Source organism: Aegilops tauschii, chromosome 3 (assembly GCF_002575655.3).
Source record: "Aegilops tauschii subsp. strangulata cultivar AL8/78 chromosome 3, Aet v6.0, whole genome shotgun sequence".
Lineage (NCBI taxonomy): Eukaryota > Viridiplantae > Streptophyta > Magnoliopsida > Poales > Poaceae > Aegilops > Aegilops tauschii.
The window spans coordinates 288,559,860-288,631,948 of NC_053037.3; the positions used below are offsets into that span (position 1 = coordinate 288,559,860).

The 72,089-nt window shown below is 47.3% G+C and overlaps 1 protein-coding gene and 1 long non-coding RNA gene across 2 annotated transcripts; one reads left to right on the forward strand and one right to left on the reverse strand.

Moving 5' to 3' along the window:
• Positions 1–12,600: 12,600 nt before the first annotated feature.
• On the reverse strand, positions 12,601–24,318 carry LOC120976686 (uncharacterized). Its single transcript, XR_006671436.2, has 3 exons — positions 24,054–24,318; positions 23,751–23,968; positions 12,601–23,202 (listed from the first exon to the last, which is right to left on the reverse strand). It is a non-coding gene; the product is annotated as an uncharacterized lncRNA (long non-coding RNA).
• A 35,219-nt stretch (positions 24,319–59,537) lies between these two features.
• LOC120975709 (protein LATERAL ORGAN BOUNDARIES-like) lies at positions 59,538–60,605 on the forward strand. Its single transcript, XM_040402403.2, has one exon. The coding sequence runs from the start codon at positions 59,771–59,773 to the stop codon at positions 60,533–60,535; it is 765 nt and encodes a 254-aa protein (XP_040258337.1). The 5' UTR covers positions 59,538–59,770; the 3' UTR covers positions 60,536–60,605.
• Positions 60,606–72,089: the final 11,484 nt, after the last annotated feature.

Consider the following 72,089-nt stretch of genomic DNA (forward strand, 5'->3'; position numbering starts at 1 on the left):
GGCAGGAGCCATATGGTTGTCGCTTTATTGTATGAGATGCAATCGCCATGTAATAGTTTTACTTTATCACTAAGCGGTAGCGATAGTCATAAAAGCAATAAGTTGGCGAGACGACAACGATGCTACGATGGAGATCAAGGTGTCGCGCCGGTGACGATGGTGATCATGACGGTGCTTCGGAGATGGAGATCACAAGCACGGTGCTTCGGAGATGGAGATCACAAGCACAAGATGATGATGGCCATATCATATCACTTATATTGGTTGCATGTGATGTTAATCCTTTATGCATCTTATCTTGCTTTGTTTGACGGTAGCATTATAAGATGATCCTTCACTAAATTATCAAAGTATAAGTGTTCTCCCTGAGTATGCACCGTTGCGAAAGTTCTTCGTGCTGAGACACCACGTGATGATCGGGTGTGATAGGCTCTACGTTCAAATACAACGGGTGCAAAACAGTTGCACACGCGGAATACTCAGGTTAAACTTGACGAGCCTAGCATAAAACAGATATGGCCTCGAAACACGGAGACCGAAAGGTCGAGCGTGAATCATATAGTAGATATGATCAACATAGTAATGTTCGCCATTGAAACTACTCCATCTCACGTGATGATCGGACATGGTTTAGTTGATATGGATCACGTGATCACTTAGAGGATTAGAGGGATGTCTATCTAAGTGGGAGTTCTTAAGTAATATGATTAATTGAACTTAAATTTATCATGAACTTAGTCCTGATAGTATTTTGCAAATTATGTTATAAATCACTAGCTCGCGTTGTTGCATCCCTGTGTTTATTTTTGATATGTTCCTAGAGAAAAAATTATGTTGAAAGATGTTAGTAGCAAAGATGCGGATTGGATCCGTGATCTGAGGATTATCCTCATTGCTGCACAGAAAAATTATGTCCTTGATGCACCGCTAGGTGACAGACCTATTGCAGGAGCAGATGCAGACGTTATGAACGTTTGGCTAGCTCAATATGATGACTACTTGATAGTTTAGTGCACCATGCTTAACGGCTTAGAATCGGGACTTCAAAGACGTTTTGAACGTCATGGACCATATGAGATGTTCCAGGAGTTGAAGTTAATATTTCAAGCAAATACCCGAGTTGAGAGATATGAAATCTCTAACAAGTTCTATAGCAAAAAGATGGAGGAGAATCGCTCAACTAGTGAGCATGTGCTCAGATTGTCTGGGTACTACAATCGCTTGAATCAAGTGGGAGTTTATCTTCCAAATAAAATAGTGATTGACAGAATTCTCTAGTCACCATCACCAAGTTAGTAGAACTTCGTGATGAACTATGGTATGCAAGGGATGACGAAAGTAATTCCCGAGCTCTTCGTGATGCTGAAATCGACGAAGGTAGAAATCAAGAAAAATATCAAGTGTTGATGGTTGACGAGACCACGTCAAGTGTTGATGGTTGATGATACCACTAGTTTCAAGAAAAGGGCAAAGGGAAGAAGGGCAACTTCAAAAAGAACGGCAAGCAAGTTGCTGCTCAAGTGAAGAAGCCTAAGTCTGGTCCTAAGCCTGAGACTAAGTGCTTCTACTGCAAAGGGACTGGTCACTGGAAGCGGAACTACCCCAACTATTTGGTGGATAAGAAGGATGGCAAAGTGAACAAAGGTATATTTGATATACAGATTATTGATGTGTACTTTACTAGTGTTTATAGCAACCCCTCGGTAATTGATACTGGTTCAGTTGCTAAGAGTAGTAACTCGAAACAGGAGTTGCAGAATAAACAGAGACTAGTAAAAGTGAACAAAGGTATATTTGATATACAGATTATTGATGTGTACTTTACTAGTGTTTATAGCAACCCCTCGGTAATTGATACTGGTTCAGTTGCTAAAGAGTAGTAACTCGAAAACGGGAGTTGCAGAATAAACAGAGACTAGTAAAAGGCGAGGTGACGATGTGTGTTGGAAGTAGTTCCAAGATTGATATGATCATCATCGCACACTCCCTGTACTTTCGGGGTTAGTGTTGAAACTAAATAAGTGTTATTTGGTGTTTGCGTTGAGCATGAATATGATTTGATCATGTTTATTGCAATACGGTTATTCATTTTAAGTTAGAGAACAATTGTTGTTCTGTTTACATGAATAAAACCTAGATGGTCATACACACCAACGAAAAATGGTTTGTTGGATCTCGATCGTAGTGATACACATATTCATAATATTGAAGCCAAAAGATGCAAAGTTAATAATGATAGTGCAACTTATTTGTGGTACTGCCGTTTAGGTCATATTGGTGTAAAGCGCATGAAGAAACTCCATACTGATGGGATTTTGGAATCACTTGATTATGAATCACTTGATGCTTGCGAACCGTGCCTCATGGGCAAGATGACTGAAACGCCGTTCTCCGGAACTATGGAGAGAGCAACAGATTTGTTGAAAATCATACATACAGTTGTATGTGGTCCGATGAATATTGAGGCTCGTAGCAGGTATCATTATTTCTGACCTTCACAGATGATTTGAGCAGATATGGGTATATCTACTTGATGAAACACAAAGTCTGAAACATTTGAAAAGTTCAAAGAATTTCAGAGTGAAGTGGAGAATCATCGTAACAAGAAAATAAAAGTTTCTACGATATGATCGCAGAGGTAAAATATTTGAGTTACGAGTTTGGCCTTAAGTAAAAACAATGTGAAATAGTTTCACTACTCACGCCACCTGGAACACCACAGTGTAATGGTGTGTCCGAACGTCATAACCGTACTTTATTGGATATAGTGCAATCTACGATGTCTCTTACCAATTTACCACTATCGTTTTGGGGTTATGCATTAGAGACGACTGCATTCACGTTAAATAGGGCACCATCAAAATCCGTTGAGACGACGCCTTATGAACATTGGTTTGGCAAGAAACCAAAGTTGTCGTTTCTTAAAGTTTGGGGTTGCGATGCTTATGTGAAGAAACTTCAACCTGATAAGCTCGAACCCAAATCGGAGAAATGTGTCTTCATAGGATACCCAAAGGAGACTGTTGGGTATACCTTCTATTACAGATCCAAAGGCAAAACTTTTGTTGCTAAATTCGGAAATTTTCTAGAGAAGGAGTTTCTCTCGAAAGAAGTGAGTGGGAGGAAAGTAGAACTTGATGAGGTAACTATACCTGCTCCCTTATTGGAAAGTAGTTCATCACAGAAACCAGTTTCTGAGACACCTACAACAATTAGTGAGGAAGTTAATGATGATGATCATGAAACTTCAGATCAAGTTATTACTGAACCTCGTAGATCAACCAGAGTAAGATCCGCACCAGAGTGGTATGGTAATCCTGTTCTAGAAGTTATGTTACTAGACCATGACGAACCTACGAACTATGAAGAAGCGATGGTGAGCCCAGATTCCGCAAAATGGCTTGAGGCCATGAAATCTGAGATGAGATCCATGTATGAGAACAAAGTATGGACTTTGATTGACTTGCCCAATGGTTGGCGAGCCATTGAGATTAAATGGATCTTCAAGAGGAAGACGGACGCTGATAGTAGTGTCACTATCTAAAAAGGTTTTCGACAAGTTCAAGATGTTGACTACGATGAGAGTTTCTCACTCGTATCTATGCTTAAGTCTGTCCGAATCATGTTAGCAATTGCCACATTTTATGAAATCTGGCAAAGGGATAAACAAAACTGCATTCCTTAATGGATTTATTAAAGAAGAGTTGTATATGATGCAACCAGAAGGTTTTGTCAATCCTAAAAGTGCTAACAAAATATGCAAGCTCCAGCGATCCATCTATGGACTGGTGCAAGCATCTCAGAGTTGGAATATACGCTTTGATAAGTTGATCAAAGGATATAGTTTTATACAGACTTGCGATGAAGCCTGTATTTACAAGAAAGTGAGTGGGAGCACTACAGCATTTCTGATAAGTATATGTAAATGACATATTGTTGATCGGAAATAATGTAGAATTATTCTGCAAAGCATAAAGGAATGTTTGAAAGGAGTTTTTCAAAGAAAGACCTCGGTGAAGCTGCTTACATATTGAGCATCAAGATCTATAGAGATAGATGAAGACGCTTGATAAGTTTTTTCAATGAGTACATACCTTAACAAGATTTTGAAGTAGTTCAAAATAGAACAGTCAAAGAAAGAGTTCTTGCCTGTGTTACAAGGTATGAAATTGAGTAAGACTCAAAGCCCGACCACGGCAGAAGATAGAAAGAGAGTGAAAGTCATTCCCTATGCCTTGGCCATAGGTTCTATAAAGTATGCCATGCTGTGTATCCGATCTATTGTATACCCTACACTGATTTTGGCAAGGGAGTACAATAGTAGATCACTGGACAGCGGTCAAAATTATCCTTGGTGGAATAAGGATATATTTCTCAATTATGGAAGTGACAAAAAGGTTCGTCGTAAAGGGTTACGTCGATACAAGTTTTGACACTAAATCTAGATGACTCTAAGTCTCGGTCTAGATACATATTGAAAGTGGAAGCAATTAGCTAGAGTAGCGCCGTGCAGAGCATTGTAGACATAGAAATTTGTAAAATACTTATGGATCTGAATGTGGCAGACCCGTTGACTAAAATTATCTCACAAACAAAACATGATCACACCTTAGTACTCTTTGGGTGTTAATCGCATAGCGATGTGAACTAGATTATTGACTCTAGTAAACCCTTTGAGTGTTGGTCACATAAAGATGTGAACTATGGGTGTTAATCACATGGTGATGTGAATTATTGATGTTAAATCACATGGCGATGTGAACTAGATTATTGACTCTAGTGCAAGTGGGAGACTGAAGGAAATATGCCCTAGAGGCAATAATAAAGTATTATATATTTCCTTATATCATGATAAATGTTTATTATTCATGCTAGAATTGTATTAACCGGAAACATAATACATGTGTGAATATATAGACAAACAGAGTGTCACTAGTATGCCTCTACTTGACTAGCTCGTTAATCAAAGATGGTTATGTTTCCTAGCCATAGACATAAGTTGTCATTTGATTAACGAGATCACCTCATTAGGAGAATGACGTGATTGACTTGACCCATTCCGTTAGCTTAGCACTCGATCGTTTAGTATGTTGCTATTTGCTTTCTTCATGACTTATACATGTTCCTATGACTATGAGATTATGCAACTCCCGTTTACCGGAGGAACACTTTGTGTGCTACCAAACGTCACAACGTAAATGGGTGATTATAAAGGTGCTCTACAGGTGTCTCCAAAGGTACTTGTTGGGTTGGCGTATTTCGAGATTAGGATTTGTCACTCCAATTGTCGGAGAGGTATCTCTGGGCCCACTCGGTAATGCGCATCACTATAAGCCTTGCAAGCATTGTGACTAATGAGTTAGTTGCGAGATGATGTGTTACGGAACGAGTAAAGAGACTTGCCGGTAACGAGATTGAACTAGGTATCGAGATATCGACGATCAAATCTCGGGCAAGTAACATACCGGTGACAAAGGGAACAACGTATGTTGTTATGCGGTCTGACCGATAAAGATCTTCGTAGAATATGTGGGAGCCAATATGGGCATCCAGGTCCCGCTATTGGTTATTGACTGGAGACGTGTCTCGGTCATGTCTACATAGTTCTCGAACCCGTAGGGTCCGCACGCTTAACGTTATGATGACAGTTTTATTGAGTTTTGATGTACCGAAGGAGTTCAGAGTCCCGGATGAGATCGGTGATATGACGAGGAGTCTCGAAATGGTCGAGACGTAAAGATCGATATATTGGACGACTATATTCGGACTTCGGAAAGGTTCCAAGTGATTCGGGTATTTTTCGGAGTACCGGAGAGTCACGGGAATTCATATTGGGCCTTAATGGGCCATACGGGAAAGGAGAGAAAGGCCTCAAAAGGTGGCCGCACCCCTCCCCATGGTCTGGTCCGAATTGGACTAGGGAAGGGGGGCGCACCCTTCCTTCTTTCTCCTTCCCCCTTCACTGCTCCTACTCCCACAAGGAAAGGAGGAGTCCTACTCCCGGTGGGAGTAGGACTCCCCCCATGGCGCGCCTCTCCCCTTGGCCGGCTGCCTCCCCCTTGCTCCTTTATATATGGGGCAGGGGGCACCCCAGAGACACAACAATTGATCCTTGAGATCTCTTAGCCGTGTGCGGTGCTCCCCTCCATCATATTACACCTCGATAATACCGTTGCGGAGCTTAGGCGAAGCCCTGCGTCGGTGGAACATCATCATCGTCACCACGCCGTCGTGCTGACGAAACTCTCCCTCAACACTCGGCTGGATCGGAGTTCGAGGGACGTCATCGAGCTGAACGTGTGTAGAACTCGGAGGTGCCGTACGTTCGGTACTTGATCGGTCGGATCGTGAAGACGTACGACTACATCAACCGCGTTGTGATAACGCTTCCGCTGTCGGTCTACGAGGGTACGTGGACAACACTCTCCCCTCTCGTTGCTATGCATCACCATGATCTTGCATGTGCGTAGGATTTTTTTTAAATTACTACGTTCCCCAACAACCACCGCGAAAGAGCCCTGTGCGCCACTCACAGGACGAACCAGGCCGACATGCGCGCTCAGATGCTGGTGCGGGCGGCGGGCGACCGCGAGACCGCGACAGAGCCCCTTCTAACCCGGTTAGAAGTCGGAGCGCATCACGTTCTACGCATATCTCGCCGCCGCCTAGGCCAGCAGAAGCGCTGGCGCGCGTGTAGCTGCTCCTCGACTTCCCCCCTGCTGCGGAGAAGCTCGACGAGTGGAGAGCCACCATCCGAAGCTTTGTCAGCTTCGCCAACAAAGACGAGCCGCTCCCGATGGGACCCTCGCACAGGCATCCTGACGAGCTGGTGCATGCCGGCGGTGGGGAGACCAGAGACGCTGCGACCACAGTGCACTCCCCCCCCTCCCACAGCCGCGACAATAGCCACCGGCCCGTCGACCCGACGTCGATGACAATGTTTCCACAGCGTCGTCCGACCCGCGAACATGCCGCGACCAACGTCAGGTCCTTCGGGAATGGGCCGAGGAAGATGCTCGAACTACCATCGAACGACGACGGGAGACGCGCCATCAGTCAGATCGGTGCGCGGGGCCTACTATGGACCACCCGGTGCCGGGGGCCCCGGCGACCTGCCTTACGAGGTGGGCTGTCCAGCCTTTACCTGAGAGCTGCGGCAGTTCTAGTGGCCCTCCCACCGCACGTTCAAGCCCAATGTTGGCGAGAAGTACAACGGCAAGACCCACCCGTCGGAGTTCCTCAGCATCTACACCATCGCGATGCAAGCTGCTGGAGCTCGCGATGACAAGGTGCTTGCCAATTAATTCCCGTTGGCACTCAAACCCAACGTCATGTCATGGTTGATGCACTTGCCAGTGGATTCCATTTCTTCTTGGTTGGATTTGTGTCATGAGTTTGTTGGCGGCTTCACTGGAGACCACCAAGCTCATGGCCAGGCAAGCGATTTGCATATCATCCCCCAGAAAGAAGGTGAAAACCTGCGCAAGTACATATAGAGGTTCAGCCGGGTGCAATACAACATCCCAGATGTTCATCCCGCCGCCGTTATCAGTGCATTCCATCAGAATGTGCGCAACCGCAAGATGCGTGAAGAGTTAGCGATGAACAAGGTCAAAGATGTGGCCGAACTTTATGTTTTGGCCGATAGATGTGCTCGAGCTGAAGAGGGGAGGAAGTACCCCGGCGAGGACGCCGGTGCAGAAACCGACTCCACAGATGAAGACACAGCCGCCCCGACAAAGAAGGGTCGGCGCCACAACAGGAAACACAAGGGCAAGACTGTGCTTGCCGTTGAGGGATCGGGCGAGCTCGGCGCCGCCAAAAAGGCCAAGGCTGACGACCCCGGCAAGGAGGTTGCCGGGTGTGCCGCCTGCTTGGCCCTGGCGGGCTCCGACAAGCAGTACTGCAAGATCCACCCCACCAAGGGCCATGACCTCCAGAACTGCCGACAAGTTCAGCTGCTTGCAGAAAAGCAGAAGGTTGAATATGAAAGGCGAGACAAAGAGAAGGGTCAGGATGGTGCTGAGGGATCCGGCAAGAAGCGTGGCGGCCAAGGGGGTCGCCGCGGCAAAGATAACCAACAAGAGAGGCCCGCTCGAGGCCGCGACAAGAAAGAGGAGGATGATGATCACGAGGAGGACGACGAGTCCGGCGAGCACGAGTTCCAGAAGGCTATGGAGGCCATGTGCATCGACGGTGGCGCCTCGTTGCACACCTGACACCGTCAGCTGAAGCAGTGGGCGCGTGAGGTCACTGCGGCGGAGCCGTCGTTCGATGCCCAGAAGCCACTGAAGTGGTCCCGCACGCTTCATCGTTTTTGACACCGAGGATCACCCTGACCACACAACTGCGGCCCGGTGTTTGCCGTTGTTGGTTTCACCAACAATACGCAACCTCAAGGTGACCAAAGTGCTGGTTGACGGTGAGGCCGGTCTGAATTTGATCTCGGCCGCTGTGATCAAGAAGCTGCAGATTCCTGATGGACACCTCGAAGAGACGGGCACGTTTCAAGGGGTCAACCCGGGAAGGAGCCAGCCTAAATGTAAAATCACGTTGTCCGTTACGTTTGGGGGCGAGCTAAACTATAGGACATAGAAGATCATCTTCGATGTCGCCGAGATCCCCTTGCCATACAATGGGATCCTTGGCCGCCCAGCGCTGGCCAAGTTCATGGCGGCGTCACACTACGCCTACAACACGTTGAAAATGCCGGGGCCGCTGACCATCATCACCATCCCCTCTGACAAGAAAGACGCGCTCATCTGCGCCGACCAACTCTACCGAGAGGCAGTTGGAGCAACTGCCGCCAGGGCACTTGCTCCTGCCGCTGAAGCTCCAGGGAGGAAGAAGGCCGGCAAGACCTCTTCCGGCAAGACCTCTTGCACCCACTCCGGTAAGCGCACCTCTTCGGAGTGTTGTGCTCCGCTTGAGGACGTGCCAGAGAGCTCCACCGGCAAGAGCGAGAAGTCCAAGGCTGCACCACCAGAAACCAAGAAGGTGTCCGTCAAGGAGGACGTCACGGGCGGGGCTTTCACTATAAGCTCCACCCTCGATAGCAAATAGGAAAGCGCGCTCGTCGCCTTCCTGCTGACGAATGTCGATGTATTTGCATGGCAAGCATCTGACATCCCCGGCGTTCCCAGAGAGGTGATTCAGCACCATCTTGCTGTCTGTCCTCACGCGCGGCCCATCAAGCAGAAGGTCAGGAAGCAAGCTTTGGATCGGCAAGAGTTCATCATTGAAGAGATCAGGAAGTTGGAGGCGGTTGGCCTGGTAAGAGGAGTACTCCACCCCACGTGGTTTGCCAATCCGGTGGTGGTGCGTAAGGCAAACGGGAAGTGAAGGTTGTGTATTGACTATTCAGACATCAATAAAGCCTATCCAAAGGATCCTTTCCCTCTGCCACGCATCGACCAGATTGTAGACTCCACTGCTGGGTGTGACCTGCTATCATTCCTTGATGCCTATTCAGGGTACCACCAGATCTTCATGATGAAGGAAGATGAAGAGAAGACTGCGTTCATCACCCCATGTGGTACGTACTGTTTTGTACGAATGCCTTTCGGGTTGAAGAGCGCTGGTTCGACGTTTGCCCGAGTAGTCCAGATTGGTTTTGAGCCCCAGCTATATAGAAATATGGAAGCTTATATGGATGACATAGTGGTCAAAACCAAGGACATGGCCACACTCGTGCAACATTTAGAAGAAACATTCGCAAACCTGCGCAAGATCAACCTCAAGCTCAACCCAGAGAAGTGCGTGTTCGGTGTCCCCTCTGGCAAACTTCTCGGGTTCTTTGTGTCTCAACGCGGAATCGAAGCAAATCCGACAAGATCCAAGCGATTGAGCAGATTGAGGCACCGAAACGGGTCAAAGACGTGCGTAGGCTCGCCGACTGCATTGCTGCCCTGAGTAGGTTCATCTCCAAATCTGCTGAGAGCGCCCTCCCCTTTTTCAAAGTTCTGAAAAAGGCGGGTCCAGTAAAATGGACTCCGGAGGCAGAGGAAGCACTGCAAGATTTGAAGAGGTACCTCTCCTCCACGCCAATACTAGTCGCGCCTAAACCACGAGAGTCGTTGCAGCTGTACTTAGCAGCAACGAATCAAGTGGTCAGTGATGCGCTGGTGGCGCAGAGGGAGCCTGAGGGAGAAGCAGCAGTTACAGTAGAGCCGTCGGGTGGCGGGCCGAAGTCTTCCCCGACAGAGCCTGACGCCGGCAGACCAGAACCGCCGACAAGGCCCGAACCCGGTGAGGCAGAGCCTGAGCGGATGGGCGAAGTGGGACATAAGTAGAAGATGGTGCAGCACCTAGTGTATTTTGTCAGTTCCCTCTTGCAGGGGGCTAGGTCAAGATATTCTGGAATGCAGAAGCTGCTTTTCGGCCTTCTCATGGCCTCGAGAAAGCTGCGCCACTATTTCCAAGCGCACGAGATCACCGTCGTCACCCGCCTCCCTTTGCAACGGATTTTGCACAACCCAGATGCGACAGGGAGGATTGTGGAGTGGGCATTGGAGCTGTCGAGCTTTGGCCCCAGGTTTGAAAGTACTTCAACGATCAAGAGCCGAGCTTTGGCAGAGTTCATAGCAGAGTGGACCGCAACGCCCGACGAGGAGATTCGAGAGACCGCCCTTCCCGACAAGGGGACGAGCAGTGAGTGGGTTATGTATTTTGATGGAGCTTTCTCATGCCAAGGTGCTGGTGCCTGCGTGCTACTCGTTGCACCCACCGAAGAGCACCTCAAGTATGTAATCCAGATGCACTTCCCCCGGGAAAAATCAACGAACAATACAGCGGAGTACGAGGGGTTGCTTGTTAGTCTCAGGATCGCGGCAGACCTCAGAATCAAGAAGCTCATCATCAGGGGTGATTCGCAGCTCGTCGTCAAGCAAGTCAACAAAGATTACCAGAGCCTGTTGATGGAGGCCTACGTGAATGAAGTGTGGAAGTTGGAAGAACGTTTCGATGGCCTACAGGCAGAACATGTTCCCCGAGCGGAGAACAGCATTACCAACGACCTGTCGAAACGCGCTGCCCTCAAGTTGCCTGTGGAACCAGGTACCTTTGTACTTCAGTTAATACAACCATCCGTAGAGCCATCAGCAGGGCAGAACAAGCGAAGGAATACAAGCCCCGGCAAGTACCTTCCCGCTGAGCTCCCAGTAGCCGCCGGCAAGGAGGTTGCCGGGTACCCCAAGCTTGCCGAGGGGCAACTACCTCCGACGGGGCCCCAGGCCCTGACCGTAGAGGCAGCTGCCCCTGCGGCCAAAGATGTGCCTTTGGTCCTTACCGTCGAGCCCCAGGCTTCGGCATGGGCGCAACCCACTGTCCGTTTCCTCCAAACAGGAGAGCTCCCCGAGGAGCATGGAGAAGCAGAGAAAGTAGCCCGTCGGTCCAACATGTACTAGTTTGTGGATGATACCCTGTACAGAAGGAGGCCAAACGGAGTCAGGTTGAAGTGCATTCCTCGAGAGGACAAACTAGAGCTCTTGGCAGAGATACATGGAGGTATGTGTGGCTCCCACATAGGGTCAAGGGCCCTTGCCGGCAAGGCATTCCGGCAAGGTTTCTTCTGGCCCACAGCCCTCCAGGATGCAGCTGCGCTAGTAACCAAGTGTGAAGCATGTCAGTTCCATTTGATGAAGCTTCATCAACCAGCTCAAGCCCTTCAAACAATCCCTCTCTCCTGGCCATTTTTGGTCTGGGGGCTCGACATACTGGGCCCCTTCCCCCGTGCTGTCGGGGGCTTTGAGTACTTGTACGTCGTAATCGACAAGTTCACAAAGTGGCCCAAAGTGGAGGCGGTGAGGAAGGTGACAGCACCGTCAGCCGTCAAGTTCTTCAAGGGGCTAGTTTGCTGTTTTGGTGTGCCGAACAGGGTCATCACCGACAACAGCACGCAGTTCACAAGCCACACCTTCATGCAATACATCCAGGACCTCGGTAGCAAAGTCTGTTTCGCTTTGGTGGCCCACCCACGGAGCAATGGCCAGGTGGAGAGGGCAAATGCTGAAGTACTGCGAGGCCTGAGGACGAAGACTTTTGACAGGCTGCACAAGTGTGGGAGGCACTGGATTGATGAGTTGCCGACGGTTCTTTGGTCGATAAGAATGACGCCAAATCGAGCCACCGGCCAGACACCCTTTGCCCGGGTATACGGGGCAGAAGCAATTCTCCCCACGGAACTCACATACGGGTCACCTCGAGTGCTTGCTTATGACGAGCTTGAGCAAGAGCAGTTGCAGCAAGATGACGCGACGCTCCTTGAGGAAGATTGTCTTCGGGCGGCTGTGCGAGCTGCACGCTACCAGCAGGCCTTGCGCCGCTACCATAGCCGCAAGGTTCATGCCCGAAGTCTTGAGGAAGGCGACCTTGTTCTTCGGCGCGTTCAGTCGACCAAGAATTCGAACAAGTTGACGCCGAAGTGGGAAGGCCCTTATCGGGTAATACAAGCAAAAGAAGAACGAGAAATCTTTTTTGGGTTTTCTTTTAATTACTACTACTATAGGCATGGAAAGTAAACTAGCTAAAAGCTACAACTAATTTTTTTTGTTTTTTCTTAAGGTTTTTCAAACACACAAGAAGAAGGCTTAGAAAAGAAAATAAACTAGCACGGATAGTACAATGAAAAAGTATGAGCACCGACAACTGGCATGAGTGTGTGAACATGAATGTAATGTCGGTGAGAAATACGCCCCCAAGCTTAGGCTTTTGGCCTAAGTTGGTCTATGGCCACAGATCGAAGCTACCCTCTCCGATGTACTGAGGAGGATCCTTAGGGTGCCACTGATTGGCGATCTCCTCTGGATCCCACTGATAAACAGACTGTCGATAAGGGTCGAGTGATGACTCAGGCTCAGGCTCTGGTGCTTGTGTCGGCCTCTAGTATGCATAAATGGCCTCGGGCAAGATGAGGTACGTGCCTGAAAGTATGTTAAACAAAGAGGGCGCAGGCAAGGTAATAGTCTCATAGTGAGTTTTATCAAATATCAAATTATACTTAAGCATCTTCTTCTTATTTTTAACAATAAAGTCATGTGCTACCATACTCTTATAATCTAGAAAAACAGGGGCAGCAACTTTTCCTCTTTCGCATAATGCCTAATAGGTATCTCAAAGTGTGCAGCAAGGCCTGAAGCAAAGATGCCTCCGAAGATGGGGCCCTTTGTACGGTTCAGACTTAACCGTTTAGCAACAATAGTGCCTAGGCTGAAAGTTGTATCTCGAAACAAAGTATGGCGCAAAATAACAAGATCAGGAGCACTAAGATTTCCACTGTTCCCGCGACCAATTAAGCATCTACTAGCAAATACCGCAAAGTAACATAGAATAGGAAAATGTATACTACTAATTCTTGCATCAGAAACTTTCCTCGTTTGCCCTACAACAATTCTATCAATAAATCCATCCACATCACTACGATGTGGTTCCTCGATGCTACCCACAAAGGGTATCTTGTAGACCCGACAAAAATCATGAAGTGACATCTCCTTAACCTCATCATATAAGTGAAACTCCACTGAAGGTGGTGATTTCTTAGTATGGAAATAAAAATTTTGCACGAAAATATTAGTGAGTAGGAGATACTGTTCGCGCTGGTCGTGGAGGAAGTCGGTGAGGCCTGCATTCTCAGCCAAGTAATAAAAGTCATCGTAAATTCCGGCAGCTCTCAAGAACGCATCACAAGGCCATTCGCACGGCCGAACCTCCGCAGTGCGAGGAAGATTGTATTTGGGCTTTTTATTCTCCTCATTCTGCTTATCCTTCGAGCTTCGGCTCGAAGAGCCCTTCAGCAATCTCTTTATCATTTTCTTTCTCTAAAAAATTTCTAAAAATTTTAGTGACTCAAAATAAAAGTGAACCAAACTCAACAAGATTAATAGCAACTACTCCCACAAATTCCTAGAGGCTATATCATGCATTAAAACTACTTTGGATCATATAAATTTGACATGCAAGCTCAAGAACAGGGTCACCTAAGCAGCAAAAATTTGCAATAAATAAAGCACTAGAACAAAACCTAAATAGACCATTGGAGGAGTCACATACCGAAGAACAATCTCCCCAAACAGTTTTGTGAATGGAGCTTTGAGCAAGGAGATCGCAAATGGCAGCAACATGAGCTAGAACACAGGTTTGAGCTATGGGAGGATTTTTCTGGAGGAAGACGAAGTGTGTGGGTGTTGGAATAAGTGGAGGGGGGCCACCTGGGGCCCACGAGGCAGGGGCGCGCCCCAGGGGGTGGCGCACCCTGTGCCCTCGTGGCCAAATGGTGAGCCCCCTGGTGTGTTCTCAGTGCCAGAAATTTTTAAATATTCTACAAAAAATCATATTTCATTTTCAGGATATTTGGAGAACTTTTATTTTCGGGGTATTTTTATTGCAAGGATAATTCAGAAAACAGACAGGAAATACTATTTTTGCTTTATTTAATCTAAATAACAAAAAGTAATAAATGGGTACAGAGAGTTGTGCTTTCTAACTTCATCCATCTCATGCTCATCAAAAGGAATCCACTAACAAGGTTGATCAAGTCTTGTTAACAAACTCTTTCCGAATAACATGAAACCGGAGAATTTTTTAATAACACTAGGTTACCTCAACGGGGATATGTATGTCCCCAACAATAAGAATATCATATTTCTTCTTGACAGTAGGAAGAGGGAATTCGAAACCTCCAATAGTAATCGTTGAATTTTTTCCAATAGAATTGATACTGTGGACTTGAGGTTGTTTCCTCAGAAAGTGTACCATATGCTCATTACCATTAACATGAAAAGTGACATGCCTTTGTTGCAATCAATAACAGCCCCTGCAGTATTCAACAAAGGTCTACCAAGGATAATTGACATACTATCGTCCTCGGGAATATCAAGAATAACAAAGTCCGTTAAAATAGTAACGTTTGCAACCACAACAGGCACATCCTCACAAATACCGACAGGTATAGCAGTTGATTTATCGGCCATTTACAAAGATATTTCAGTAGGTGTCAACTTATTCAAATCAAGTCTATGATATAAAGAGAGAGGCATAACACTAACACCGGCTCCAAGATCACATAAAGCAGTTTTAACATAGTTTTTTTTAATGGAGCATGGTATAGTTGGTACTCCTAGATCTCCAAGTTTCTTTTGTATTCCACCTTGAAAAGTATAATTGGCAAGCATGGTGGAAATTTCACCTTCCGGTATCTTTCTTTTATTCGTAACAATATCTTTCATATACTTAGCATAAGGATTCATTTTAAGCATATCAGTCAAATGCATACGCAAAAAGATAGGTCTAATCATTTCAGCAAAGCACTCAAAATCCCCATCATCCTTTTTCTTGGATGGTTTAGGAGGAAAAGGCATGGGTTTCTGAACCCATGGTTCTCTTTCTTTACCGTGCTTCCTAGCAACAAAGTCTCTCTTATCATAACATTGATTCTTTGATTGTGGGTTATCAAGATCAACAACAGGTTCAATCTCTACATCATTGTTATTGCTAGATTGAGCATCGACATGAACATCATCATTAACATTATCACTAGGTTCATGTTCATTACCAGATTGTGTTTCAGCATCAGAAATAGAAATATCATTGGGATTCTCAGGTGTGTCAACAACAGGTTCACTAGAAGCATGCAAAGTCCTATCGTTTTTGTTTTTCTTCTTCTTAGAAGGACTAGGTGCATCAACATTAGTTCTCTGAGAATCTTGCTCAACTCTCTTAGGGTGGCCTTCAGGATACAAAGGTTCCTGAGTCATTTTACCCCCTCTAGTCATAACTCTAACAACATTATCATTTTTCTTATTATTTAATTCATTGAGCAAATCATCTTGAGCTTTAAGCACTTGTTCTACCTGAGTGGTGACCATAGAAGCATGTTTACTAATAAGTTTAAGGTCACCTTTAACTCTAGACATATAATCACTCAAGTGTTCAATCATATAAGCATTACGTTCAATTGTCTACCAACATAAGCATTGAAATTTACTTGTTTAATAATAAAATTATCAAACTCATCCAAGCATTGGCTAGTAAACTTATTACGAGGAATATCACCTTCATCAAATCTATAGAGAGAATTTACCTTTACTACCTGTGTCGGGTTATCAAGACCATGTATTTCTTCAATAGGTGGTAAATTCTTAACATCTTCAGCTTTAATACCCTTTTCTTTCATAGATTTCCTTGCCTCTTGCATATCTTCAGGACTGAGAAATAGAATACCCCTTTTCTTTGGAGTTGGCTTAGGAGTTGGTTCAGGAAGTGTCCAATCATTATCATTACTCAACATATTATTCAATAGCAATTCAGCTTGCTTAACAGTTCTTTCCCTGAAAACACAACCAGCACAACTATCCAGGTGGTCTCTGGAAGCATTGGTTAGTCCATTATAAAAGATATCAAGTATTTCATTTTTCTTGAGAGGATGATCAGGCAAAGCGTTAAGTAATCGGAGAAGCCTCCCCCAAGCTTGTGGGAGACTCTCTTCTTCAATTTGCACAGAATTATATATTTCCCTTAAGGCAGCTTGTTTCTTATGAGCGGGAAAATATTAGCAGAGAAGTAATAAATCATATCCTGGGGACTACGCACACAACCAGGAGCAAGAGAATTAAACCATGTCTTAGCGTCACCCTTTAATGAGAAGGGAAATAACTTAAGGATATAGTAGTAATGGATTTTTTCCTCATGAGTGAATAGGGTGGCTATATCATTTAATTTAGTAAGATGTGCCACTACAGTTTCAGATTCATAGCCATAAAAAGGATCAGATTCAACCAAAGTAATTAACTCAGGATCGACAAAGAAATCATAATCCTTATCAGAAATACAGATAGGTGAAGTATCAAAGGCATGGGCATATTTCATTCTAGCATTCAAAGACTTTTCTTTCCGCTTAACTAACAGTTTCTTGAGATCATATCTATATTTGCAGGCAAAAAGGTCTCTAGCAGTTTCTTCATCCATAACATAACCCTTAGGCACATCAGGCAATTCATATCTAGGGGGAGAATCTTCATCATCACTTTCATCAATATTATCTGTTTCAATAATTTCATTCTCTCTAACCCTAGCAAGTTATTCATCAAGAAATTCACCTAATGGCACAGTATCATCAAGCATAGAAGTAGTTTCATCATAAGCATCATGCATAGCAGAAGTGGCATCATCAATAACATGCGACATATCAGAATTAATAGCAGGAGTAGGTGTCCCAATTTACTCATAACAGAAGGACAATCAAGTGCAGAGCTAGATGGCAGTTCCTTACCTCCCCTCGTAGTTGAGGGATAAATCTTGATTCTTTCATCTTTCAAGTTCCTCATAGTGATCAGCAGATATAAATACCAAGTGACTCAAAGAGTACAACTATGCTCCCTGGCAACGGTGCCAGAAAATAGTCTTGATAACCCACAAGTATAGGGGATCGCAACTGTTTTCGAGGGTAGAGTATTCAACCCAAATTTATTGATTCGACACAAGGGGAGCCAAAGAATATTCTCAATTATTAGCAGTTGAGTTGTCAATTCAACCACACCTAAAAGACTTAATATCTGCAGCAAAGTATTTAGTAGCAAAGTAGTATGGAAGTAACGGTAACGGTGGCAAAAGTAACAGTAGCAGTTTTTGTAGTAATCATAACAGTGGCAACGGAAAAGTAACTAAGCAAAGATCAATATGTGAAAAGCTCGTAGGCAATGGATCAGTGATGGATAATTATGTCGGATGTGATTCCTCATACAAAAGTTATAACATAGGGTGACACAGAACTAGCTCCAGTTCATCAATGTAATGAAGGCATGTATTCCGAATATAGTCGTACGTGCTTATGGAGAAGAACTTGCATGACATCTTTTGTCCTACCTCCCGTGGCAGCGGGGTCCTATTGGAAACTAAGGGATATTAAGGCCTCCTTTTAATAGAGTACCGGACCAAAGCATTAACACTTAGTGAATACATGAACTCCTCAAACTATGGTCATCACCGGGACTGGTCCCGACTATTGTCACTTCGTGGTTGCCGGATCATAACACATAGTAGGTGACTCTTGACTTGCAAAATAGGATCAAGAACTCACATATATTCATGAAAACATAATAGATTCAGATCTGAAATCATGGCATTCGGGCCCTAGTAACAAGCATTAAGCATAGCAAAGTCATAGCAACATCAATCTTAGAACATAATGGATACTAGGGATCAAACCCTAACAAAACTAACTCGATTACATGATAAATCTCATCCAACCCATCACCGTCCAGCAAGCCTACGATGGGATTACTCACACACGGCGGTGAGCATCATGACATTGGTGATGGAGGATGGTTGATGATGACGACGGCGACGGATTCCCCTCTCCGGAGCCCCGAACGGACTCCGGATCAGCCCTCCCGAGAGAGATTAGGGCTTCGCGGCGGCTCCGTATCGTAAAACGCGATGAATCATTCTCTCTGTTTTTTTCTCCCCGAACGTGAATATATGGAGTTGGAGTTGAGGTCGGTGGAGCCTCAGGGGGCCCACGAGGCAGGGGGCGCGCCCTGCACCCTTGTGGACAGGGTGTGGGCCCCCTGATGCTGATTCTTTCGCCAGTATTTTTTATTAATTCCAAAACGTGTCGCCGTGGATTTTCAGGTCATTCCGAGAACTTTTATTTCTGCAGAAAAATAACTTCATGATAATTCTGCTGAAAACAGCGTCAGTCCGGGTTAGTTCCATTCAAATCATGCAAGTTAGAGTCCAAAACAAGGGCAAAAGTGTTTGAAAAAGTAGATACGTTGGAGACGTATCATGACCACGGGCGATGCCAGCCAAAACGGTGGTCTAGCCACTGTTGTCGTCGGCACATCTGCTCCGACCGGTTCTGGCGCCCTCATCAATGTCCTACAGCACCCCCGCGACGTCCTCTTCCCTCTGGACCTCTCGCCCCCTCCGTTTTCTTCTCCGGCGAGTCATTCCAATGGCCGCATAGTTCGCTCCCGTGGCCATCGTCTCCTTCCTCCCCTCTGTCCTCTTCCTCCTCTCGTCTCTGAGCGCTGCTCGTCTCCGTGACCCTCTGGCGCTTGTCCGCTTCCCCCTCGCCGCTTCTCGTGCCTCCCCGTGAGCCCTGCGGCCGGCGGAGCCTCGGTCGGACTCGCTCGGCGGCAACCGGCTCGGGTGCCCTTGCCCGGGCTATAAATAGCCCGCCCACGACCCACTAGAGATCATCAGCAGGCTCTCCTCACTCCTCTACGCCTCCCCGAGCCACTCATCCCTCCTCGAAGCCCCTCTCCGACCCCCCACCATCGCCATGGCCGCCTCCTCGGGACCCGCTCGATTCCGGCGATCCCGAGCCCTCCTCTCCGTTCCCTCACCATCACTACATCCCCTAGGCTCCGGCGAACCTCTCCATGGCCTCGGCCCCTCCTTTTCCCCACCGTAGCCCCACTTCACCGGCGGCCGGAGCTCCTCTCTATCGCGAGCCCTGCAGCTCACTCTCTGGTTCCTCAGCGGTAGCGACCACCACCCCTCGATGCGTCTCTTCCTCCTGATCTCCTAGGTAGGTCGCACGCCGCGACTGGTAGCCGGAAGCGCCGGCAATCGCTGTCGGGGCGGCCTCCTTCCTCGTCCAGGAACGCGCCAGAGCGGGAGGAAGAAGAAGACCGGCCAGGAGGGCCCCACACTGCGCGGGCCCCGCTTGTCATCGGCTGAAGAGGTGCCCGGTCAGCGTAAGTGGATATGGTTTTTCCGGAAATACGCTTTCTGTTCTCTGGAAACGTATTCACTCGAATGCACTTTCTATTTTTTTTAGCCCCGCCGGCTGAACCGGTTATTTTGTGAATGTTCACCCGTTAAGGCCAGAATTGAACAAATTATGTTTGCTTTTCTGCCTAACGAACGGCCACAACTTTGCGGTCGTAACTCCGATTAAGGTGATTCCGGCGCCCACTTTCTCTGTTCACCGAGCTCTTTCCGATGGTTCCGTTTTCATAATGTTTTCAAATGACCACTTTGCCCTTGCCCTTAAACAGCCCCCTCCGAGAGAGAACTATTTCTGGCAAATCTTTCCGCGATCATTCCACACTTCTTCCTGGAGTATTCCTCGACCCCCAGGCAAGCCAACCTCTTATCATGAGCCCCGAACTTGCATGTTGACTTTGCTTGCACCTTGTGTGTGTGCAGTTGCAGTTGTTTCCGTTTTGTTTCGTGTGCAGTTATTTCAGTTGTGGTATATGTGTATTGTATGCCATGTCATGCTTACCTTTCATGATATCTTTTGCCATGCTAGTTAGTATGTTGTTACTGATAATATCATGCCTCTATTGTGGATTAGTTTCATGCCCGTAGTATTGATGTTATGATGACTCTGTTACATTTTTGATGCTAGTGTTTTGTTTCGCCTTGTCCCTTATGCTATAATTGTTCACTTGAGAAGCTTGGTATTTTGTTGATGCATTTGTATGCCGCACGCTCATAGTTGCATTCATGTTAAATATGCTCATGATGATGGAGAAGATAATTCCAATCAAAAAAAATGATGGAGAAGATAATAACATGACTTAATAATCACAAAACTCCTCCGTCATCGATGGGATCGGGTCATAGTGCCACCAAATCGAGCTTCTCGAGTGCAACCACACTTGCCTTTACGGGAGGGCCCTAATGCGATCTATTGCCATGCCTCTCACCGGTGCCTCCAACGAGGGAAGGTTATGGGCGCGCGCTACCCTGATCAGGTAGGCGGACATAAGCCTTGTGTGCCTAGGTTTGTTTTTGAGCTCATGTCCCCGTTTGGGACCATTTATGTTTTGCCATGACGGTGGCCATTGATGCCTTTGGTAGGCACGGGGCCACCCAGGACTGGACCCAAAAAGGGGTGTTGGTCGGAGTGGCCGGGAGAGTGTCATGGCAGTAGGTCGGTTTTGTCGAAACGCCGTTGGTCCACCCGAATGGGAGTGCGAGGCGATGGGTTCTGTGGTGTGAGTAAAGTGCGGTACCTCTGCAGAGTGTGTGTTAAATCTATCGATAGCCGCGTCCTCGGTCATGGGCACAGTTTGTAGTAGGTCACACTATCGGGTCTTGGTCGAAATGGAGGATAAACCTGAAATAACTAATGTGACAAATAATGTGCTATAAAGAATGTGATGACTTGGACTATGAGATAGTCGTGAGAAGTCATGGTGATGCTCTAAGATGATCACGAGACGAGGTCTCGGTGATTCATGAGTTTGCTCCGAGGAGCCGTGGCAGAGTAAGGGATTGTTGCATAAAGTTAATACAATGTCTCCACAGGAGGTAACTGGTAGTTTATTTTCAGCATAGTTTATGCATGAATCCATGTCACGTAGATGCATTTATGCTATGCCATGTTATGTTGATGCCATGTTAAAGATATGTTTTGATATGCCATGTTATTGCAATGTTAGAAAATGCTATGATGTTGTCCTTATTTAGTTTGATCTATGTCTCTTGATAATATCATGCCATGCTTAGTTTCTGTTATGAGGCAGGTTGTTGCATGCGCTTGGTTTTTACTTTGTCATCTGTTTGTTTGGACGATATGTATTTGGTTGTCTTGCAAGTACATTCAATGTACTGACCTGGCGTGTCATGCCAGTTTGTAGGTCGTGCCTGGATTAATTGCTTGATTGGTCGCGCTAGGTCGTAACCTTGCCAGTCCTGTGAGTTGTGGAGCCCAGCCCGAGTTGACGTGTTGCCAAACCAAGACTTCCGTCGCCATTTAGATAGCCTTAGAGCTATGCCAGATGATTGTATTCATCAATGATGTAATCCTCTATACATGTATTTGATGAATATTCTTGTACCTGGAATGATGTATCATGGACCTGTCGTGCGTCAGGTGTTATCCTGGGCTGACGTGCGAAGGCCCCCTGCTCCATGCAGATCGGGGTGCCACACTTATTTTCCTCGAAAATGACATAATAACCTTACTAAGCTCCGAAAAGACCTATTTACCTAGGTTAGCTCTAAAGTGACCTACACTTAGCATTTTTTCCTCCGAAATGGCTTAATATGCTTAGTTAGCTAAAAATGGTATAATTACCTAGGTTACCTTAGTTAGAAGAAGAAGAAGATAAAGAAGAGGAGAAAAACAAAGAGAAGAAAAAGTCTTCTTCTTCTTCTTCTTCTTCTTCTAGTCTTCTTCTTCTTCCTCTTCTTCTTCTAACTTTCTTCTTTCCCAGTTTGCAGATTTGCTTCAGATCACGGAAGCTTGCGTTGATGGAGTCTACTCTTCTCCTTGTCCTTCCTTTTTGTTTTGATTTTGTAGGATGAACAATGTGAAACTTGCTACCTATATATGTATGTATGGATGAAACCATTGTATGCTTGTTGTTGGATATGTTGGCTATATATATGTTGGATATAGACTTTTGATTTGGTATGTATATGTGTTGGATGATCATACCCATATGGCAGGGATATGTATGCTTGTTGAAAGTATTTTAAAATGAATATATATATATATATATATATGAAATTGATTGAATTTAAGACAAAACCGAATTAACAAGGGTAATACAGGCACTTTGTTGTCTGCCATCAGATGGCAAAGAGGTTTCCCGTCCGCCCGCAGACGACAAAGCTGCCACGTGGCAGCTACCTGTGCAACCTGGGAGGCACTGGGCTAGCCTATTTGGACACTTTGCCGTCTGCTAGCAAACGGCAAAGACCTTTGCATCTTTGTCATCTGCCAGCAGACGGCATAACAAGCCACGTGGCAGCTACCTAGGGGGCACATGGGCTGGCTATTTGGACACTTTGTCGATGGCGATCAAACGTGTTTTCATGTCTAGAAGCTTACGGACCACTAGTGGTGCACCACCATAGATTTCCCATGCATGCCCCATTGTACTTTGCCACCACTCAACCAATTTCTGCCCAGGTAGTACATTTAAAAGTCCTGGTCCTGATTACTACTTTGTCACTCATGTCTCACCATGAACACTTCCCAATCCACGTCTACATTAGCGAGGCAAAAATAAACTTACACGATGGTTACAAAGGTTGTATACTTCAACGCTACCTCAAATGAACTGCTAGGTAAGAGCATAGCCACCCGACATAAAATTCCTACCATGCAATCCTACCACAAAGGAATAAATGCATACATAAAACATAGGTAATTGAAAGAATGGTCAAATATGAACTTGCCTTGGTACTGGTGATTCAACTCTAGAGAACGATAGTAATTTTCTTCGCACTCCGGACAATCTATCGTCGAAGTAAATAAACATACATAAGGAATCATTTCGTAGAACCAAAGTAACATGCAACACGAAAAGACTAGGAAAATCCAAATGAAAATCCAACACACTTTAACTTGCACAGATTTTCTAAGTGCAAAAACAACATGTGACATAGGGTTCAAAATGAGATGTGAATTAAAGTGCATACAAGGCATAGGAGTAAAACTATCATGGAGAGATCCTAATTGACTGGAAAATATTGTGACAATGGTCCGAGTCATAGGGTCTAGCTATGGTGACCAAGTGCAAAAATTACCAATTCAAACGGAGTTACCGTTTACAAGATGTTGCCAATTAAAGATTGGATCCAAATCTAAATAAAATTCAAATTTGAAATTAGCAAAAGTTTGCAAGGATGATATCATTGGATAGATCTAATTATGACAAAGAATTTGCCGCTGGTTTCATCGAGTTTGGATCTACGGTTAAAATTTTTGTGGCTCGTTGAAGTACCGGTTCGAAGAGAGAGGAAAACCTAGACTAAAAGAAACGAGGAATGAAGCGGTGGCTCACAACGGGGCAAAGGCGGCGGCAGGAGGCTCAGCATCGGCGGGGCGGCGGTTGCGGCGGTCCTCGGCGCCGGGGAAGTAGATGGGGAAGAAGAGTGCGACACGGGCGTCCCAACGGTGGTGGCGGCATGCGTTGGGGTGGCCAGGGTCGAGCAAGGGCTCGCGGCGGAGCTCCGGTGCTCCGGCGGGACGCAGTGTCATCCGTGCGGCGGCTCCGACGATCTAGGCACAAAACAAAAATGTCAACGGGATGCGGTAGCACAAGAGAAGAAGATTGACAGAATAAATGGACGTCGGGGTGTGCCACCAGCGACGAATTTGACAGCGGAGCGGCTCGGCTCCGACGAGATGCACACGACGACGGCGGCGGCTAGAAGCGGCGAGAGGGTTAGCGGGACGGCGGGGTCAAGAGAGGGGGTCACTGGGCTTTTATAGGCAAGGGCAGCGGTGCGGGGAGCGACGGATACGGCTTATCCGCGAGACTTCGCCGACGGTTGCGGGCGGGCACGGCGTTGTGGCTTATCCGAGCGGGAGGCGCGGGAGGTTGGGGATGGCCTGACGGATGGGTCCTGCCAGTTAGTGGCGGCGGCGGGAGGCGAGTGAAGGAGGGACGGGGCGGGCGGCCGACGCGAAACGCCTTCGGGCGCGGGACAGGCCGTGGGCTGAATTTGGCTGTGGGCCGGTTGAGTGCGCTCCTGGGCCGAACATTGTTCCGGTCCAGGCGGAGCTTTATTTTTTTTTAACAGAAAACTCTTTGAGGCCCAAAACAAATTCAAATGAATTTCTACAAATAGAACATAAATTTCTAAAATTAGTATTGAAAATATAGAGAATAATGAACATTAATTATAGCACATATAATTTTGAAAATAATTTTTTGATGCAATAAATGCACTTTAGGCCAAATAATTATCAAATAAACTCCAAATATTATTCTAATAATTTTCCTAACTCTTTTATATTTGAGGAAGTCATTTTATCCCCTCTCTTTATTTTATAGAAATGATCGTGAAACTCAAAATGGAGAACTTTTTCAAAAGTGATTCAAATCACTCCCCACTCTATTTCATATATTTTGAAGAAGTCATATTATCTTTCTCATGAAAATCCTTGAGTGGCATAAAGCTTCTGATTTGAAATTTTCTCAAATGGAATCCAAATATTCTCAACCCCCCCCCCCCCCCCCCCTTTCATTTCGTTAAATGGAAGAAGTCATATTATCTTCACTCTAGGGTTTTTATGATGAAATGAATTTGAATTCCTTTTATTCCATCTCATTCAACTTTCAAAAAGTTTCAATTTCCACTCAATTTCACACAATCAATCAAACAAGCAATCATAATTATTTATTTATATAACATTCCAAAATTTAGAATTTTGGGCTGTTACAAGCAAGTGACGCGGTTGGCTCGATGGAGGCCGTGTGTTCCACCCCTCCAGTTCACGTATTGTTTTGTTCAATTTCCTTTTAAGGTTTTGTCCCTGTCGCTCGTTTCTTTAAACGTCGGGCTGCAAATATTTCACTGGAGTAAGCTGGTTACGGTGGTAGCAGCTCGGCCAGATGTGCAGGTGGTTGCTGGTTCGATTCCCAGCCCGCGCTTTTTTGTTTTGTTGATTTTTATCTGCACTCTACCATCAATGGGCCGGCCCAGGTCAGCTCTCTCCTATGCGAATCCACGACTAGTTGCCGCTGTAAGCGGCGTATAGGAGGTCCCCTAATAGACTAATTACCCAGCCCATGGCCCATACGCATACGGATGTCTCGCAGACTGCTAACTCATGCAAAGATAACTAAGAGCCCAACTTAGATACTTTAATCAAATAGGCATGGATTAGTGCCCCAAGGCCCATGCAAACGCATTAAGTAACCACCCGAAGAAACTTAGCGTGCAATCAGGCAGCATGCCCACGTTCCTGCACACGATCTCTAGGACGTGCATGCGTTCGTACCTCAGGAATCCGACTACCTATATAAAGGCCAACACACAACATTGCCAAGGATGCTCACCCATCCATCGATCACTCATTCAGTCCATCGCTACTCATCGATTAATCATCCATCCATAGCTTGTTCATTCAGTCTATCGATGCTCATCGTCCACGCGCGTCCGCATGTACGCCGTTGGTCATTCGTCTCGTCGTCGCCGCCGGCCGCTCATCGTCGTCGTCGCCGTCGACCACTCGACGTCCATGCCGTCGACCGCACCACTCATCCTCAGCCTCACGTGTCACCAGCCGCTCATCATCTGCGCCCACCACAAGCTACTACACGCCAGCGGCTGCTCATCCACATCACTTCTCCAGACGTCACGGGAGGAAATCCAAGGCAAGGTGAGAATACATGGCTGCCTTTTCCCTCTCTTACTGGTCGATGATGCTTTAGTTTCACCTTACATCCCATATATGTTCGGTGTTGCCCAATTAATTTTCTCTTGGTTCGGTCTTATGGTAATCTCGATCCCATGTTGATACAAATCAAGATAATACATAAATGCCAAGTATGGTCATATGATGATCTTCAATCCTTTACTGACGAGAACTAAGTGCACATGCACAATCAAAATTCATCTTTTTTTGGTCTCATGGTGATCTTGTATCCCATGTTGATACAAGTCAAGACCAAAAAATTGTGTTCATCTTGTTTTGGTCTCATGGTGATCTTGCATCTACATGTTGATATAGCTCAAGAACAAATCATATTTGTCTTGTTTTGGTCCCATGGTGGTCTTGCATCTCCATGTTGATACAACTCAAGAACAAATCATATATGTCTTGTTTTGGTCCCATGGTGATCTTGCATATCCATGTTGATACAACTCAAGAAAAAATGAAATCCTTCTTGTTTCGGTCTTATGGTGTCTTTGCATCCCATGATGATACAATTCAAGAATAAAACTATTTTATTCTTTCTTGTTTTGGTCTCTCCATGTTGATACAACACAAGAACAAATTATATCCATCTTGTTTTGGTCTCATGGTGATCTTGCATCCCTTGTTGATATAAATCAAGAATACAAATGAAATTCCTGCATGCCGGTAGAAATCAAGATATATATTCTCCATATAGTTCCCTTATGAAATGTGTGAGGTAATTGTTGCATCATGAGATGCTAGCCGTGAAGCAAAGATCAATAATGTTGGCATGTCATATTTGCCTAATTAACAACCTTGATCAGTACAGGGTCTAATCTTGGTAAAATCAATGCACACAGCCATGTATTCTTAAAATGTTCTCAAACTTTGAAAGTAGCATGCACTTTGATTAGATACTAGTAGGTATCACGATTAGATACTAGTAGATATGCCTATGAAATGAGGCCATGCAAAACGTCATTTGCATTGAATTGACCGGGAAATTAGTCAGACTATCTACATGTTCCTTTCATATGAATGCATGTATCGACTAAATTAAATGATAGATGATTTTCCTATACTGATTTGCACTAGAAATGTCCAAAATAAATATGATAATGAAACATGAATAGTTTAGTCCTATATAGCTAGACTTTTTTTAGAAAAGGAGGAGGACCCCCGGCCTCTGCATCTGGACGATGCATGCAACCACTTTATGAAACAATCACACAAGACCTTATAAAGTCATACAACAGTAAGACTAAAGCCACCGTCCAGGCAACATCTGTCGCTACTCCTATCCAGTTGATGAAGGGATGCAAGTAGTCCGGGCCTAATACCAAACATACCTCACAACCAAACCTAACATCAAAGACCTGATGTCCCATCCAGGACGCCTGCCGGGAATGGGGCACCCACAAGTCCGGCGCACTCCTCAACTAGGACGCCTGCCGGGTATGAGGCCGCCGCAGCCACCTGCTACAAATCCATCTTAAGTACTGTACTGTTGCATCTACCTTGCTCGGTCTAGCAGCCGTTGACGCCACCACGATGCCAGACAACGCCACCATCCTGCGCTCGTCCATCATCACACGCCCACCGGCGAGACCCCACTGCTCCATGCCGCCGAGACCCACCGTTGTTGACGTGCCAGATGCCACGACGCTCCTCCGTCGCGAACACCAACAGCAGGAAACGCCCTAAAGATACAAGGGGCACTCTGCACAGCAAGGCAACGGGATAGCGCCTCAGCATTACACCCGCCTACAGCCAAAGCCCCCACCTTCAACAACCCACACCTGAATCCTAGCTCCCCAGGCAACGCCTCCAAGGAGGGGATGACACCCATGGCGCCACCGCTGCCCAATCCAGGCCGAATTTTGGGTTTTCACCCGAGAGAGGACCGGAGGTGGCAAGAGAGGGACCACGACACCGCCTCTAAGAAGGATGCGTCGCCTGAAGCCGACGCCGCTGTCGAGCTGAACCAGCCGGCCTAGGGTTTTCCCCGGTCCCAATCTGCACCACCATCCCCAAGAGCACCGGATCCAACAGCAGCCGCTGGCATCAAGCGCAAAGGGGAAGGAGTGGGAAGGAAGGAGCAGCAGACCTCCAGATCTGGCAAGGAAGAAGGCCCCCATGCTGCCGCCACCAAGCGCCGACGCCCCACCACCCGAGTGTTCGAGGACGCCGGTCAGAGCCCCCGCGCACACCGTCCTGGGCGCGAACGGCGGCGCCGCACCAGCAGGGGCCGCCGCCCCGTGGATCCAGATCTCCGCGAACGCAGCGACGAAGGCCTCGCCGCCACCGTCACCGGTGGCCGCACGGGCTTGCCCGGCGACCTCCTCGGGTAGCAGCGAGGAGGGGGAGAGGAGATGTAGGTGGCGGCGCTCGAAATCCTAGTCGCCGCCCGAGTCGCCTGAGCGGGCGACGCGGGGGCTGGGTGGGTGGCGAAGTCTTCGTTAAACTATATAGCTAGACTTGAATTGAAAATTTTCATAGACCCCATCATGTCGATGCAAAATATAAATTGATATATACTTCTGTTTGGTGGTTACACTACAAGCATATAGTTTATGCCATGTTGGTGATAATATAAGCGAGAAGGAATCACCATACTTCATTTAGTTATGCTACACATGGGCACGATGTTGCTACATGATGTTAGCACTAATACAAGTGAAGTGAAACTTTATAAAAATATTCTCATGCACTTCAAATCCAAAGTCATATAAATATTTGAGTAGATTCACTTAGTCGCATGTACATATATGATATGTTTGAGAGTAGGAAAACTAGTATTTAGGCATGATCCATATGTCATAAGATAATCTCTCATATCTATTAAAATTAAATCATGCATTCCTTTCATATAGGTGCATGCATCCACAAAACTAAAAGATAACTAGGGTCATAGCCCATGTCACTTGCACTAAACATAATATAGTGCGCCATCAAATTCTATGTAGCCTCCCCATATGCTGGCTTGATGCAACACTATGTACGTTGCTACAAATAAACCCGATAATTCCTCAATTTCATGCATTCATATAGAAATCACATGCATGTCAAAATTGACTGATAAAAATAGTTATGCCCTATATTGCACGCATGCTATTTAAACTAGCTAGTTAAGCATTAAATGAGCCTTCATATGATTAAAAAGACAACGACTATATACTACTAAAATTTCCAATGGTTAATGAGGTAGGTACAAATAGCCAAGGCATGCATGTGCTAACTGTCAGATGATACAAACAAATCAAATCATGAAGGCTCCCCGAGTGCGCCGACGCCAACGACAGCAAGGACGACTTTTTTTTTACATTTTCTAGCTTCCTTTTATTTCTACATTTGTAGCACTCATGTGTTGTGATGTTACGTAATAGGTATGTTGGAATTCTTAATCGGTGGTTTTCTCTTCAGAGATGTAATTAACAGGTTTTTATGTAAATGTAAGAGTTCTAAAAATAAAGTACCTGCAATGTTTGATCCTTTTACTCATTGTATGCATTTACGCATTTAAATTATCCACTCTGTATCAATGACATAGAGTAGTTTTCCGCCCCATTTTCCCATCATCAGTGCCACACACTTGAACAAAGTTCTTAAATTGTTATGGATTATGGTAAAGTTCTTCCAGTTTGATCTCTCAAGTGTGCAGCATGTATGAACAAAGTTTTCATCCTAAAAGGTAAAAAATTGATAAGTCTTTCGTGCCCTATACCTTAAGTGTGCGCCATGCTTGAGCAAAGTTTTTAAATTTTTATGGATGACGGTATAGTTCTTCCGGATCGATCTCTCAAGTGCGTGGCGTGCATGAAAAAAGTTTTCATCCTAAGAGACAAAGTTTTGATAAGCCCTTCGTGCCCTATACCTTAAGTGCACCACACACTTGAGCAAAGCTCTTAAATTATTATAGATGACGGTAAAGTTCTTCCGGATCAATCTCTCAAGTGTGCAACGTGCATGAACAAAGTTTTCATCCGGAGATATAAAATTTTGATAAGTCCTTCATGCCCTATATCTTAAGTGCACCGCACGCTTGAGCAAAGTTCTTACATTGTTATTATGGATGACGGTAAAGTTCTTACGGACCGATCTCTCAAGTGCACTACATGTATGAACAAAGTTTTCATCTTAAGAGATAAAAATTTGATAAGTCCTTCATGCCCTATACCTTAAGTGTGCCGCACTCTTGAGAAAACTTCTTAAATTCTTATGGATGATGTGTGACGCCCCCGGTTTGACCGTACACTAATCATGCACGCAAATGTGTACGACCAAGATCAGGGACTCACGGAAAGATATCACAACACAACTCTAAAACATAAATAAGTCATACAAGCATCATAATACAAGCCAGGGGCCTCGAGGGCTCGAATACCAGTGCTCGATCACAGACGAGTCAGCGGAAGCAACAATATCTGAGTACAGACATAAGTTAAACAAGTTTGCCTTAAGAAGGCTAGCACAAAAGTAGCAACGATCGAAGAGGCAAGGCCTCCTGCCTGGGATCCTCCTAACTACTCCTGGTCGTCGTCAGCGGCCTGCACGTAGTAGTAGGCACCTCCAGTGTCGTAGGTGTCGTCGTCGACGGTGGCGTCTGGCTCCTGGACTCCAGCATCTGGTTGTGACAACCAGATAGAAAAGAAAAGGGGGAAAAGAGGGAGAGAAGCAACCGTGAGTACTCATCCAAAGTACTCGCAAGCAAGGAGCTATACTACATATGCATGGGTATATGTGTAAAGGGGCATATCAGTGGACTGAACTGCAGAATGCCAGAATAAAAGGGGGATAGCTAGTCCTGTCGAAGACTACGCTTCTGGTCATCTCCATCTTGCAGCATGTAGAAGAGAGTAGATTGAAGTCCTCCAAGTAGCGTCGCATAGCATAATCCTACCCGGCGATCCCCTCCTCGTCGCCCTGTTAGAGAGCGATCACCGGGTTGTATCTGGCACTTGGAAGGGTGTATTTTATTCAGTATCCAGTTCTAGTTGTCATAAGGTCAAGGTACAACTCCGGGTCGTCCTTTTACCGAGGGACACGGCTATTCGAATAGATAAACTTCCCTGCAGGGGTGCACCACATAACCCAACACGCTCGATCCCATTTGGCCGGACACACTTTTCTGGGTCATGCCCGGCCTCGTAAGATCAACGCGTCGCAGCCCCACCTAAGCACAACAGAGCGGCCAGCACGCCGGTCTAATCCTAAGCGCGCAGGGGTCTGGGCCCATCGCCCTATGCGCACCTGCACGTTGCGTACGCGGCCGGAAGCAGACCTAGCCTAGTGGCGTTCCAGTCCAATCCGGCGCGCGCCACTCAGTCGCTGACGTCAAGAAGGCTTCGGCTGATACCACGACGCCGGGATACCCATAACTACTCCCGCGTAGATGGCTAGTGCGTATAGACCAAATGGCCAGACTCAGATCAAATACCAAGATCTCGTTAAGCGTGTTATGTATCCGCGAACGCCGACCAGGGCCAGGCCCACCTCTCTCCTAGGTGGTCTCAACCTGCCCTGTCGCTCCGCCATAAAGTAACAGTCGGGGGCCGTCAGGAACCCAGGCCCACCTCTACCGGGGTGGAGCCACCTGTCCTTTCAGCCCCCTCATCAGAATCACTTGCGGGTACTCCTCGAGCCGACCCGACTTTAGTCACCACATGTGTCATGTATAGAGTATATAAGTATATACCCGTGATCACCTCCCGAAGTGATCACGGCCCAGTAGTATAGCATGTTAGACGGACAAGAATGTAGGGCCTCTGATGGAACACTAGCATCCTATACTAAGCAGTAGGATAGCAGGTAAGGGTAACAACTGTAGCAACAATGACAGGCTATGCATTAGGATAGGATTAACAGAAAGCAGTAACATGCTACACTACTCTAATGCAAGCAGTATAGAGAAGAATAGGCGATATCTGGTGATCAAGGGGGGGGGCTTGCCTGGTTGCTCTGGCAAGTAGGAGGGGTCGTCAACTCCGTAGTCGAACTGGACAGCAGCAGTGTCGGTCTCGTAGTCTACCGGAGAGAAGAGGGGGGAAGAAACAGTAAATACAATGCAAACATAAGCATGACGATGCGTGACATGAAAATGAGCGGTGCTAGGCGTGTCCTAACGCGACAGTAGGTGGTACCGGCGAGGGGGGGAACATCCGGGAGGTATTCCCGATGTTTCGCGTTTTCGGACAGATGGACCGGAGGGGGAAAGTTGCTAGTTCGATAGGTTAGGGGGTTGTGGTGGACGAACGGACTGCGTATTCGGATTCTTCTCGTCGTTCTGAGCAACTTTCATATAGAAAACATTTTCATCCGAGTTACGGTTTAAAAGATATGAATTTTCAAAGTTTATTTGAATTTCTGGAATTATTTAAATTAAGCAAAAATGAATTATGACGTCAGCATGAGGCAATGCTGACGTCAGCAGGTCAACAGGTCGGCTGACCAGTCAAACCAGACAGGTGGGTCCAGTGGGACCCCCCACTGGACCCACCTGTCATTCACTTTTTAGGTTAATTAGTGTTTAATTAAATAATTATTATTTAATCAATTTAAACAGGATTAATTAACTTAATTAATTTGGTTAATTAATTAAATTATTTTTACTTTTATTTTCTTTATTTATTTATTTATTTTTATTAATTAATTTATTATTATTATTATTATTATTTTGTAAAACGTTCTGGGGCGCTGGGGCCGTTTGTCATTGGGCCAGGGGGGTCGGGCCCAGTGGCCAGTGGCTCAGGTGGGGCGAGGCCCACCTGGCAGTGGCCTAGAGGGGCGAGGCCCACTAGGCAGTGGCCCAGGTGGCACTGCGGCTACGGGCGCAACGGGCGGGGCGCTGGGCGCGCACGGCGCACGCCGGCGCCGGCGGCCAGGGTCAGGGGAGGCGGGGCTCCGACGAGCCACCGAAGGTGGGGCAGAGGGGCGAGGCCTCCGCGGCGACGGGGCGGAGATCGGCGGAGGGGAGGCTGCGGGCGTGCGGGCGGGGTCGCCGAAGGAGGGAAGGGCGTCGGGGCCGGAGCGGCTGGAACGGGACGGCGGCGGCACAGCCCGCGGGCAGGGCGGCACGGAGAGGAGCGCGGCGGACGCGAGCCCGCCCGGAGCTCGGGCGCGGGGCGCACGGGGGAAAAGGGGGGCGCGGGGCGCGAGGTCGACGCGGGCGCGCGGGCGAAGGAAGTGCGGGCGTGCGGGCGTGGCCAGGCGCGGCGGGGCGCGTCGGGGCGCGCCGGAGCGCGAGCGGGGCGGCGGTGACCGAGAGGAGAGGGGGCGGGCGACGGAGGCCGGTGGCCTCACCTTGGGGCTGCAGGGTCACGGCAGTGGGGGTTGAGGGGGAGACGGGGACGACGGCGATGCGGTGACGAGGCGCAGTCCCGGCGAGGAGGAGGAGGCAGGCCGGCGAGGCAGCGCTCCCGCGAGGCGAGGGCGAGGCCGGCGGGGGCGGTCGGCGACGGGGGCCTCCTCTCGATCCCGTTCTGGATCGGGGGGAGGGAGGAGGAGAAGATATTTTGGGGGGGAGTGAGAGGTGGCTGTCGGTGGGGGGGGCCTAGGGAGTGGATAGGGGAGAGAGGTGGGCCGGCGGTGGAGCTGGGCCTTTCGGCCGGGGGGGGGGGGGGAATGGTGCTGGCCGGCTGGGCCTGGGGTTGGCCCAGTTGGGCCAGGTCCAGTGGGGGGCTTTTTTTTGTTTCTTTTTTGTTTTCTGTTTTGTTTTGCATTTTCTTTTATTTATTTTCTTTCACCTTTTAATCCATTTTAAAATACTTAGGCATTTTCTAAAAAGGAGTTTTCTCCACAATAATTACCAGTGTATTATTTGGCACCCACCGAACATTTTTGTTTAAATTTTTGAAAACTTTTATTTTCCACTTTAAATTTAATTGAAGTTTGAATTAGGAGCTAGAGAGAAATGTGATTCAAATGTGATCAAGCCCTGTTTAGCAACATGATTAGCTTAATCACAGAGAGTTACTGTAGCATGATTCTCGGGGTGTTACAAATCTCCTCCACTACAAGAAATCTCGTCCCGAGATTTAGGAGGTAGAAGGAAACAGTGCGGGGTATTCTTCGCGCAGACGATCCTCTCGTTCCCAAGTGGCCTCATCTTCAGAATGGTGCGACCACTGGACTTTGAGGAACTTGATGGCCTTCTGACGTGTGCGGCGTTCAGCTTGGTCGAGAATGCGGACCGGATGCTCCTTATAGGAGAGGTCTTGCTGCAATTAGAGCACTTCATGATCCACAGCTCGGATTGGATCCTTGAAGCAACGGCGGAGCTGTGACACATGGAACACATCGTGAACCTGAGAAAGGTTCGGCGGTAGCTCCAGTTGGTATGCCACTTTTCCACGCCTTTCGAGAATAGTGAATGGGCCAATATAGCGAGGAGCTAGTTTGCCCTTGATCCTGAAGCGATGAGCACCCTTCATAGGTGTGACTCGAAGATAAGCCTTTTCGCCAGGTTGATAGACCATGTCTTTATGATGACGGTCATACTGACTCTTCTAACGTGACTGAGGAGTCTTGAGATTCTCACGAATAATGCGGACTTGTTCTTCGGCATCTTGGATAATATCCGGACCGAAGAGTGGACGTTCCCCAGTTTCTGACCAGTTCAGAGGGGTTCGGCACTTTCGTCCATATAACACTTCGAAGGGGGCCATCTTCAGACTAGCTTGATAGCTATTATTATAAGAGAACTCAGCATACGGGAGAGATTCCTCCCATTTCTTGCCGAAGGAAATAACACAAGCTCGAAGCATATCTTCGAGGACTTGGTTGACGCGTTCAACTTGTCCTTGCGATTGAGGATGAAACGCAGTACTGAATGACAGATGAGTTCCCATAGCTTCTTGGAAACTTGCCCAGAATCTTGAAGTGAATAATGTGCCACGGTCTGAGCTGATAACCAATGGAATACCGTGGAGTGAAACAATCCTGGACATATAGAGCGTTGCCAACTGGCTAGCAGTGATCGTTTCTTTGACTGCCAGAAAATGTGCAACTTTGGAAAGTCGGTCAATGACGACAAGAATAGCATCATTACCTTTCTGTGATTTGGGAAATCCAGTGACGAAGTCCATCTCAACATGGTCCCATTTCCATTCAGGAATAGAGATAGGTTGCAGAGTTCCAGCAGGCCTTTGATGTTCTGCTTTGATACAACGGCAAACGTCACACTCAGCAACATAACGAGCAATGGCTTGCTTCATATTAGACCACCAGAATCTCTGACGGATGTCTTGGTACATCTTTGTACTACCAGGATGGATACACAGAGGTGTATCATGAGCTTCTTTCATAACTTCCTGTGTCATATCCAGGTTTTTCTCTGCACATGGCACCACTAGGCGGCCCTTGAAGTATAAGGTGCCATCTTCAGCAATAGTGAAGAATGAGGGCTTTCCTTCTGCGAGGTAGCGCTTAATCTTGTGGGCTTCGGAGTCATACTTCTGTAGCCTTTTGATGCTGTCCTCGAGATCTGGTTTAGCAACTAGGGTATTGAGGGAACCCCGGGTAACAACGTGGAGGTTCACCTTGCCAAACTCCTTAGGAGGGGGAGCGAGTGCACCCGGAGGAACAATATGGAGGTTCAGCTTCCTGAATTCTTCAACAAGCGAGGGCTGAACTTTATGAACCTGGAGGTGGTTGCAGTAAGACTTGCGGCTCAAGGCATCAGCCATTACATTAGCCTTGCCTGGCGTATAGGAAATACCCAAGTCAAAGTCTGCAACAAGCTCCATCCATCTCTGTTGACGGAGGTTCAGATCTGGCTGAGTAAACAGATATTTCAGACTTTGGTGGTCAGTGAAGATCTCGCAACAATTACCGAGAAGGTAATGTCGCCACTGCTTCAGCGCATGAATGACAGCAGCAAGTTCGAGGTCGTGAACTGGGTAGTTCTCTTCGTGAGGGCGCAATTGCCGAGAGGCATAAGCAATCACTTTGCGGTCTTGCATTAGGACACAGCCTAATCCTTGACGGGAAGCGTCACAGTAAATGATAAAGTCCTTCTTAGTATCAGGTGGAGCTAGAACTGGAGCAGAAGTCAACTTGTCTTTGAGTGCCTGGAAACTTTCCTGACATTTGTCTGTCCATTGGAACTTGACACCCTTATGCAACAGGTTAGTCAGAGGCCTGGCGATCTTAGAGAAGTTCTCGACGAATCGACGGCAATAGCTGGCGAGACCGAGAAAACTTCTGACTTGCTTAACGTTCTTGGGAGGAGTCCAATCAAGAATAGCCTGAACTCGCTCGGGGTTGACGGCAATACCATCCTTAGAGATGACATGCCCAAGATAGGTTACTTCCGGTAGCCAGAATTCACATTTGGAGAACTTGGCATATAGTTGATGCTCTCGTAGCTTCTCCAGCACAAGTCGAAGATGTTCGGCATGTTCTTCTTCGTTCTTGGAAAATACCAGGATATCATCCAGATAAACCACGACGAACTTGTCGAGGTAATCCATGAATATATAGTTCATCAGACGAGAGAAGGTGGCTGGAGCATTGGTTAAACCGAAAGACATGACGGTGTACTCGTATGAACCATAGCGAGTCACGAAGGCGGTCTTTGGGATATCCTCTTCTCGAACACGGATCTGGTGGTAGCCCAACCTCAAGTCGAGCTTAGAGAACACTGACGAACCCGCCAGTTGATCATACAGATCATTGATCCGAGGAAGAGGGTACTTATTCTGAATGGTAGCTTGGTTTATAGGACGGTAGTCTTGAACTAACCGGTTTGTCCCATCCTTCTTCTTGACAAAGAGAGAAGGTGCTCCCCAAGGAGAGCAACTTGGGCGAATGAATCCTTTGCGAAGAGATTTGTCGATTTCCTCCTTAAGCTCAAGGAGTTCATGCGGCGGCATTTTGTAGGGTCGCTTGGCTATAGGAGTGGTGCCTGGTTTCAAGTCGATGATGAATTCGACAGCTCTAGCAGGGGGAATCCCTGGAAGTTCTTCAGGGAAGACGTCGAGGAATTCACGCACGACGGGAATGTTCTCAATGCCCTCGAGTGGTGCAGCGTTCAATGCATTTAATGCATAGAGCCTTGCCTCGGCATTTTGCACCAGATGAGCTTGGTAAGCAACTATTTCATCTGAAGGGTGTAGCAGATGGACGGTCTTAGTGGCGCAAACTATAGAAGCAGTATGCGCTTTCAACCAATCCATACCCAAAATGAGGTCGATGTTAGACGACTTCAGGATAATGGGAGAGGCATAGAATTCCAGCCCTTCGATTTCCACGGGGACATCGATGCCAACCAAGGAGGTTTGACACTGTCCCACGGGGGTTTTGACCAATACAGAGGTGTTCATCTCCTCACATTTAACGTCGTGCTTGTATGCAAAATCTTCTGACATGAATGAATGCGATGCACCTGTATCAAATAAAACGGATGCTGGTACTGAATTTACGAGGAGTGTACCCATCACAGTAGCAGGCTGGTCTTGAGCTTCGTTGAGATCAACGTGGTTGGCATGAGCACGACCATAAGACTTAGCATTGTTGTTGCGGGGCTGATTGTTACCACGGCCAGTTGCTGGAAGGGCCAGTTGATTCTGGTTCTGGTTGCATTCTTTAGCACGGTGTCCTGGTTGACCACACCTGAAGCACAAGCCATTATTCGGAGTGGGAACAGGAGCTTGGGATGGTGGAGCTGGAAGTCTTGACTGCCTAGATGGTGGTGGAGGCAGACGAGGTGCAGCATATGTCTGCCTTGGGGCAGATGCATTTGGACGGTACATGCTGTTCGGGATCCATATCTTACGCTTCTGTGAGGGCGGGCCCGAAGATGAGCCCGTGTCACGGTTGCGCCTGTGAGAGCTCTGGTATTCCTGCAGACCAGTTTCGACATTGATGGCCTTGTTCACCAAGGTGGAGAAATCAGCAAAGTCATGCACTAGAAGTGCGAGCTTGATGTCAGCTTGAAGGCCATCACGGAACTTCTCCTGTCTGCGTGCATCAGTTGCAATGTCTTCTTCAGCATAGCGGGACAAGTCCAGAAACTCCCGCTGATAAGCTTCGACGGTTTTGTTGCCTTGGGTGAGGTTGTGGAACTCACGCTTCTTCCGGTCCATGACTCCTTGAGGAATGAAGCGGGCACGGAAAGCAGCTTGGAAGTCTGGCCATGTGATGATTGTTCCAGCTGGCAGAGTACGCCTGTGGCTGTCCCACCATTGAGCTGCGGGTCCCTTCAAGAAGAAGGAAGCAAAGGTGACATAGCTGGCAGGGGCTACATCAGCAGACTCCATCTCATAGGTGATGTCACGGAGCCAGTCATCAGCATCCAGAGGCTGAGTTGAGCTGCGGTAGATGGTTGGGTTGTGGCGTATGAAATCTTGAAGAGTCACTTGAGCTGGCTGCTGGTTCATATTGGGGCGAGGAAACTGGGCCATCATATTTTCCATGAATTGGCGGTTCAGTTCAAACTGTTGGATCATACCAGCCATGTACTCAGGTGGTGGTGGGGCATCGCCACCACGACCACGACCACCTGGTCTAACCATCCTGCTAATATACAACCGGGGTAGATCAGCATTGAGAATATGTGCTAAGACAAGAATCATTCATGATGAAACATGCATAACGAAAGGAGCACGATAGCTACTACATAGTAGTCGGCATAGCTTACAAAAGGGGTCATGCACAGAGTTCAGTACACAGAGTTCAGTACATAGACTAATACATCATAGGCGACGACTGCAACTAATACTACTAGCAAGCCTACATCAGTCCCAAGAGGTACTGTGGAGGTAATCGTAGCCCGACAGCTGGTAGTGAGGCAACGGATAGCCCTCCACGTCAGCAGACTGGGGGCCGCGACTACTCAGGTGTAGAGCCCGACGCTCAGGTGGCAGAAGAGGACCAAGTGCGGGGGAGTAGCCTCCCACCTCTGGCCAACCGACACCGTGGGGCATCACGGTCCTGGCTGGGTAGATCGCAGTACGCGGTACCTGTCCAGATCGGACAAAGGGGTGCAGCAGCGTCAGAGCACGGTAAAGGTGCTGACGAGTGGTGTACATCTCGTGGCGAAGAGCTCGGTTAGCTCGATCCAGCCCATCAGCATGCAGAACCAGGTTCTGATGGTAGAAGGGCTCTCGGGTGACAGTGGAGTAGGCAGCAGTATAGTATCCCTCCGCACCATCATCGGATGCGATAGCAATGTGCCTGAAAGGGGAGGTGTCCAACTCCCGATACTCTCCACGAAGACGTGTCAGAGCAGCATAGGCAGCATCGTGGACAGCCATATCGATGGTCACACCAACTCCATGTGCGGTGTGAAGCACAGTAGTGGAGTCATACTCCCGAGAGTAGAGGTGGACGATGGCACGGTACTGCTCCTGGTTAAAGTCCTGGTACTCCTCGTAGACGGTGTACTCAGGGTGCCAGCGATAACCCAGATAGGTCATCATCTCATCTAGCACCGCAGGTGATCCCGAGGCACCAATGGCCGTCGTGTGGCGAACGACCTGCCTCGTGGGTTCCATCTGAAAGCAAAGACGTTTCAAAGGAGTCAAATGACAGTGTGTGAATTGTTCAAAATACTATTCTAAGAAACAACTATGGCTTATCCAACTTTGGGGTGAATGCGGTCACGGGATCCTAGTGTTAAAGCTAGTAAATTCGTTTAACCCGAGTAGAAGAGAGTTCAGAGTCCCAGAGTAAAGGTCGAGGAGTAAAAGATACTAGTACCACCCAATGGCGACGTGGGCCCGTAAGACACACAGCCATCTTAGTAAAAGTTTTGTAATGTCTAGACTCGACTTCGACCAAGGAGTGTGGAAAGGGGGATTCCTACAGGCAGTCGGCTCTGATACCAACTTGTGACGCCCCCGGTTTGACCGTACACTAATCATGCACGCAAATGTGTACGACCAAGATCAGGGACTCACGGGAAGATATCACAACACAACTCTAAAATATAAATAAGTCATACAAGCATCATAATACAAGCCAGGGGCCTCGAGGGCTCGAATACCAGTGCTCGATCATAGACAAGTCAGCGGAAGCAACAATATCTGAGTACAGACATAAGTTAAACAAGTTTGCCTTAAGAAGGCTAGCACAAAAGTAGCAACGATCGAAGAGGCAAGGCCTCCTGCCTGGGATCCTCCTAACTACTCCTGGTCGTCGTCAGCGGCCTGCACGTAGTAGTAGGCACCTCCAGTGTCGTAGGTGTCGTCGTCGACGGTGGCGTCTGGCTCCTGGACTCCAGCATCTGGTTGTGACAACCAGATAGAAAAGAAAAGGGGGAAAAGAGGGAGAGAAGCAACCGTGAGTACTCATCCAAAGTACTCGCAAGCAAGGAGCTATACTACATATGCATGGGTATATGTGTAAAGGGGCATATCAGTGGACTGAACTGCAGAATGCCAGAATAAAAGGGGGATAGCTAGTCCTGTCGAAGACTACGCTTCTGGTCATCTCCATCTTGCAGCATGTAGAAGAGAGTAGATTGAAGTCCTCCAAGTAGCGTCGCATAGCATAATCCTACCCGGCGATCCCCTCCTCGTCGCCCTGTTAGAGAGCGATCACCGGGTTGTATCTGGCACTTGGAAGGGTGTATTTTATTCAGTATCCAGTTCTAGTTGTCATAAGGTCAAGGTACAACTCCGGGTCGTCCTTTTACCGAGGGACACGGCTATTCGAATAGATAAACTTCCCTGCAGGGGTGCACCACATAACCCAACACGCTCGATCCCATTTGGCCGGACACACTTTTCTGGGTCATGCCCGGCCTCGTAAGATCAACGCGTCGCAGCCCCACCTAAGCACAACAGAGCGGTCAGCATGCCGGTCTAATCCTAAGCGCGCAGGGGTCTGGGCCCATCGCCCTATGCGCACCTGCACGTTGCGTACGCGGCCGGAAGCAGACCTAGCCTAGTGGCGTTCCAGTCCAATCCGGCGCGCGCCACTCAGTCGCTGACGTCAAGAAGGCTTCGGCTGATACCACGACGCCGGGATACCCATAACTACTCCCGCATAGATGGCTAGTGCGTATAGACCAAATGGCCAGACTCAGATCAAATACCAAGATCTCGTTAAGCGTGTTATGTATCCGCGAACGCCGCTCTCCTAGGTGGTCTCAACCTGCCCTGTCGCTCCGCCATAAAGTAACAGTCGGGGGCCGTCAGGAACCCAGGCCCACCTCTACCGGGGTGGAGCCACCTGTCCTTTCAGCCCCCTCATCAGAATCACTTGCGGGTACTCCTCGAGCCGACCCGACTTTAGTCACCACATGTGTCATGTATAGAGTATATAAGTATATACCCGTGATCACCTCCCGAAGTGATCACGGCCCAGTAGTATAGCATGGCAGACGGACAAGAATGTAGGGCCTCTGATGGAACACTAGCATCCTATACTAAGCAGTAGGATAGCAGGTAAGGGTAACAACTGTAGCAACAATGACAGGCTATGCATCAGGATAGGATTAACGGAAAGCAGTAACATGCTACACTACTCTAATGCAAGCAGTATAGAGAAGAATAGGCGATATCTGGTGATCAAGGGGGGGGGGGGCTTGCCTGGTTGCTCTGGCAAGTAGGAGGGGTCGTCAACTCCGTAGTCGAACTGGACAGCAGCAGTGTCGGTCTCGTAGTCTACCGGAGAGAAGAGGGGGGAAGAAACAGTAAATACAATGCAAACATAAGCATGACGATGCGTGACATGAAAATGAGCGGTGCTAGGCGTGTCCTAACGCGACAGTAGGTGGTACCGGCGAAGGGGGGGAACATCCGGGAGGTATTCCCGATGTTTCGCGTTTTCGGACAGATGGACCGGAGGGGGAAAGTTGCTAGTTCGATAGGTTAGGGGGTTGTGGTGGACGAACGGACTGCGTATTCGGATTCGTCTCGTCGTTCTGAGCAACTTTCATATAGAAAACATTTTCATCCGAGTTACGGTTTAAAAGATATGAATTTTCAAAGTTTATTTGAATTTCTGGAATTATTTAAATTAAGCAAAAATGAATTATGACGTCAGCATGAGGCAATGCTGACGTCAACAGGTCGGCTGACCAGTCAAACCAGACAGGTGGGTCCAGTGGGACTGGACCCACCTGTCATTCACTGTTTAGGTTAATTAGTGTTTAATTAAATAATTATTATTTAATCAATTTAAACAGGATTAATTAACTTAATTAATTTGGTTAATTAATTAATTAATTAAAATTATTTTTACTTTTATTTTCTTTATTTCTTTATTTATTTTTATTAATTAATTTATTATTATTATTATTATTATTTTTTATTTTTTGTAAAACGTTCTGGGGCGCTGGGGCCCGTTTGTCATTGGGCCAGGGGGGTCGGGCCCAGTGGCCAGTGGCTCAGGTGGGGCGAGGCCCACCTGGCAGTGGCCTAGAGGGGCGAGGCCCACTAGGCAGTGGCCCAGGTGGCACTGCGGCTACGGGCGCAACGGGCGGGGCGCTGGGCGCGCACGGCGCACGCCGGCGCCGGCGGCCAGGGTCAGGGGAGGCGGGGCTCCGACGAGCCACCGGAGGTGGGGCAGAGGGGCGAGGCCTCCGCGGCGACGGGGCGGAGATCGGCGGAGGGGAGGCTGCGGGCGTGCGGGCGGGGTCGCCGAAGGAGGGAAGGGCGTCGGGGCCGGAGCGGCTGGAACGGGACGGCGGCGGCACAGCCCGCGGGCAGGGCGGCACGGAGAGGAGCGCGGCGGACGCGAGCCCGCCCGGAGGTCGGGCGCGGGGCGCACGGGGGAAAAGGGGGGGGGGCGCGGGGCGCGAGGTCGACGCGGGCGCGCGGGCGAAGGCCGTGCGGGCGTGCGGGCGTGGCCAGGCGCGGCGGGGCGCGTCGGGGCGCGCCGGAGCGCGAGCGGGGCGGCGGTGACCGAGAGGAGAGGGGGCGGGCGACGGAGGCCGGTGGCCTCACCGTGGGGCTGCAGGGTCACGGCAGTGGGGGTCGAGGGGGAGACGGGGACGACGGCGATGCGGTGACGAGGCGCAGTCCCGGCGAGGAGGAGGAGGCAGGCCGGCGAGGCAGCGCTCCGGCGAGGCGAGGGCGAGGCCGGCGGGGGCGGTCGGCGACGGTGGCCTCCTCTCGATCCCGTTCTGGATCGGGGGGAGGGAGGAGGAGAAGATATTTTGGAGGGGGGAGTGAGAGGTGGCTGTCGGTGGGGGGGCCTGGGGAGTGGATAGGGGAGAGAGGTGGGTCGGGGGTGGAGCTGGGCCTTTCGGCCGGGGGGGGGGGGAATGGTGCTGGCCGGCTGGGCCTGGGGTTGGCCCAGTTGGGCCAGGTCTAGTGGGGGGCTTTTTTTTTGTTTCTTTTTGTTTTCTGTTTTGTTTTGCATTTTCTTTTATTTATTTTCTTTCACCTTTTAATCCATTTTAAAATACTTAGGCATTTTCTAAAAAGAAGTTTTCTCCACAATAATTACCAGTGTATTATTTGGCACCCACCGAACATTTTTGTTTAAATTTTTGAAAACTTTTATTTTCCACTTTAAATTTAATTGAAGTTTGAATTAGGAGCTAGAGAGAAATGTGATTCAAATGTGATCAAGCCCTGTTTAGCAACATGATTAGCTTAATCACAGAGAGTTACTGTAGCATGATTCTCGGGGTGTTACATGATGGTAAAGTTCTTCCGGGTCGATCTCTCAAGTGCGCTACGTGTATGAACAAAGTATTCATCATAATTGATAAAATTTTGATATGTTCTTCGTGCCCCCATACCTTAAGTGCGCCACACGCTTGATCAAACTTCTTAAATTATTATGGATGACGGTCAAGTTCTTCCGGATCGATCTCTCAAGTACGCAACATGCATGAACAAAGTTTTCATCCCAAGAGATAAAAATTTGATAAGTCATTCATTTCCTACACCTTAAGTGCGCCACACGCTTGAGCAAAGTTCTTAAATTGTTATGGATGACGGTAAAGTTTTCCCGATCGATCTCTCAAGTGCGCAGCATGCATGAACAAAGTTTTCATCGTAAGATATGGAATTTTGATAATTCCTTCCTGCCCTATACCTTAAGTACGCCGTACGCTTGCGCAAAGATCTTAAGTTGTTATGGATGACGGTAAAGTTCTTCCGAATCGATCTCTCATGTGCGCAACATGCATGAACAAAGTTTTCATTATAAGCGCTAGAATTTTGATAAGTCCTTCGTGCCCTATACCTTAAGTGCGTCACATGCTTGAGCAAAATTCTTAAATTCTTGTGGATGATGGTAAATTTCTTCCGGATCGATCTGTCACATGCGCAACGTGCATGCACAAAGTTTTCCTCATAAGAGATAAAATTTTGATAAGTCCTTCGTGTCGTATACCTTACGTGCGCCACACGCTTGAGGTCCTTCGGGTTAGATGACTTAACTACCAGTTACGTGTAATGCCCAATCCATATTTAAATCCCATTGTAGTAGTCTTTAGACGAGAAGAAATATGAATCGATATTTCGACTTCCTATCCTTCCTAGGTTGTTCATCAAAATCCGTTGTTGATATCCAAATTCGAGCATGTGTAACTAAAGTTCTTCTACCTAGGCCATAAAAGACCGGCCATAGTATGTGAAACTACATATTTGAGGTGTCTGTCTCTCATGTTCTCGTATGCATGACATGAAGGACCCAATATTAATATCGAGATTGCTTTAGTGGTTTGTAGTGGTTTGTAGACGGGACGAAATAGGAATCAGTCGATCCACTTCCTATCCTCCCTAGGTTGTTCTTTTCTCACTCGTGCATGTCACGACCTTGCGGGCAAGGCGGCGAGCGAAGGCCGGTCACTGGGCTAAGCGCACGGCCGACGGTTTGTATAACCGACCAGCTTGCTCGTCCCCTCTATCCCTTCCCTCCTTTCCATACATCGTTCCGTTGATAATAATGTATGATTGCTAACTGGTCTCAGATAGAGATTGATACACTTACGAGTTTGGGCTTAAATTTGAGGCCAATGTGTGAGGAATTTTCTATTGCCTAGTCTTTGATTATGGATTTGTTCTAGATAGTTAAATGTTTACTTTAAAATTAGAATACTTAAATTTCAAATATGAGGAGGTTTTAGGACAGTCAAATTTGAGAGATCACTTATTTTATGTGAACTACAAATTCATTTTTCTTATCTAGTATTTTTTTTGACGGCGTGTGGATGGTAATATGGATAGCTGTAGACCCTTCCAATGACTTATGTTGTCAAGTGTCAACTTTATTTTGATCTATGAAACTAGATACTGATACATTACATATTAACTAAAGGTTTAATTTAAATTACATTTGTATGGTTATCGCATTTCTATTTTTCACTCATTTTTAATGTGGATTGGTCATTCAGACGTTTGGTGCTATTTTGTATTTTATGTATCCAAACACTTGATTTTGATTCCAAATTAGAAATTTAGAATCAGACTGGCTCCACCAACGAGAAAATTCTTGACTGGATTGAGAACCATCTATAATTGATTTTATGTTTCCACGAGCTGGTTTTGGGTAGAGGTTTTTCTTTGTTTTTTCTGTATCTTGCTGTAAATACTTTTATTTTAATATAATTACCATAGAACTATTGTTCTACGGTCCAGGTTTCAAAATAAAAATCACATGAAACAGTGCCAATGGAGGTTCTCTCCCATAGTGAAAACTGTCAAAAGAAAAAGAGAAATATCAGAGGAGAGAGGTCAACTTCTCTTTGCCTCCTTGGTACACATACCAACAAGACCAAAAATAGTGCGCATGCAGCTTTAGCGAAGTCCTTCAGAAATTAAAAAAGTACCACACAGAAGAACATGTAGTAATTAACAGTGCGCACAATGGTCTAGTAAAGTCCTTCAAAAGTTACAAGTTGCATGAAAAATGAATTTAACAAATATATTTTAATAAATCAAATCATTTACAGTAGTTAACTAACTGATGAAATAATAACAAAAGTGAAATGATAACAAAAGTGTGGAGTGATGAGAAACAAAGTACTTCATCTTGGTTTAAAAAAGTGCTTGCAAATCCTCAAATATTAATCAGTCAGTTACTTTAAGCAATGTCGTTTGCTTCACTCGAAAAGCACTTAGGCTAACAACAACTAGGTTTTCTAGTACCTGCCCTTCACGAGAGAAGTGCTAAGAACGAGCATAACACAAGTCTTGAATGCAATATACAAAATCTATCAAGCCGGAACCCCTTCCAATCCACAAAAAAAGAGGATGGGTTTGTGAAACAAGAGTCATGCTCCTCCCTGGCCTTGCCGTGTCTTTGAACCCAAAAATCAAGTCGAAGAACATCTAGTGGCCGATCTCGACCGCGTCCAACGTATCCGAAAAGTAAAGAAACATTAGAGCAAATTCATCAGGACTAAATCCAGTAGGGTATTTCTTTTTAGCACATCAATTGTAACAGTCAAAATCCATATGAAGAATCACAGGAAAGAAAAAAACATGAAGATTTGGGAAGAAAAACAAGAAGAGCAACAATGGATTTGGCCCTGCTAAGGGGAGGATCTGGTGGCAACGACGCGTATCCCTGTGGCCGCCCGAGTCCTGACACTGACACTTTTTCTTCTTCCCCTTCTTGTTCCTCCTCTTCTCGCATCCACCTATTGCATCTTGGTGAAGTTGTTGACTCGCCGGCCGTTGAGGAGCACGTCGGAGAAGTTGACAACCATGATTTGGGGGAGCAACAGAACTGCACATGGATTTCAAAAGTTAAAAAATCTTGTGGTAGAAAACAAAGAAGAATGTAAATTAGGAGATTTGAAACACACCGATGAGCGGAACAAAGTTAAACAAGCATCGGAATTGCAGAAGACTATAGGATGCAACTCAATTGTATTCCATCGGAGTCGGTTACAATATATACAGGTGGTGTCTTGCATGACAAGCCAACTAACCCTACAATATCTCTAGAGATCAACCTATACAAGGCTAGAGATAATAGGAGAATTAGTCGGAAATAAATACAAAGATATCACGTTTCAACACCCCCCGCAGTCGAAGCATCGGCGTCGGCGATGCAAAGACTGGAACGAAACTCCTGGAATGCAGCGGTAGGCAATCCCTTGGTCATGATGTCGGCAAACTGTTGGGTGGTCGGTACATGAAGAACATGAAGCTGACCCAACTGCACCTTCTCGCGCACAAAGTGAACATCGAGCTCAATGTGTTTGGTGCGCTTGTGCTGCATCGGATTAGCCGCGACATAGGTGGCCGACATGTTGTCACAGAAGACCAGAGTAGCTTTCGGAAGAGAAATCCGAAGCTCACCAAGAAGGTGACAAAGCCAACAAGTCTCCACAACGACGTTGGCAACGGCTCGGTACTCGGCCTCAGCACTCGAACGGGAGACAGTAGGCTGCCGTTTAGAGGACCAGGAGACTAGAGAGTCACCAAAGAGGACACAATAGCCAGATGTGGAACGTCGAGTGTCGGGATAGCCAGCCCAATCTGCGTCAGTATAAGCAATAAGCTCAGTCGAGGCGGATGCACAGAGACGAAGACCGTAGGTCGGAGTGCCACGAATGTACCGAAGAATGCGCTTGACCAAAGACCAGTGAACATCACGGGGCGAGTGCATATGCAAGCAAACTTGCTGCACCGCAAACTGGATGTCTGGTCTGGTAAGCGTAAGGTACTAAACGGCGCCCACAATGCTGCGGTAAAGAGCGGCGTCAGTAGCAGGCTTGCCAGCGGTGGCGGAGAGCTTCGGCTTGGCCTCAGCAGGTGTGGCGGCTGGCTTGCAGTCAGTTATGCCGGCACGGTCTAGAAGATCAAGAGCGTACTGGCCCTGATGCAGAAAGAACCCAGTGGCATCGCGTCGCACATTAATGCCGAGGAAGAAGTGCAACGCGTCGAGATCCTTGAGCCGAAACTCCAAACCGAGACGACCAATGATGTCGCGAAGAAGATCCGCTCGGGAGGCCGTGATGACAATATCATCAACATAGAGCAGAAGCATAGCCACATGATCAGCCCGATGCAGCACGAACAACGACGTGTCAGAGGTGGTGCTGCGAAACCCGAGAAGGCCAAGGAACGCGGCGATGCGCTGGTACCAGGCGCGCGGAGCCTGTTTGAGGCCATATAATGACCGTGACAACAGGCAGACATCATCCGGTCGCTGAGGGTCAACGAACCCAGTCGGCTGCTGACAGAGAACTCACTCCTGAAGATGGCCATACAAAAAAGCATTATTGATGTCGAGCTGATGTACGGGCCATCGGCGAGAGGCGACCAGCTGAAGAACCACACGAATCATGGAGGGTTTGATGACCGAAGAGAAAGTCTCAGAGAAGTCAACGCCGGCACGTTGTGCAAATCCACGAACAACCCAGTGAGCCTTGTACCTGTCGAGAGAACCGTCCGGGAGGAGTTTGTGATGAAAAACCCACTTTCCTGAGATGACGTTCGCTCCAGGGGGACAAGGAACAAGGGTCCAAGTCCAGTTGGCGACAAGAGCGTCGTACTCAGCACGCATAGCGCCAGTCCAATGCGGATCACTCAACGCAGAACGCACCGATCGCGGAACCGGAGAGAGGGTCGTGACGCTGAGGTTGTCGTAGCGCGGATTCGGCTGGTGCACCCCGGCCTTGGCACACGTCACCATGTGGTGGTGAGGCGGCGGGGGAGGCGGGCATGGACCGCGGCAAGGGGCCACAACAGCCGGCTCGGATGATGATGACGACGTAGGCGATGCCACGGGTGTTGGTGTCGAGGGCGTCATCGAGGCGGGAGACGGCCCGGCCATGGATGGCGACAAGGGCGCCGACGGGGCCGAGAGAGCCGGCTCGTCCTGAGCCGACGAGGAGCCAGAGGGCCCAGTCGTAGACGACGAGGAGGGTGCAGATGGGGCCGAGGGGGCCGGCTCCTCCTGAGCGGACAAGGCCCTCGAGGGCCCGGCTGGGGGCGCGCCCGGCTCCTTTAGAGCCGAGAGGCGGGGGCCCGGCGAGGCCTGGGAGGCCGGAGCCTCCAGAGCCAGGAGGCGGGGGCCCGGCGTGGCCTGGGAGGCCGACTCCTCCTGAGTCAGCGAAGGGATCACCGAGGGCGGCGAAGCAGCGGACGAGGCCGCAACTGCGCTCGAGCGACGGGGTGGAGGGAGCACAAGGGCTCCACGAGTCCGTCGAGGAGAGGCGTCCAGAGATGGCGAAGGACGCGACGCTGCCTGCTGAAACGGAAAAACAACCTAAACGTGCCGAGACACGATCACACGATGGGACTCCGGGTCGTAGCAACGGAAGCCTTTTGTGTTGGGTTGGTAACCAAGAAAAACACAAGGGATGGAGCGAGGTGCCAGCTTATGTGGTGTCGTGGCAGTGATATTAGGATAACAAAGGCAACCGAAGACATGGAGATCATCATATGACAGAGGTGACCCGAATAAGAGATGATGAGGGGTGTAGTTCCATCGGGGTTTACAAGGCTGGATGTTAAGCAGAAGGGTAGCTGTGGCGAGAGCATCGGGCCAAAACCGAGCAGGCATGTGTGCGTGGAAGAGCAATGCGCGAACACTCTCATTAAGAGTGCGAAGAACACGTTCGGCACAACCGTTTTGCTGAGATGTATATGGACATGTGAGACGAAAAATGGTGCCATGAGTGGATAAGAGAGTGCGAATAGCGAGGTTATCAAATTCCTTTTTGTTGTCGGTTTGAAGATGAGCAATGGTGTGGTGAAAATGGGTGGCAACATAAGCGTAGAAAGCATGAAGGGAGGAAGCGACATCGGATTTGCGGCACAACGGAAAGGTCCAAGTGAAATGAGAAAAATCGTCCAAAATCACAAGGTAATATGATAAACCCGAATTGTTGGGCACAGGAGATGTCCAAACATCACAGTGAATAACATCAAAAGGAAATGTGGCAATTGAGGATGATGAAGAAAACGGCAAACGAACATGTTTCCCTACGCGACAGGCATGACAAGTGTGTGCCTCCGATTTATTACATGAAAAAGGGAAATTCCGCAAAACTTTATGAAGAGCATCAGCGCCGGGATGTCCAAGACGAGCATGCCAGAGAGAGATGTCGGCGTGGAGAGCGACGGGACCATGGCTTGTCGTTGGGCCACACGGGTAAAGATCACCGGGGGAATCACATCGGTGCAGAACCTTCCAGGAGTGGGCATCCTTGACAGAAAAACCATGTTTGTCAAACTCAATGGTAACAGGATGTTCACAAGTAAGAGTACGAACAGAACATAAATTTTTGATTAAGGACGGAGACACAAGAACGTTGTTGAGAGGTAAGGAAGATGATGCGAGAGGGAGGGAGGACGCGCCGTGGTGGGTGATGGGAAGTGTAGAGCCATCACCGACAACGATGCGAGAGAGAAGGGGGTACGGAGAGATGCGAGAGAGGATACCCGGGTGCGATGCCATATGAGCAGCAGCGCCTGTGTCCATGTACCAGTCCCCGCCGCCGGAGTAGTTGCTTGGGGTAGGGGCGGCGTGGAGGGCGGCTAGGAACGCCGGGTCGTAGGTGGAGCCGGTGGGTGCAGCACCGTAGGGGGCGACATGGCAGCGCCGTGGGCCATGGTCCCGCTGTACGCCGAAGAACCGCTGGGTCCGGAGCCACCCGGCGCGGCCAAGAGGGCCTGGTGGTGAGCCGGGCGAGGGCCAAGTATGCCCGGAGCAGGCGCCCGCGGAAGGGGCATCGAGTAGGCGTGCACCACCCCCGTCCAGGGGTTGTACCCCGTGAGCCAGGGCGGGGGCGCCGCAGCCTGGGCAGGAGCGGAGGGAGCCACTTGGCGGGGCTGAGAACCGCCGTTGCGGCCGCGGCCGTCGCGACCTCCCCACTTCTTCTGGCGGCCCTGGTCCGGGGCGGCGGGCATTTGTGGAGCCGGCGCGCGTGGAGGCCGCGGGAGGGCGGCGGGGCCCTTCACGGTGCCGGGGTGGAGCGCAGCGAGAGGCGCTTGCCGGGCCGCGTGACGAAGACGCTTCTCCTCCGTGCGAAGATACATCACCGCCTTGGCGTACGTTGGCGTGATGAGGGAGAGGTTGGCGGTGGATTGGTCGAGGTCGGGGTGGAGGCCGCGAAGGAGGTTGGTGAGGAGGACGGAGTCGTCGATGACCATGCCAACGTCGCGTAGCTCGTCGGCGAGAACCTTCATCCCCGTGCAGTACTCGTCGATCGAAAGATCGTTTTGCTGCATGGTGAAGAAATCCCCTTGGAGGAAAATGCGGCGCTGGAGTTGATTGTAACGCCCCAAGACCGACGCTTCAGAAGACTTCCTTATTTTCGTGATCACCGTGTGTTCCTTTTGGTGCTTGCTCTTTTATTTTTGCATTGCATCATGTCATCATGCCATCATGTCATTAATCTTTGCAACAAAACTCAACTAAATAAATTGAATGGATCTTCGATCCATTTAAATCGAGGGAAGGGTGACTTCTCTTTATAACATATCCTCCATAACACACTTGCAAATTATCCCAATCGAGGGAAGGGAGCTATAGTAAATATTCCATTAATTTGGAATTGACCATAACACACTTGCAAATTATCCCAATACCTTTGTTATCTTAATTCTTGGTCTCCAACCTTGCCATATATTCTTTCATCATATTATGGAGCTCCACCAAAAATCCGAACATTTTGGGACCTTCCTTTTATCAAGTTCTAGTTCAAACCCATTTGAATTAAATTCAAATGAGTTTGAATTTATATCTTTCAATCATGCCACTTCTATTTTTTCTCGGATAAGCACATTTTTGTGAGTCCGGGAAAATTAACCGCATGCGCAAATTCTTTCTCTAACCCTCTCTTTCTTTTTCTTTTCTCTAATTCTTTTCTGCCAAAGAAAATAAGTGAGAGAGAGGAGAGAGACCCCAGCCCCCTAGCCGGCCATCTAGGCCCATCCGCAGCCAGCTCCCCCATGGCCCAAGGCCCAGCTCGCCCCAACTCTTAACCCTAGCGAGCATCTTCCCTCTCCCTCTCGTTCCCTCTGCCCGCCGCCACACACACACGCACGCATCGAGCCAGAGCCTCCTGCTCGATCCCCATCTCCCTCCCGAGCACCGATCCACTTCTCTCCCTCGACCCCTCGCCCTCCTCTCGATCTCTCCCTCCACTCTCTACCTCGCGCCGCCACTCACAGGGACGAGCCCCTCCATCCTCATCCCGATCAGGAGAAGCTCCCGACCTCAACCTCCTCCCTCTCGCCCCTCTGCAACCTCCCTGCGCGCCCGGGCCTCCTTCGCCGTCTCGCTGCTTGCCATGACCGCCGCTGCGGAGCTCCTAGCCTCCGGCAGCCGTTGCTGCAGTCCGGCGCCCCTGCTTCCTCCTCATCATCGGCGAGCGCCGCACCGTCTCCCTGCCTCGTACCCAACGCGTGGAGGCCTCCTCCCGTGCCTCTCGATCCCGTCGCGCCGGCCTGCGTTCGCCGCTGACGACGAGCTCCACCAGGAGTCCGGAGTCCCCTGCCTTCTCTGCACGAGCGCCCGTGCGCGCTGGTCCCCGCAGCCTGCGCCAGGTGCTCCTTCCCTGCGCTCGAAGTCAGCCGCGCCGCGGAGCCGCCCAAGCTCCTCCTTGCCCGACCTCTGCCTCGCCCTCGTCTGCAAGGGAGACAGACGACCGAAGCCTTGCGCCAAGGCCCAGCCCAGCGCCACATCTTCCTCAGCCCGCCGTTCCATTGCCTCCTTGTTGTTGCCCCCGAGGCCCTGGTGTTGCTTCGTTTTGGATCGTCAGGACCGACGAGATCGACTACACAAAACTGCCAGTACCTCTACGCACGGATACACCAAGACCGTCCCGGATAACGTCAAGTACCACGACAACCATGTCCCGCCAAGTTCGTCTACGGAATGAGTACCACTACGCCCGAATACCGTGGATGCACCAAGTTCCACTATGAGATGTACCACTACCGTCGCCGTGAACGACTACTTCCACGACGTCCGTGTACCACTACTTCCACAACATGTCGTGTACGACTACCGTCGCTCGGATTCGACAAGACACCGTGTACCACTACCGTCGCCAAGTTCGACTACCGCACGGTTACGCCAAGTTCATCTACGAAACGTGTACAACTACTTCCCCTACGACCCGTGAACGACTACTTCCCTCGACGATTTTGAACCGCCCTGAAATGCACGCTTTAAAGGTATAACCGCCGAGACGATGACCCGTGGACGAATGCTTTGTTGTATGAGATGCTCGCGTTTGCACCGTGTCCCAGTTGTCGCTTGAGCGTTCCTTGTTTCCATGCCACCGACATGTGGGACACCCGGTAATCGGGATCACCCCACCATCTTTTGCATGTTTCGCACATCCGCACACTTGCTCTTTTGCACCGGTATCTCAATGAGTTATCGGATCATCGGAAGGTTGCCGTGGCACCATTTTTGTTATCGTTGCCGTGGCACCCTTTTCGTTCCACCACGGTAACAAATGCTTCATAACATGCTCATGTCCACGTTTTCATAATATTGCATAAAACTTGCTTTGTCATCCGCATCATGATAACAACATTTAAATGTTTAAAATTGTTGTTCGCTTTAAATTGCTAAATATGCATATGGGGTTTTCTGGAATTGTTATTTGTTATATTCCGGCCTCATTTAAACTTGCCTCAATAGTTAGTTTACTTATGTTTCATCTCTTGCCATGTTAAATAACATTTAATATTGTTGGGTACATAACCGAGAGTTAACTAAATAATTAAATGTGGTGTTTCGTCAATATGCAACTCGTTGCATATTGCGCTCCACTTAATTTGTAGTATTGTTTGTGCATTTTGCCATGCCATGCTCATTAAATCGGACATGCATCATACTTGATTGTGCATCATGCCATGTTTATGTGATGGTTGTTTACTATGTTGTTTGTTTCTTTCCGGGTTGCTTCTCTCGTTAGCTTTGGTTTCGTTCCGGAGTTGTGATGATTCGTTCGACTACGTCCGTTTGTCTTCTTCATGGACTCGTTCTTCTTTCTAGCAGGATTTCAGGCAAGATGACCATACCTTTGAAATCACTTCTATCTTTGCTTGCTAGTTGTTCGCTCTATTGCTACGCCGCGCTACCTACCACTTGCTATATCATGCCTCCCACATTGCCATGTCAAGCCTCTAACCCACCTTTCCTAGCAAACCGTTGTTTGGCTAAGTTACCGCTTTTGCTCAGCCCTTCTTATAGCGTTGCTAGTTGCGGGTGAAGATGAAGTTGGTTCCATGTTGGAACATGGATATTTTGGAATATCACAATATCTCTTATTTAATTAATGCATCTATATATTTGGTGAAGGGTGGAAGGCTCGGCCTTATGCCTGGTGTTTTGTTCCACTCTTGCCGCCCTAGTTTCCGTCATACCGGTATTATGTTCCTTGAGTTTGCGTTCCTTACGCGGTTGGGTGATTTATGGGACCCCCTTGACAGTTCGCTTGAATAAAACTCTTCCAGCAAGGCCCATCCTTGGTTTTACATTTGCCTCACACAGCCTTTTTCCCTTGGGTTTCCGGAGCCCGAGGGTCATCTTTATTTACCCCCCCGGGCCAGTGCTCCTTCGAGTGTTGGTCCAAACTAGAGCCCTTTGCAGCGCCACCTTGGGGAAACTTGAGGGCTGGTTTTAGTTGTACGGACTGCTCATCCGGTGTGCCCCGAGAACGAGATATGTGCAGTTCCTATCGGGATTTGTCGGCACATTCGGACGGCTTTGCTGGTTTTGTTTTACCATTGTCGAAATGTCTTGTAACCAGGATTCCGAGACTGATCGGGTCTTCCTGGGAGAAGGTTTATCCTTCGTTGACCGTGAGAGCTTATAATGGGCTAAGTTGGGACACCCCTGCAGGGTATAAACTTTCGAGAGCCGTGCCCGCGGTTATGTGGCAGATGGGAGTTTGTTAATATCCGGTTGTAGAGAACTTGACACTTGACTTAATTAAAATACATCAACCGCGTGTGTAGCCATGATGGTCTCTTTTCGGCGGAGTCCGGGAAGTGAACATGGCTTTTGGGTTATGTTTGACGTAAGTAGGAGTTCAGGATCACTTCTTGATCATTACTAGTTGCCGACCGTTCCGTTGCTCCTTTTCTCGCTCTTATTTGCGTATGTTAGCTACCATATATGCTTAGTCGCTGCTGCAACCTCACCACCTTACCCTTTCCTACCCTTAAGCTTAAATAGTCTTGATCTCGCGGGTGTGAGATTGCTGAGTCCTCGTGACTCACAGATACTTCCAAAACAGTTGCAGGTGCCGATGATACCAGTGCAGGTGACGCAACCGAGCTCAAGTGGGAGCTCGATGAAGCTCTTGTTCGTTGGGTTGTTTCGTTTCCTGTTGATCAGTAGTGGAGCCCAGTTGGGACGATCGGGGATCTAGCAGTTGGGTTGTCTTCTTTTCTTTTGGTTCCGTAGTCGGACCTATGTGTGTACTCTGATTGATGTATGATTTATTCATGTATTGTGTGAAGTGGCGATTGTAAGCCAACTCTTTATCCCATTCTTGTTCATTACATGGGATTGTGTGAAGATGACCCTTCTCGCGACAAAACCATAATGCGGTTATGCCTCTAAGTCGTGCCTCGACACGTGGGAGATATAGCCGCATCGTGGGTGTTACATTGATTGTCGAGGAAGAGGTCGCACAGCCGTGTCCACATGGCGTACGCCGACGGGTCACGGGAGTTCACCATGTTGAAGAGACCTGGAGAGATGGTGAGAAAAAGCCACTTGACGATGCAGGCGTCCACAACAAGCCACTCGTCGTCGTCCTTCATGTCGCGGATGTCGATGCTACCATCAACATGCTCAATGAGGCGGTAGGAATGGAAGAGGAGCGCGAAGTAGGTGCGCCATGCGTTGTAGGATGGTGAGTCGAGGTCGAGGACGACGGGAACGTGGTCTTTGATGTGGAGCTCGTTGAGGCGATCAAAGGTGAAGGTGGCACCGGCGAAAGAACCGGCGTCGGAGGGTTTGGCTTTGCGAGCCATGGTGGTGATTAGGAGGAGATAGGTAGGGGCGGCGGCGGCGGCTACAGAGGAAGGAGCAGCGGCGGCGGCGAGATAGGGTTTAGGGTTTATGCGGCGGCGGCGGCGGCTATACGAGAGGTAGCAGCGGCGGCAGCGGCGTGGAAGGGTTAGGGTTTGGTGTGGCGGCGACGGCGGCTATAGGAGAAGTAGCAGCGGCGGCGGCGGCGGCGTGGAAGGGTTAGGGTTGGGTGTGGCGGCGGCGGCGGTGGCAGGGAGAGAGGGGCGGCGGCCTAGAGCGGAAGCGAAAGAGATCGGTAGAAAACTGATATCATGTAGAAGACTATAGGATGCAACTCAATTGTATTTCATCGGAGCCGGTTATAATATATACAGGTGGTGTCTTGCGTGACAAGCCAACTAACCCTACAATATCTCTAAAAATCAACCTATACAAGGCTAGAGATAATAGGAGAATCAGTCGGAAATAAATACAAAGATATCACGTTTCAATAGGAATTAACAAGTACTTAGTAGAGAAAAAAAAATCAAGAGAGAGAATTAGGGGTAGAACTCACAGTGGGCTTGGATCCACAAGAACCTTCAACATCGTGGGCAATCCGATGATGTGCGGGAGCTGTGGGGAGTGCGCCGTCGCCGCCGCACTGGCGCCAGCCAACATGCCCTTCTCGCGGGAATCCACTCCGAGCTGGAGCAGCAGTGAGAACACATCCTACCACACTCTATCTGCTACTCCTTCCTGTCTAGTCGTGGTTGCTTTTGCTTGGATTCAAAACTTGGAAAGCGATTCTCGGTGGATGGGTCAGTAGGGTGATGGTGTAGGTACGTGAGGGGGCTCATGGGACCGGAATAGAGCGAGTAAAATTGCGTGGTTCCGCTCGGTACCGGCGACTGGCCAGCCAATCGAGTGACACCTTGTATCGTCTATTAAATACTGTGTTGTATATAAAATTTTCACTATTTATGAAATATTGGTATTTCAGTAGCGGGTCCATCAAGAGAGTACTATTTTTGTCAGTCTAGCGTGTCCAAAGTACTACTTTTTTGTCAGACAGGGACGTGCATACATCAGCCTCTTCTCTCTCCCTTGCAACAAACCCATAGACTTTATTTCATCTTAGCAAATTGAAAACATTCTTATCTTTTAAACCATAATTTCCTATTTGAAATAATTTATATATTTGAACTCTTGACGCCAAGACCTTTAAAACTAGACCGATCTTGGATACATTTCAAGCACATTTTAATTTCAACATTTCACATTTCGCATGTGGAACTAACATATTTCACTTGCAAAATCTGAAACAAGTTAATAACATATTTCAGAATTATGAAATAATAAGTACAGAAAATGAAATTATTTGTGAAACTGATTATTTGAAAATGTGAACAATGTATTTCAGCTTCTGTGTTACTATTTCACAATTCAAAACTAACATTTCACTTTTCATTCTCGTCTTCCGCAAAAATAATATATCAATTGCACATTTCACAATTCAAAACCTACTTTTCACTTTTCATTGGCTTTGTTTCACAAAAAACATATATTTCAATTGCGCATTACTCAAAAACTATTCATTATTTTCAAATAAATTGTTTCATAGTTTCGAATAATCAATTTCATAATGATACATTATAATTCACTTTATGTGCTTACTATTTCACAATTCGGAACCAACATTTCACTTTCACTGGCTTGTTTCACAAAAAATAACACTTATTTCAATTGTACATTTTTCAAATAACCTGCTTCACTCTTTTGTAAATTGTTTTATATTTCCAAATAACTAATTTCACAATGATACATTAGAATTTCACTTTCCATGGTTACTATTTCACAATTCAGAGCCTACATTTCATTTTTGCTGGCTTTTTCATAAAAAAATATATTTCAATTGTACATTTATCAAATAAACCAGTTCACTCTTTTGAAATAAATTGTTTCATAGTTTCGAACAATCAGTTTCACAATGATACATTATAATCTCACTTTCTGTGGTTGCTAGTTCACAATTCGGAAGCTACATTTCACTTTTCGCTGGCTTGTTTCACAAAAATTACATCAATTTCAGTTGCACATTTTTTAAATAACATATTTCACACTTTTGAAAATAAATGGTTACACATTTCCAAATATTCAGTTTCACAATTTTACATTTCAGTTTCATATTTTTCACTTTCAAAACGGATATTTCACTTTCACTGTCTTGTTTCACAAAAAAACATATTTTTCAAGTGAAATAAGTTTGTTTCACATACGAAATGTGAAACTTTGAAATTTAAACGTGTTTGAAATATATCCAAAATTGGTTTACTTCTAAAGGTCTTGGCACGAGGAGTTCAAATATATAATTTTTTCAAAAACGAACTTAAATTTTAAAAGATATAAATGTTTTTAATTGTTCAAGATGAAAAAATGTTCATGAATTTGTTTGCAATGAAGAGCAAAAAGACATATGCATGTGTGTGAGAGAGAAAAGAGAGAGGGAGCTTGTAACATCAATGCCAGCCATGCAAGGACAAATGATGTGGGACAATAGTTGTATTAGACTGGTTATTCAGTTTGTAAAGCAAAAAGGAAAAAGTAAGTGTTTTTTGGACCAAATCTTAAAGCAGCTATGGAATGGTGAGATTATTGCCGGTACGTGACGGAACCGAGCAATATGACTTTGCGGGGAGTGGACAGATACGCTGTGGCTGGTGGTGAGGAGGGTCGCCGGATCCCGCGCGTGTGGATCGTTTTGGCTTTAGGTTTTAGGGCCCAAGAAGCTTAGGGTTTTGGGTCATTCGACGTCTTGGCTTTGGCGGTGGCGACGACGATGCTGAACAAAGAAGCTTCGGATTCTTCTCCGGGGAGGCACTCGTCTCTATGGCTGGTGATGGATTTGAGAACCAGTCTGTTAAAGTGGGGATGTCGTGATGGCGGCGACATCCTTGTGGTGGACATGTGTCCTCGGGCTTCGCCGTTGCGACAGCGTCTGCTCCAACTCGGCGCGGAGCTTGGGAGGTAATCGAGGAGCGGATGCTGATTGTGGTGTGCTTCGACGACATCTGGAAGAAGGAACATGTGCTGGGTTCGTGGATGACAGGTATGGTTTCCTCCTCCGACGTCTTAGTCATGTGAGGGTGCTAGATCTGGAGTTCGATGGCGTGTCTAGGGTGTTACCCCGGTCTGATTCGTTCAACAGTACCTTTGGCGAGCCATCTTGGAGGTCCGCAAAGCTGCATATCATCGATGGAGCCGTGTCGAGCACGGATGAGGAGGTGATCTGTCATTTTTTTTTCCGGCGGCTGCTGTGGTGGTGCCGAAGGCAGGTGATAGGTGTTGGTGTCAAACTCAGAGACGTTCTGCTGTCTTTTCAATTTCGTTATGTTTGTTTTTATGTTACTTGTACTATAATCTTTGTAATATGAAAGAGACATATTACATAAGAAAATACGATGTGACTGTATCGGGTCGTATAGCGAGGGGGAAAACGAAATATGGAATTATTGTCTGGGGCCAGGTGGGCCAGGGCGCTCGAATCTGTATGCAGCAGCAACGTCCGTGATATGAGCTGTGGATGGAACGCGAAAGGAAATGCCGTTGTCGTTGCAACCTCTGCTCCTATATATGCGCACACCGGCCGGGCAATTATCTTAACAAATCAAGTGGACGAGTAATCGGGGCCGTGCGTTCTTGTCGGCACAAGTTATATATGCGCAGATCCACCACGCGGCGCGCACGTGTAGGTCTCTTGGCTCTTGCTCCCGCCGCCATCCATCCTGGCTATTCCCAAAACTGATCTCATGTGCTGGCCCTGGCATGTCCGCGACCCCGTGGCACCCGCCGGAAACGGCGGAGTCCTCCTCGGGCTTGTCGTCCTCCTCGTCCTATCCCCCGGCGGCAGCAGCTCAGCATCCGGCGTGCTCCGCGTGCAAGCACCAGCGCCGAAAGTGCACGCCGGGGTGCCCGCTTGCGCCCTACTTCCCCGCGGACAAGCCCGGGAGCTTCCGCAACTCCCACCGCCTCTTCGGCATCAAAAACATACTCCGGTTCCTGACGAGAGCCGGCCCGGAGAAGCGGGACGATTGCATGAAATCCATACTGTACGAGGCCGACGCCCGTGCTTCCGATCCGGTGCTCGGCACGTACGGCCTCTTACAGAGTCACCAGCGAGAGCTTGCCTTGGCGACGGCCGAACTCGTGGCCTTAAAGGAGCAGCTGGAGTTGCACGGGCACGCCGCGCAGCACCGCTCGGCGCCGGACGCTCTGGGCTTCCTCTCGCCGGTCCAGCCGTGGATGCCGCAGCCGCCGTCGATGTATCCGATACAGGAGGGGCAGCAGCAGCCGATCTACGGTAGCTACGTACTAGCTGGTGCTGCGAAGGTCGACGAGGACGCGACAATCGGCGTGAAGCTTGACGAGGACGATGTGATGCCAATGCAACATGATGATCATGCCGAGGGCTGTACAACACACTACGGTAGATTAGAGCCGTCATCGTCATCGAGCTACCGGTCTTCGGATACTTCGCCTCGCGGACTTCTGAACCGTCGCGCTTTAGGTTTAAAGTACAATCCTGGTTAATTTTCATTTTTATAGACAGATAGGCTGAGAGTTAGTAATCGTGTTGGCTTACATGGAAAAATAAAATAAAATGGAAAATGGAAAAAATGACAGAAAAAAGTTATTGTTTCCGGGAACAAAATTTCCCAAATTTGTCATTGGATTCATTTAGGATATATAGGGCGGCCTTGTGAACTATATATATTCTGCTGCATCTACAAAATGCGGTTGTTTTCAATTTACATGGAAATAGACCGTGTTGGTTTCAAGATAGTTATACATTTTGTGTACTTTAGTATTGTGATGATGTGATGTTGATTCATTCACGTCGGATGACAGGAGAAGTAGATGCATTTACTGATTGCTTGTTATACATATTTTTCTTGGCCTGCTTATTTTGGCTCCATTTTCTGGACTCTGGTAGCTTTTCGAAAGCATTCATTTGCTTCAGAAATTTAATAAAACTATTAATTACAGTATTGTTTTCTGGGTGGCAGTAGCGGTGGCCGTAGGGAACTACTCCCCCGTTCCTAAATATAAGTCTTTGTAGGGATTTCACTATAGACCACATACGGATGTATATAGATGATTTTAAAGTGTGGGTTCACTCATTTTGCTCCGTATGTAGTCTATAGTGAAATCTCTACAAAGACTTATATTTAAAAACAGAGGGAGTATTAAGTTGAGCGTAATATGCATCTTCTGACACCCTTTGTAGTTTAATTTCTTCATCACTCGTAGATTTACTCAATTTGTTGATGGCGTATAGCACCCATCCACTTGATTACTGTTTTAGCGTTGTTTAATTCAACCAAAAAAAATAACTGTTGCATTTCAATGGGGCTTTCTCTTTATAGAGAGGGCATGTCCTTGCATGTTTCCTCGTGGATGAGCAGTTTAAGATTATAGCAAAAAACCCGTGCATTGCAATGAAAAAAAATACCACATGCCTCGAATCCAATAATCAAGCTGAAGACTCCAATAGGTCCACGTCCTTTATTTTAACATGGCATTGCCAAATGAAGCTATGCATTGCAACATTAGAGAAAAAACAACGCACACCCCTAACTCAATAACAATGACTCCAATATGTCCACGTGCATCCCATTTGTGTTGCGGCTTATGTTCCTTCCAACCTTCGCTGACGGCGACCTCTGTGCTCACACAACCACAACACGTTCGAATGTGATCAATCCAAAGGTGTGTGTCTCTCTCTTCGCATAAGATGAGAAATCTATTTTCTATTTTTTCTGCGAGATTTTACCGAGGCGTGCATGCAAGGTAATAGATGGTTTCTTTCATGTCGGATGAGGTGTTGATTTTCAATTCAGATCTACACCGACACGAAAGAAAGACATATTGTGCACTATTGATTAAGATTGCGCCCCAAATGGCATTTTAAATATGTCTAACAAGTAAAACAACATCATGTTTAGATTCTACACATTTTTCTAATTAATTTCCAAATATAACATGTCAAAATCGAAGCTAGGGTTTAAAATATATGAATATATTTAAAAACCAATTAATCTGCCCATGTACTTGCAGGTTTATTAAACGAAATATCAAGGTTTTTTGTGCAAAAAGCGTAATGTTTTCTGGTGTCACTTAAAGTGGGACTGCGAGTCGATTAACCGAAAGTCCATGGGGGTTTTGACAAAAAGCGAAAGTATTTTCCAGATTCACTTAAAAGAGGACTGCGGGTTGATTTCTGGAAATTGCAAGGGGTTTTTCGCAAAATGACGCCACGACGACCGGGTAGAAGCCTTTCGTACTTTATTAGTAGATATATATGTTTTGGAATGTGCGTGGTCTCAACAACGACGCCAAGTGCGTCGTTGTCCGCACTGTGATTTACTCGCGATAGTGTGTCTCTAACCAACCCTATCACTGACGTGGATCACGTCTCGGCCATAGTTTCCACCACATCGGGTTCCTCCCCATGGTGGATCGCCAACGTTTATGGGGCCGCAGAATGACCTCGACAAGCCGTCCTTCCTCACGGAGCTTCATGACCTTCATATCATCATGTCCAGACCGTGGCTGCTTAGCAACAATTTTAACATGATTGCCTCGTGCATAGATAAGAACAACAGGCCCCTCAATCATTGCTCAATGAATCGCTTCCGACGCTTCATCTCTAAATGTACTCTTCGTGATATCTACCATCAGGCAAGAGATACATGTGGTCTAACGAGCAAGAAAGCTTAACCCTTGTGGGCAACGACGACATTCTATGCACCCCCTCCTGATCGACAACATATCCGAGCCAGCTCATGCGATGTATGGCCTCTGCCACATCGGACCATTGCCCTTCATGTTCTCTTACTACAGATTAGGTCGAATAGTGGACTAATCTGTTGTAGTTTTTGATGTTGCTCTTACATGGCATATTTTATTGTTGGTGTAGTTCCCAGCAACACTAGAGGTCTTGATGCAAAGGTGTGAGGAAGTAGGGAAGGGGAGTGAAAGAAGGAAGGCACTATTGGAGAAGTAGGACCGCAAATGCATGGAGCTCGAAATATCACTGCTATCTTCTCACGTGTATGTCCACAGCCGCGTTGCTTTTCTGCTGGTTTTATTCTTTTTTGTTGATTTCGATTCTGAGAACTAACTATGTATCAATTCATTCCACCATGAAATTAAATTTATAAATTTCAGAAAAGAAACTAATCCGTGGTTAGTTCATTAGATCATGAACTACTAGGATGTTGAGGGATAAGAGGCATCCTGAATAAAAAGATGTTGCTTAATTGTTTTATATGTTGAGTCTTAGAAAGAAATGAATACTGTGATGACTCCATGGAATTGTTCCATTGTTTGTATTGTCCATATGCTTTTGATATGTACTTTAATACATAGTAGAAACTTGTAATGCTGGACATATGCCCTAGATGCAATAAATTTGTATTATTACATTTTTGTATTCATAATTAAAGAGTATATATTTTATGGTATAACTGCTATCATTCTGGAACACACGATTCAGTGGAAAACTCATATGCACGGGTGGAATGATACACGGTTAAATAAAAGATTCGTAATCTTGCCTCTGGGCCTAGCTCAAGTGATGTTGGTGATCACATTTTCTGGATCTTAGGATATCGTTAAGTGTTAAATGATAGTCCTAAAACAACATTGAGATTATGACGTTAGAAGAACGATCATATTGAATCGACCCAAATTTGTCTGTTATGAATTGAATAATATCGTCTATAATCAATTGTAATAATACAGAGTGTTTACGTGTGATTTTGCTCCTTAGACCATGAGAGCATCGTAGTCACTTCTTACCGTAAGGTGAGCTTTGGGGTTGCTCAAACGTCATTTGTAACACGATGACCATAATGACAACTTAAGGGTTCATTGGAAAGTTTGACAAGGGACTAGATAGCTCAAGAGTGGGATTTTCTCCTCCGATGATGGAGAGATATTCTTACGGCCTTCTTGGTGTGATGGCATCCACCATTGTCTGGCCAGACACAGGTGACTACATCATGGGGATGCTATTGGGGAACGTAGTAATTTCAAAATTTTCCTACGCACATGCAAGCCCATGGTGATGCATAGCAACGAGAGGGGAGAGTGTGTCCACGTACCCTCGTAGACCGAAAGCGGAAGCGTTAGCACAACACGATTGATGTAGTCGTACGTCTTCACGATCCGACCGATCAAGTACCGAACGCACAACACCTCCGAGTTCAACACACGTTCAACTCGATGGCGTCCCTCGAACTCCGATCCAGCCGAGCTTTGAGGGAGAGTTCCGTCAGCACGACGGCGTGGTGACGATGATGATGTTCTACCGACGCAGGGCTTCGCCTAAGCACCGCTACGGTATGACCGAGGTGGATTATGGTGGAGGGGGGCACCGCACACGGCTAAGAGATCCAAGGGATCAATTGTTGTGTCTCTAGGGGGTGCCTCCCTCCCCGTATATAAAGGAGTGGAGGAGAGGGAGGGGGCTGGCCACCCTTGGCGCGCCCCATGAGGAGTCCTACTCCCACCGGGAGTAGGACTCCCCCCTTCCATGTTGGAGTAGGAGAGGAGAGGGAAGGAGAGAGAGGGGGGAAAGGAAAGGGGGGGGGAGCGCCGCCCCCCTCCTTGTCCAATTCGGACTTGAGGGGGGGGGGGGCGCGACTGCCCCTTGGCCGCCTCTCCTCTTCCACCACTTGGGCCCATGAGGCCCAATAACCTCCCGGGGGTTCCGGTAACCCCCCGGTACTCCGGTATATATCCGATAACCCCTGGAACCATTTCGGTGTCCGAATAGAGTCGTCCAATATATCAATCTTCATGTCTCAACCATTTCGAGGCTCCTCGTCATGTCCGTGATCACATCCGGGACTCCGAACTACCTTCGGTACATCAAAACACATAAACTCATAATACAACCGTCATCGAACTTTAAGCGTGCGGACCCTACGGGTTCGAGAACTATGTAGACATGACCGAGACACGTCTCCGGTCAATAACCAATAGCGGAACCTGGATGCTCATATTGGCTCCCACATATTCTACGAAGATCTTTATCGGTCAAACCGCATAACAACATACGTTGTTCCCTTTGTCATCGGTATGTTACTTGCCCGAGATTCGATCGTCGGTATCTCAATACCTAGTTCAATCTCGTTACCGGCAAGTCTCTTTACTCGTTCTGTAATACATCATCCCGCAACTAACTCATTAGTTGCAATGCTTGCAAGGCTTATAGTGATGTGCATTACCGAGTGGGCCCAGAGATACCTCTCCGACAATCGGAGTGACAAATCCAAACTCGAAATACGCCAACCCAACAAGTACCTTCGGAGACACCTGTAGAGCACCTTTATAATCACCCAGTTACGTTGTGACATTTGGTAACACACAAAGTGTTCCTCCGGTAAACGGGAGTTGCATAATCTCATAGTCATAGGAACATGTATAAGTCATGAAGAAAGCAATAACAACATACTAAACGATCAAGTGCTAAGCTAACGGAATGGGTCAAGTCAATCACATCATTATCCTAATGATGTGATCCTGTTAATCAAATGACAACTCATGTCTATGGTTAGGAAACATAACCATCTTTGATTAACGAGCTAGTCAAGTAGAGGCATACTAGTGACACTCTGTTTGTCTATGTATTCACACATGTATTATGTTTCCGATTAATACAATTCTAGCATGAATAATAAACATTTATCATGATATAAGGAAATAAATAACTTTATTATTGCCTCTAGGGCATATTTCCTTCAGTCTCCCACTTGCACTAGAGTTAATAATCTAGATTACACAGTAATGATTCTAACACCCATGGAGTCTTGGTGCTGATCATGTTTTGCTCGTGGAAGAGGCTTAGTCAACGGGTCTGCAACATTCAGATCCGTATGTATCTTGCAAATCTCTATGTCTCCCACCTGGACTTGATCCCGGATGGAGTTGAAGCGTCTCTTGATGTGCTTGGTTCTTTTGTGAAATCTGGATTCCTTTGCCAAAGCAATTGCACGAGTATTGTCACAAAATATTTTCATTGGACCCGATGCACTAGGTATGACACCTAGATCGGATATGAACTCCTTCATCCAGACTCCTTCATTTGCTGCTTCCGAAGCAGCTATGTACTCCGCTTCACATGTAGATCCCGCTACGACGCTTTGTTTAGAACTGCACCAACTGACAGCTCCACCGTTCAATATAAACACGTATCCGGTTTGCGATTTAGAATCGTCCGGATCAGTGTCAAAGCCTGCATCGACGTAACCATTTACGACGAGCTCTTTGTCACCTCCATAAACGAGAAACATATCCTTAGTCCTTCTCAAGTATTTCAGGATGTTCTTGACCGCCGTCCAGTGATCCACTCCTGGATTACTTTGGTACCTCCCTGCTAAACTAATAGCAAGGCACACATCAGGTCTGGTACACAGCATTGCATACATGATAGAGCCTATGGCTGAAGCATCGGGAACATCTTTCATTTTCTCTCTATCTTCTGCAGTGGTCGGGCATTGAGTCTTACTCAACTTCACACCTTGTAACACAGGCAAGAACCCTTTCTTTGCTTGATCCATTTTGAACTTCTTCAAAACTTTGTCAAGGTATGTGCTTTGTGAAAGTCCTATTAAGCGACTTGATCTATCTCTATAGATCTTGATGCCCAATATATAAGCAGCTTCACCGAGGTCCTTCATTGAAAAACTCTTATTCAAATATCCCCTTATGCTATCCAGAAATTCTATATCATTTCCGATCAACAATATGTCATCCACATATAATATCAGAAATTCTACAGAGCTCCCACTCACTTTCTTGTAAATACAGGCTTCTCCAAAAGTCTGTATAAAACCATATGCTTTGATCACACTATCAAAACGTTTATTCCAACTCCGAGAGGCTTGCACCAGTCCATAAATGGATCGCTGGAGCTTGCACACTTTGTTAGCTCCCTTTGGATCGACAAAACCTTCCGGTTGCATCATATACAACTCTTCTTCCAGAAATCCATTCAGGAATGCAGTTTTGACATCCATTTGCCAAATTTCATAATCATAAAATGCGGTAATTGCTAACATGATTCGAACAGACTTAAGCATCGCTACGGGTGAGAAAGTCTCATCGTAGTCAACCCCTTGAACTTGTCGAAAACCTTTTGCAACATGTCGAGCTTTATAGACAGTAACATTACCATCAGCGTCAGTCTTCTTCTTGAAGATCCATTTATTCTCGATGGTCTGCTGATCATCGGGCAAGTCAACCAAAGTCCACACTTTGTTCTCATACATGGATCCCACCTCAGATTTCATGGCCTCAAGCCATTTTGCGGAATCTGGGCTCACCATCGCTTCTTCATAGTTTGTAGGTTCATCATGGTCTAGTAACATAACCTCTAGAACAGGATTACCGTACCACTCTGGTGTGGATCTTACTCTGGTTGACCTACGAGGTTCAGTAACAACTTGATCTGAAGTTTCATGATCATCATCATTAACTTCCTCATTAATTGGTATAGACGACACAGGAACCTGTTTCTGTGATGAACTACTTTCCAATAAGGGAGCAGGTACAGTTACCTCACCAAGTTCTACTTTCCTCCCACTCACTTCTTTCGAGAGAAACTCCTTCTCTAGAAAGGATCCATTCTTTGCAACAAATGTCTTGCCTTCGGATCTGTGATAGAAGGTGTACCCAACAGTTTCCTTTGGGTATCCTGTGAAGACACATTTCTCCGATTTGGGTTCGAGCTTATCAGGTTGAAGTTTTTTCACATAAGCATCGCAGCCCCAAACTTTAAGAAACGACAACTTTGGTTTCTTGCCAAACCACAGTTCATAAGGCGTCGTCTCAACGGATTTTGATGGTGCCCTATTTAACGTGAATGCGGCCGTCTCTAAAGCATAACCCCAAAACGATAGCGGTAAATCAGTAAGAGACATCATAGATCGCACCATATCTAGTAAAGTATGATTACGACGTTCAGACATACCATTACGCTGTGGTGTTCCGGGTGGCGTGAGTTGCAAAATTATTCCGCATTGTTTCAAATGTAGACCAAACTCGTAACTCAAATATTCTCCTCCACGATCAGATCGTAGAAACTTTATTTTCTTGTTACGATGATTTTCAACTTCACTCTGAAATTCTTTGAACTTTTCAAATGTTTCAGATTTATGTTTCATTAAGTAGATATACCCATATCTGCTTAAATCATCTGTGAAAGTGAGAAAATAACGATACCCACCACGAGCCTAAACATTCATTGGACCACATACATCAGCATGTATGATCTCCAATAAATCAGTTGCTCGCTCCATAGTTCAAGAGAACGGCGTTTTAGTCATCTTGCCCATGAGGCATGGTTCGCAAGTACCAAGTGATTCATAATCAAGTGATTCCAAAAGTCCATCAGTATGGAGTTTCTTCATGCGCTTTACACCAATATGACCCAAACGGCAGTGCCACAAATAAGTTGCACTATCATTATCAACTCTGCATCTTTTGGCTTCAACATTATGAATATGTGTATCACAACTATCGAGATTCAAAAAAATAGACCACTCTTCAAGGGTGCATGACCATAAAAGATATTACTCATATAAATAGAACAACCATTATTCTCTGATTTAAATGAATAACCGTCTCGCATCAAACAAGATCCAGATATAATGTTCATGCTCAACGCTGGCACCAAATAACAATTATTTAGGTCTAATACTAATCCCGATGTAGAGGTAGCGTGCCGAAGGCGATCACATCGACTTTGGAACCGTTTCCCATGCGCATCGTCACCTCGTCCTCAGCCAGTGTCCGCTTAATCCGTAGTACCTGTTTCGAGTTGCAAATATTAGCAATAGAACCAATATCAAATACCCAGGTGCTACTGCGAGCTCTGGTAAGGTACACATCAATAACATGTATATCACATATACCTTTGTTCACCTTGCCATCCTTCTTATCCGCCAAATACTTGGGGCAGTTCCGCTTCCAGTGACCAGTCTGCTTGCAGTAGAAGCACTCACTCTCAGGCTTAGGTCCAGACTTGGGTTTCTTCTCTTGAGCAGCAACTTGTTGGCTGTTCTTCTTGAAGTCCCCCTTCTTCTTCCCTTTGCCCTTTTTCTTGAAACTGGTGGTCTTATTGACCATCAACACTTGATGCTCCTACTTGATTTCTACCTCCGCAGCCTTTAGCATTGCGAAGAGCTCGGGAATCGTCTTATCCATCCCTTGCATGTTATAGTTCATCACGAAGCTCTTGTAGCTTGGTGGCAGTGATTGAAGAATTCTGTCAATGATGCTATCATCCAGAAGATTAACTCCTAGTTGAATCAAGTGATTGTTATACCCAAACATTCTGAGTATATGCTCACTGACAGAACTATTCTCCTCCATCTTGCAGCTGTAGAACTTATTGGAGACTTCATATCTCTCAATCCGGGCATTTGCTTGAAATATTAACTTCAACTCCTGGAACATCTCCTATGCTCCATGACATTCAAAACGTCGTTGAAGTCCCGGTTCTAAGCCGTAAAGCATGGCACACTGAACTATCGAGTAGTCATCAGCTTTGCTCTGCCAGACGTTCATAACATCTGGGGTTGCTCCTGCAGCAGGTTTGGCACCTAGCGGTGCTTCCACGACGTAATTCTTCTGTGCAGCAATGAGGATAATCCTCAAGTTACGGACCCAGTCCATGTAATTGCTACCATCATCTTTCAACTTTGCTTTCTCAAGGAACGCATTAAAATTGAACGAAACAATAGCACGAGCCATCTATCTACAACAAACATAGACATGCAAAATACTATCAGGTACTAAGTTCATGATAAATTTAAGTTCAATTAATCATATTACTTAAGAACTCCGACTTAGATAGACATCCCTCTAATCATCTAAGTGATCACGTGATCCAAATCAACTAAACCATAACCGATCATCACGTGAAATGGAGTAGTTTTCAATGGTGAACATCACTATGTTGATCATATCTACTATATGATTCATGCTCGACCTTTTGGTCTCAGTGTTCCGAGGCCATATCTGCATATGCTAGGCTCGTCAAGTTTAACCTGAGTATTCTGCGTGTGCAAAACTGGCTTGCACCCGTTGTAGATGGACGTAGAGCTTATCACACCCGATCATCACGTGGTGTCTGGGCACGACGAACTTTGGCAACGGTGCATACTCAGGGAGAACACTTTTATCTTGAAATTTAGTGAGAGATCATCTTATAATGCTACCGTCAATCAAAGCAAAATAAGATGCATAAAAGATAAACATCACATGCAATCAATATAAGTGATATGATATGGCCATCATCATCTTGTGCTTGTGATCTCCATCTTCGAAGCACCGTCATGATCACCATAGTCACTGGTGGGACACCTTGATCTCCATCGTAGCATCGTTGTCGTCTCGCCAACTATTGCTTCTATGACTATCGCTACCGCTTAGTGATAAAGTAAAACATTACAGGGCGATTGCATTGCATACAATAAAGCGACAACCATATGGCTCCTGCCAGTTGCCGATAACTCGGTTACAAAACATGATAATCTCATACAATAAAATATAGCATCATGCCTTGACCATATCACATCACAATATGCCCTGCAAAAACAAGTTAGACGTCCTCTACTTTGTTGTTGCAAGTTTTACGTGGCTGCTACGGGCTGAGCAAGAACCGTTCTTACCTACGCATCAAAACCACAACGATAGTTTGTCAAGTTAGTGCTGTTTTAACCTTCTCAAGGACCGGGTGTAGCCACACTCGGTTCAACTAAAGTTGGAGAAACTGACACCCGCCAGCCACCTGTGTGCAAAGCACGTCGGTAGAACCAGTCTCGCGTAAGCGTATGCGTAATGTCGGTCTGGGCCGCTTCACCCAACAATACCGCCGAACCAAAGTGTGACATGCTAGTAAGAAGTATGACTTGTATCGCCCACAACTCACTTGTGTTCTACTCGTGCATATAACATCAATGTATAAAACCTGGCTCGGATGCCACTGTTGGGGAACGTAGTAATTTCAAAATTTTCCTACGCACACGCAAGACCATGGTGATGCATAGCAACGAGAGGGGAGAGTGTGTCCACGTACCCTCGTAGACCGAAAGCGGAAGCGTTAGCACAACGCGGTTGATGTAGTCGTACGTCTTCACGATCCGACCGATCAAGTACCAAACGCACGGCACCTCCGAGTTCAGCACACGTTCAACTAGATGACGTCCCTCGAACTCCGATCCAGCCGAGCTTTGAGGGAGAGTTCCGTCACCACGACGGTGTGGTGACGATGATGATGTTCTACCGACGCAGGGCTTCGCCTAAGCACCGCTACAATATGACCGAGGTGGATTATGGTGGAGGGGGGCACCGCACACGGCTAAGAGATCCAAGGATCAATTGTTGTGTCTCTAGGGGGTGCCTCCCTCCCCGTATATAAAGGAGTGGAGGAGGGGGAGGGGGACGGCCACCCTTGGCGCGCCACATGAGGAGTCCTACTCCCACTGGGAGTAGGACCCCCCCTTCCATGTTGGAGTAGGAGAGGAGAGGGAAGGAGAGAGGGGGGAAAGGAAAGGGGGGGGGGCGCCGCCCCCCTCCTTGTCCAATTCGGACTTGGGGGGGGGGGGGGGCGGCTGCCCCTTGGCCGCCTCTCCTCTTCCACCACTTGGGCCCATGAGGCCCAATAACCTTCGGGGGGGGGGGGGGGGTTCCGGTAACCCCCCGGTACTCCGGTATATATCCGATAACCCCCGGAACCATTCCGGTGTCCGAATATAGTCGTCCAATATATCAATCTTCATGTATCGACCATTTCGAGATTCCTCGTCATGTCCATGATCACATCCGGGACTCCGAACTACCTTCAGTACATCAAAACACATAAACTCATAATATAACCGTCATCGAACTTTAAGCGTACGGACCCTACGGGTTCGAGAACTATGTAGACATGACCGAGACACGTCTCCGATCAATAACCAATAGCGGAACCTGGATGCTCATATTGGCTCCCACATATTCTACGAAGATCTTTATCGGTCAAACCGCATAACAACATACGTTGTTCCCCTTGTCATCGGTATGTTACTTG

Bases quoted from the DNA above. Each gene is read 5' to 3' on its own strand.
- LOC120975709 (XM_040402403.2), top strand. From the start codon at position 59,771: ATGTCCGCGACCCCGTGGCACCCGCCGGAAACGGCGGAGTCCTCCTCG.